The sequence below is a fragment of the Anomaloglossus baeobatrachus genome, chromosome 3, assembly GCF_048569485.1.
Source record: "Anomaloglossus baeobatrachus isolate aAnoBae1 chromosome 3, aAnoBae1.hap1, whole genome shotgun sequence".
Taxonomy (NCBI): Eukaryota; Metazoa; Chordata; class Amphibia; order Anura; family Aromobatidae; genus Anomaloglossus; species Anomaloglossus baeobatrachus.
In genome coordinates, this window is record NC_134355.1 from 248,567,965 (window position 1) to 248,640,053 (window position 72,089).

General features: G+C 45.2%; 1 protein-coding gene across 1 annotated transcript; it reads left to right on the forward strand.

Annotated features, from left to right (window-relative positions):
* Positions 1-28,202: 28,202 nt before the first annotated feature.
* Positions 28,203-49,963, forward strand: NUP43 (nucleoporin 43). The gene is made up of 8 exons (XM_075338230.1): positions 28,203-28,457; positions 37,974-38,096; positions 38,855-38,932; positions 39,074-39,245; positions 40,899-41,034; positions 48,454-48,605; positions 48,701-48,820; positions 49,153-49,963. Exons 1-8 carry the CDS (start codon positions 28,338-28,340, stop codon positions 49,377-49,379), a joined length of 1,128 nt encoding a protein of 375 aa, XP_075194345.1. The 5' UTR covers positions 28,203-28,337; the 3' UTR covers positions 49,380-49,963.
* The last annotated feature ends 22,126 nt before the right edge of the window (positions 49,964-72,089 follow it).

Here is a 72,089-nt window from a genome sequence, read left to right on the forward strand (position 1 = left end):
AAGCTGCCACTAAGTCCTAGGTTATTCATGGCAGGCTTCTATGAGACACCCCCCATGATTAACCTGTAACTTAAAGAAAATAAACACATACACCCAAAAAATCCTTTATTTGAAAAAAAATACAAAAAAATCCCACCCTCTTTCACCACTTTATTAATCCCCAAACAGCCCTCCAGGTTCGACGTAATCCAAACGAGGTCCCACAACGCTTTCAGCCCTGCTACATTGGAAGCTGACAGCGATTGGCCACAGACCACGACCGCTCTCTGCCAGCTCCACGCAGCAACTGAATTGAGTCACGCTATCAGCGATGACGTCACTTAGGTTACCTGCGGCTACCGCTGGATCCTCCAACTGTGACAGCAAGTCGCCCAAGTGACTGAAGTGATCAGCAATGCTCTCACTCGGGTGATTTGCGGTCTCGAGTGGATGACTGCAGCTGGCCGCGAGTAACCTGAGTGATGGCACCGCTGATCGCGCGGCTCACTTCAGTCACTCAGGGGATTTGCGGTCACCGGTGAGTCCTTCACCGGTGAAAGTAAATCAGGCCGCGGCACACAGACAGAGACACGCGATGACAATGAAGTTGGGTGAAGTTCATCAGAGTTCATTCTGATCGCGCGGCTCTGTCTCGCAGCCAGCCGCGCTCTATGACAATGTAGCAGAGCCCAGTGGGACCGCACTGTCAAAAATGCATCCAAAATGCATTCAAAATGCATCCAAAATGCATGCCTTTTGGATGCATTTTTTTTTTCAAACGCAGTGTTTACAATTGGCAAAATTCTGCAGTTTATTTGTCACACCAGAACGCAGCATGCGCATATGCCCTAAGTCTCTGCCAACTGACTCCCCTGCTGGAGGCAATGCAGCTTGAACTCAGCCAAGGAGACTCAGTCAGGATCATCATAGATGAGACCCAAGGCCTCCAAAAATTCATCCACCAACCTGAGGCAACCGAAGCCATGTGGCAATGAGAAAATCCAGTATTGCAAATCCCCTTGCAACAGTGAGATCACAATCCCCACTCACTGTTCCTCATTTCCAGAGGAGTAAGGCCAAAGCCGAAAGTACAGTTTACAGGCCTCTTTTAATACAACACATTTGTCTCACCCCCCTGCAATCCTGTCTTGGAGAGCAATTTGCCATTGCTGTTGCTTCTGAACAGCTGTCCGAAGGTCTGTAAAACATAGTCTGTTTTTATTGTTTGTTTTCTTTTCCTTTCTATAGTTTTTATTTTTGAAATAATTTCCATAAAAACAATATTGAAACAAGGACCGACCCTGCAGCCACTCAGCCAAGACAGGGATGGGATCCATGAAAAAAAAAAATGAAAAAGAAAGCGAGTCAGTTTTTTTTTGTATGGCTGATGATAATGTCATGCTAGGTATGGGGGAGTACCAAGTGAACGGCAAAAGGGAAGGGAAAGGAAACCCTTTATCTAGGGAAGGGGGAGATAGTAACCCCTGAATAAACCTACTGCTGGCCCCTGGGGTTGCTCACCACCTTAAATGGGTTCTGCACCTACAGAACAGACGAAAAGTTTGGACACACCTCATTCAAAGAGTTTTTTTTATTTTCATGACTGAAAATTAAAGATTCACATTGAAGGAATCAAAACTATGAATTAACACATATGGAATTAAATACTTAACAAAAAAATGTGAAACAACTGAAAATATGTCTTATATTCTAGGTTCTTCAAAGTAGCCACCTTTTGCTTTGCACACTCTTGGCATTTTCTTGATGAGCTTCAACAGGTAGTCACCGGAAATGGTCTTCCAACAGTCTTGAAGGAGTTTCCAGAGATGCTTAGCACTTGTTGGCCCTTTTGCCTTCACTCTTCAGTCCATCTCACCCCAAACCATCTCGATTGGGTTCAGGTCTGGTGACTGTGGAGGCCAGGTCATCTGGCGTAGCACCCCATCACTCTCCTTCTTAGTCAAATAGCCCTTACACAGCTTGGAGGTGTGTTTGGGGTCATTGTCCTGTTGAAAAATAAATGATGGTCCAACTAAACGCAAACCGGATGGAATAGCATGCCCCTGCAAGATGCTGTGGTAGCCATGCTGGTTCAGTATGCCTTCAATTTTGAATAAATCCCCAACAGTGTCACCAGCAAAACACCCTCACACCATCACACCTCCTCCTCCATGCATCTCGGTGGGAACCAGGCATGTAGTGTCCATCCGTTCACCTTATCTGCGTCGCACAAAGACATGGTGGTTGGATGCAAAGATCTAAAATTTGGACTCATCAGACCAAAGCACAGATTTCCACTGGTCTAATGTCCATTCCTTGTGTTCTTTAGCCCAAACATATCTCTTCTGCTTGTTGCCTGTCCTCAGCAGTGGTTTCCTAGCAGCTATTTTACCATGAAGGCCTGCTACACAAAGTCTCCTCTTAACAGTTGTTCCAGAGATGTGTCTACTGCTAGAACTCTGTGGCATTGACCTGGTCTCTAATCTGAGCTGCTGTTAACCTGCGATTTCTGAGGCTGGTGACTCGGATAAACTTATCCTCCGCAGCAGAGGTGACTCTTGGTCTTCCTTTCCTGGGGCGGTCCTCATGTGAGCCAGTTTCTTTGTGGCGTTTGATGGTTTTTGCCTTCACTTGGGGACACTTTCAAAGTTTTCCCAATTTTTCGGACTGACTGACCTTCATTTCTTAAAGTAATGATGGCCACTCGTTTTTCTTTACTTAGCTGGCTTTTTCTTGCCATAATACAAATTCTGACAGTCTATTCAGTAGGACTATCAGCTGGGTATCCACCAGACTTCTGCACAACACAACTGATGGTCCCAACCCCATTTATAAGGCAAGAAATCCCACTTACTAAACCTGACAGGGCACACCTGTGAAGTGAAACACCAATTTCCGGTGACTACCTCTTGATACTCATCAAGAGAATGCCAAGAGTGTGCAAAGCAGTAATCAAAGCAAAAGGTGGCTACTTTGAAGAACCTAGAATATAAGACATATTTTCAGTTGTTTCACAATTTTTTGTTAATTCATAGTTTTGATGCCTTCAATGTGGATCTAAAATTTTCAGAGTCATGAAAATAAAGAAAACTCTTTAAATGAGAAGGTGTGTCCAAACGTTTGGTCAGTACTGTATGCGCCGAGCCAGATACCTGACCCTAGGATGACCCTAGAGCTGGGTCCTAGATAGGGAACGGGTGGGATAAGCTGAAGGGAAGATGATTAGTAGCGGAAAGGAAGAGGAGCTCCCCAGGGTTCTAAAGGGAAAAGGATGAAAACCCAACAGAGGAGATACCTAGTAATCTGAATACTAAGAGCAGGAATAATAGAAAGTCAGGCAGCATTTTCCACAGCCAAATGCTGTGACCTTCTATTACTGGACACCACAGGACTGTTTGTCACTCATGACACACCCGTGAAAGCACCTATCTATATATATAATTGCCTTATTCTGTCTGTCTGTCTGTCTGTCTGTCTTGCTCCAAAATTGTGTCCTTACCGTGACATGTCCTTACGGTGACAAACAGCGGATTGGCCGCTGGGCTCGCCATGGCCCCGCCCCCCCACACGGATTGGCCGCTCACCTCGCCTCGGGTCCGCCCCCCCGCGCACGGATTGGCCATGTCCTTACGGTGACAAACAGCGGATTGGCCGCTGGGCTCGCCATGGTCCCGCCTCCCCGCACGGATTGGCCGCTCGGCTTCACGGATTTGCCATTGCCCCGCCCCCCCGCACGGATTGGCCACTCGGCCTCACGGATTGGCTGCTCGCCTCGGCTCCTCCCCCCCGCACGGATTGGCCGCTCTCCTCAGCTCCGCCCCCCCGCACGGATTGGCCGCTCGCCCAGGCTCCGCCCCCCACACGGAATGGCCTCTCTCCCTGAGGTGAGCGCATCAAGGTCCTGCAGCAGTGGAACATACGCACACGCACACACATAAGAACAGACACACACACACACATATACACACACACATCCACATCAGATCACACTCACTCTCGCACACACATCAGATCGCATCCACACACTCACAACATCCCGTGATATCGCTATCTTCTCAGCGGCGAAACTGTGCAGTGACCTTCCAGGACCTGCCGGAGGATCACATGGCCGGAAGCATGTGGTATCTCCGGATGTTGTGATTGTGTGAGCGCGTATGTGCGATATCATCAGTGTGTGTGTGTGTGAGTGTATGCGATCGATGTGTGTGAGTGTGTTCTGATGTGTGAGTGTGTGTGTGTGAGTGTATGCGATCGGATCTGTGAGTGTCGGCAGAGGAGCACGGCATGCAGCACAGCTGCTGGGACCGCCCACCGGTGGGCACAGGGAGAAGTGGGGTGTGTGTGTGATTGTATGCGATCAGATGTGTGCGTGTTTACTGTCTGATGTGTGACTGTGGAGCACGATGGGGGGTGCGCAGCATGGGGGATGGAGCACGATGGGGGGTGCACAGCATGAGGGATGGAGCACGATGGGGAGTGCGCAGCATGGGGGATGGAGCATGATGGGGGGTGCGCAGCATGGGGGATGGAGCACGATGGGGAGTGCGCAGCATGTGGGATGGAGTACGATGGGGAGTGCGCAGCATGGGGGATGGAGCACGATGGGGAGTGCGCAGCATGGGGGATGCAGCACGATTGGGAGTGTGCAGCATGGGGGAGGAGCACGATGGGGGGTGCGCAGCATGAGGGATGGAGCACGATGGGGAGTGCGCAGCATGGGTGATGGAGCACGTTTGGGAGTGCGCAGGATGGGGGATAGAGCACGATGGGGAGTGCGCAGCATGGGGGATGGAGCACGTTTGGGAGTGTGCAGCATGGGGGATGGAGCACGATGGGGAATGCGCAGCATGGGGGATGGAGCACAATGGGGAGTGCGCAGCATGGGGGATGGAGCACGATGGGGGGTGCGCAGCATGGGGGATGGAGCACGATGGGGGGTGCGCAGCATGGGGGATGGAGCACGTTTGGGAGTGCGCAGCTTGGGGGATAGAGCACGATGGGGAGTGCGCAGCATGGGGGATGGAGCACGATGGGGAGTGCGCAGCATGGGGGATGGAGCACGATGGGGAATGAGCAGCATGGGGGATGGAGCACGATGGGGAGTATGCAGCATGGGGGATGGAGCACAATGGGGAGTGGGGATGGAGCACGATGGAGGGTGCGCAGCATGGGGGATGGAGCATGATGGGGGGTGCACACCTCCCCCCAAAACACACACACACACACACTGCCACACACGCACTGCACAACACACCACACACGCACTGGGAACCACAAACACTGCCCTACACAGACACCCACACACACAGACAACGCCGCACACACACAACACTTAACACACAAACACCGCGGCACACACAAATATACGCACATACCGCACAACACACACATTGCACAAAACATACCTCCCCCAAAACACACACACACACCCCACACCCACACAAACCGCGCAACACACACACACACACACAATGATACAGACACACAGCGCTCCACAAATAACGACACACAACGCAACACACAAACAACACCGCTTTCACCCCCCGCCACACCCAGACAACACCCAGAACATGTACAGCCCCTACACAAACACTTGGTAACTACAGACAACAACATCTATATATATATATAACAAAAAACATACATTAACTACACAATACGTAAATTCTAGAATACCCGATGCGTAGAATCGGGCCACCTTCTAGTGTATAATATACCTCCACACACTACCCCTCTGTGTTATATACCCACACACAGCCCCACTGATAATATACCCCCACACACTGTGCCTATGGGTAATATACCCCCACACAGTACTCCTCTGTATAATATACCCACACACACTGACCCTCTGTATAATATACTCTCACACACTGACCCTTCGGATAATATACCCCCACACACTAGTCCTCTGTATAATATCTGTCACACACTGCCACTATGTATAATATACCCCTCACACTGCCCCTTCGTGTAATATCCACCCACACTGCCCTTCTGTATAATATCTTCCCACAGACACTGCCCTCTCTAAAATATCACTCACACACTTCCCCTTTGCACAGAGGGCCAGTGTATCTGTATGGGGGGACTATTATACAGAGGGCCAGTCTGTGTAGGGGTATAATATACAGAGGGATAGTGTGTGTGGGGGTTTATTATCCAGAGGGGCAGTATGTATAGGTATTTTATACAGAGGTGGTAACCTCTGTATAAAATACCTATACATACTGCCCCTCTGGATAATAAACCCCCACACACACTATCCCTCTGTATATTATACCCCTACACAGACTGGCCCTCTGTATAATAGTCCCCCCATACAGATACACTGGCCCTCTGTATAATATATCCTCGCACACCGGTCCTCTGTATAAACGCCCCACACACTGCCCTTCTGTTTAATATCCCCACACACACTGCCCCTCTGTATAATATACCCCCAAACACTGCCCCTCAGTATGATATACTGACACACATTGCCCCTTTGTATAATATAGCCCACACACTACCGCTCTGTATAATATACCCTCACACATAGCCACTCTGAATAATATCCCCACACTGCCTCTCTGTATTATACCCCCCACACACTGTCGCTCTATATAATAAGCTCCACACAGAGACCCTCTGTATAATATACCCCCACACACTGCCCCTCTGTTTAATATCGCGCGCACACACACTGCCCCTCTGTATTATATCCACACACAATTCTCCTTTGTAACGCCTGCATGGAGTCACAGACTCAGATTGGCTGTAAAGGGTGGCTAGAGGAAAGCCGCTCACAAAGCAGGACCCCAAGAACTCTGCAACCCTTTAACCCCAAGCCCCAGAGATCCCTAACTGTGGTAGGTTGTAGTCTGTGGTAGTCCGGCAGGGTCTAAAACCAGGAAATGCAATACAGGAACAGAATCGATAGGTAAGGGCGTATTGAGGAAACAAAGCAGAGGTCAAATCCGAGACTGGCAGCAAGGCACAAAAATGACAGACAGGAGGGTAGTCATAAAACAAACAGAGGTCAGCACACAGGAATCACTATACAAACACAACAGGAACCAGGAATACAGAACTATCTCTGGTGGTGGTCAGCAGACAGAAGGGGGAATAAGAAGGGTGTGTTGTCTTCCAATTGGTTGTAGCTGAATGATGGTAACTTCAACTGGAATACACATACCACCTGCAGTCAGCCAGTGGTACTGCAGATCCCATGGAAACCCAGCTTAGTGGATGAGCGGAGCCTGTGCCCACCAGCGCCACTGGCATCAACTCCTCTCCCACCACCAGCACTATTCATGGCAGGAACACGTCGTCGCCTGATGATCGAAGCAGAAGTCGATGGAGCGGACTCTGGTAGGGACGTAACATCCTAAATATAATATCCCCCACACACTGCCCCTTTGTATGATATCCCCATACATTACTCCTCTGTTTAATATTCCCCCACAAACTGCCCATCTGTATTATACCCCCAGACACTGCCCCTCTGCATAATATCCCCACACACACTGCCCCTCTGTATTATACTCCTCCCACACACTGCCCCTCTGTAGAATATTCCCCCACACACTGCCCCACTTTATAAGATCCCCGCAGACTATCCCTCAGAATAATATCCCGCCACACATTGTCCCTCTGCATAGTATACCCCCACACTCTGCCCCTCTGTATTATACCCCCACACACTGCCCCTCTCTATAATATCCTCCCACACACTTCTCTGTATAATATCCCACACACTGCCCTCTTGTATAATATCCTCCCAAGCTGCCCCTTTGTATATCCCCACACACTGCCCCTATGTATAATAGCCACACATACACTGCTCCTCTGTATATATCCCCCACACACTGCCCCTCCGTATTATACCCCCCACATTGCCCCTCTATATAATATCCACCACACACTGCCCTTTTGTATTAGACCCCCACACACTTCCCCTTTGTATAATATACCTCCCCACACTGTGTTTCTGGAAAATACCTGTCCACACACTGCCCCTCTGTATAATAGCCACACACACTGCCCCTCTGTTTAATATCCCCCACACCCTGCCTCTCTGAATTATACCACCACACACTGCCCCTCTGTATAAAATACACCCCCAAACTGCCACTCTGTATAATATACTCCCACACACTGCCCCTCTGTATTATACCCCCACACATTGCCTCCCTGCACAATACCCCCACACACTGCCCCTCTGTATAATATCCCCAACACATTGCCCTTCTGTATACTATCCCCCTCACACTGCACCTCTGTATAATATCCCCCATACACTGCCCCTGTTTAATATCCCTTCACACACTGCCCATCTGTATAATATCCTAACACAAACTGTGCCTCTGTATAACAGACCCCACACACAGCTTCCCTGTATAAAATCCCCCACACACTGCCCCTCTGTCCCTTCTGTATAATAGCTCCCACATACTGCACTTCTCTATAATATACCCCCACATGCTGTCCATCTGTATAATACACACCAACACACTGCCCTTCTGTATTATACCACCACACACTGCCCCCTCTGTATAATATACCCCCACATGCTGGCAATCTGTATAATAGCCCTTATACATGTCCCCCCTTTATAATAGCCCCTCACACACGGCCTTTCTATATAATATGCCCACACACTTGTCCTCTGTATAATAGCTCAGAAACACTGCCCCTCTGTATAATATACCTCTACACAATGCTCCTTGTTATACTGTGCCCCTTTTCACAATTTCCCCTATTGTCCTATAATGTGCCCTTCGTAGTATCACTTTGCCCCAAGCCTCCTTCCTTCCCACCCTAGTAAATGTCAGGACATATAATTTTCAGCTCCTGCATGGAGCACTTATCATTCCCTGCTGCATTCTCACCACCTCCGTACGATTCCTCGTTGCCCACAGGAGTGTGATGAGATTGCAGCTTGATAACCTCTACACACTGCTGCAATCTGGGTGGTGGGATGACACGCACTGCTCTGCCCCACGGCCTCTTGTGCCACCAACCACATAGTTAATTTGCATGTGACACGCCTGGAAGTGCATCACATTCAAATTAGCCATGCGGTAGTGCACACTCAGCTTAAAGTGGTTGAAGCAACAAGGGCCGGCCGCCTGTGCTGCAGCCATACTTTCTGCAGGCTGCAGGCTGACTATGATGGAGTCCGAGCCTGGAGCTTAATAAACTTAGTATTTACCCATGGGCCCACCTCCTTCATCACACCCCAAACACCAGTAAGGGCAGTAATGGCAGCCCTGCCTACATAGGAGTTGTACTGGAGGTGGTGACCACAGACCATTTCTCTGTTCTCATGCTTTTTAGCTGTTGTTTTGGTCACTTTTGCATTTTGTCATTGCTATTCTCCCTGTGGGTTGTATGAGGTGATGTCTACAACCTACATAAGTTGCTCAGGCAGAGCAACTCATCTAGGATGACACATCAATGTGAGCTGTGGCAAGAAGGTTAGCTGTGTCTCTCAGCACAGTGTACAGAGCATGGAGCAGATACAAGGAGACAGGCCAATACACCAGGAGATGTGGAGGGGTCCATAGCAGGGCAACAACCCAGCAACAGGATCACTACCTCCTCTTTTGTGCAAGGAGGAACAGTGCCAGAGCCCTCCAAAATGAACTCCAGCAGGCCACTAATATCAATGTGTATGCTCAAACTGTAACAGACTCCATGAGGGTATTAGGGTATTATAAGGGTTAAACATCCACAAGTGGGTGTTGTGCTTACAGCAAAACATCATGAAGGGCGATTGCCTTTTGCCAGAGAACACAAACATTGGCAGATTTGACATTGGCACCCTGTGGTCTTTACGGATGAGAGCAAGTTCACACTGATCACGTGACAGATGTGACAGAGTCTGGAGACGCCATGGAGAATGTTCTGCTGCCTGCAACATCCTACAGCGTGACTGGTTTGGTAGTGGGACAATAATGGTGTGGAGAGGCGTTTCTTTGGATAGATACATAGCCCTCCATGTGTTAGCCAGAGGTACCCTGACTGCCATTAGGCACTGGGTTGAGATCCTCAGACCCATTGTGATACCATATGAAGGTGCAGAGGGCCCTGATTTTTTCTGATGCATGACAATGCTAGGACTCATGTGGCTCCAGTGTGTCAGCAGTTCCTGCATGATGAAGGCATTGATGTTCTGGGATGGCCTGCCAGTTCCCCAGATCTGAATTCAATCGAGCACATCTTGGATATCATGTCTTGTTCCATCCACCAATGCAACGTTGCACCACTGTCCAGGAGTTGACTGATGCTTTAATCCAGGTCCAGGAGGAGATCCCTCGGGAGAATATCTACCACCTACCTCATCAGGAGCATGCCCAGGTGTTGTCTTGAAGCATTTTCACTAAAGTTAGATCAGCCTGTAATTTGATTTTCCATTTTGATTTTGAGTATCATTCCAAATCCAGACCTCCAAAGTTTTGATTTACATTGAAAATGCCAGCAGTCGCAGTATAACCTACATACTCTATATACAACAGTCATATTATCAACTATATAATGTATATACAAATTAACGCAAATTGCGGTCAAATAGTATGAAGGAACAATCCCCACTACAGACACTCCCGCTCAAGATATATATCAAAAGAAATGTAGAGAAAAAAATTGTAATTCCCTAAATAAATGGGAGCAAAACACCGAAATGACAAAATAATAATTTTATTGTAAACATTTGTTAAAACATTAAATGAGATGTTTACTTATAGAAGAGAGGACCCAACAGCATAATGAGAATAAATTACATATTATGATGACTTAAAAAAATGAATAAATAGCAACACAAAGAGATTGCCACACATATGAAAAATTTAAGAATAATACAATAATTAATGTTCCCTCAAAAAAATGCACATAATGCTTAAGGTAAAAATTGTTTAAAGTGACTATGTGCAAATAAATTAATGCATATCGCAATAATACAAAAAATACCTTGAAATTATATGTGAATAAATTATGTTAAAATAAACCTGTGTTTATGTAAATAAAAATAAATACTATGGGGGAATCATATATAAATATATATATATATATATATATATATAGTGCAATCAGAAGTGTACAATTCTGATATTGCCATTAAAACAACGATCATTGGCAATTTGCGCTCAGAAAAAAAACAAAAATGCGATGTCCAAAGAACATACCCAAAATAGTCCACTAGATGGCGCTGAAGTGTAATACTACCAATAGGCATGTATAGGGTAAACTCAATAGTGTGTAATATTATGATTGCAGCTATTAACAACCACAAATGGCATAACGTGGATCCTAAGATAGCCAAGATTATTTACCTGGGAAAACAATACTGTGTGCCTCGGTCCTTACACCCCGATGTACATTTCTCTACGCCCTGCTTCTACAGGGGGCATGTCGGGGTGAGGAAGGCGCCAAGTTTAAAGCGGGCTTTACACGCTACGATATTGCTAGCAATTGCTAGCGATATCGTACGCAAAAGCACCCGCCCCCGTCGTGTGTGCGATTTCGTGTGATCGCTGCCGCAGCGAACATTATCACTAAGGCAGCGTCACACGCACTTACCTGGTCGGCGGCGTTACTGTGACTGCCGAACAATCCCTCCCTCAAGGGGGAGGGACGTTCGGTATCAAAGCGACGTCACCGCGACGTCACTAAGCGGCCGGGCAATCAAAGCGGAGAAGCGGAGATGAGCGGGACGTAACATCCTGCCCACCTGCTTCCTTCCGCATTGCGGCCGGCGGCAGGTAAGGAGACGTTCCTCGCTCCTGAAGTGTCACACACAGCGATGTGTGCTGCCGTAGGAGCGACGAACAACATCGATAATCAACCATTACCGATTTTCATATCCATGAATAAGAACTTACGACACTGCGTTATTTCGAAACGCGTTGGATGAACTGTGCCTTGTGGATTTGTTCCTATAAATAGATCTCCATATTTTTATATATATTCTAAAAATAAGCAAGAAAAACCAAATATATCGGTTTTCTAATAAATATGCTTTTATTTCATGCAATCATTTATTTCATCATATAATATCAAAAGGGATGCAAAAAGGTAAGCAAGGCAAGATACATAGATGTGCACATGTTAAAACTGCAAAACTGCAGGGGGGTGTGTCTGAAAAACTAGCGTCTGAAAAAACATATAACATCAATTGGTCACAACCTTTCACAATAGATAACATATACATACTCATGACAATAAATGAGCATACTGGTCACATGTAAAAACAGTAACAGCCATGACAATTTAAACATTCAAGGAGAACAGTTGTATACCATTAATAGTCATCAATAATCTCCCTAGATGGCATATAAATGCTCATAACATTATGTGAGCATGCTAATCACATGTGAGATAGCAACCTTAACAGTATAAACACTCAAAGGTATCCCATATATAAATCCAAATGGCACATTAATAGTTATATCTGTTGATTTTAAATGGTTGCTGAAAAACACACATGACAAAAGGAGTGCATGTAAGCAGATCGCCAATTAGCAAGGTCTGTCTCACAAGAAAAATTCCAAAGCCACCTGGGAAAAGATGATGGTTGAATAACCTACCCACGTGTGGCCACAGACACCGTGCAGACACACCACCCTGCACCTCGACGCGTTTCGCTATCGCTTCATCGGGAGGTGCAGGAGTGATATGTGAGGCTGCCTTTTTATCCCAGGCAAGTAAAACTTACCGTCCTATGGCGGCGCGCTCCGGTGGTCAGATGTCCCAGCTCCACTGCGACCGGCGTCCGGAAACACAGTGCGCGCATGCGCGCACACTCTGAACCTGATAGGACGCCAGGCACAGGGGAGGAGAAGAGATCAGACCATCGTGCGCGCACAGGACAGAGGCCAGAACCGCCATTTGTAAAAAGGTATATACAGAGGGCAAACATGTAAATGCAATTACAGGATAAAGAACCGTTATATTTCACTGTATTCTTTTCACAAGCATAAAATACTCTTGAAAATTCTTAATTCAGGCCGGTATCTCTTCTCTAAAGTAGATGTTATATTTTTCCATACGTCCAGGCAAAAAGCAGCCATATCTAAAAAAATATATATTAAAAACAAATATTAAAACATGTGGTGAACAGCAGGCAGCCAAAGATCCAACACTTCAACCCAGGACAGAACCGTGAGCACATTGAAATATTAGGTTAAAAATGGTTTATAGCTGATGACATCATTTAGACCTTTCGGTTTTACAGTATCTAAGATTGTTATCCAACGGGCTTCCTTTTGATGTAATAAATTCTTCATGTCACCTCCTCTGGCCCCAAAGTGAATCCTCTCTATACCCCTAAATTTAAGTAGACGCCAATTGCAATTATGCTTGTCTTTAAAATGTTTCGGAATATTTTTTAACAGACAAATTTCTTCAGGTTTATTGATCTTTGCAGCATTTTTTATATCCCGGATATGCTCCAGAATACGTACCCGGAATTCACGGGTAGTCAAACCAACATAGATTAGTCCACAGGGACAAACGGCCCAGTAAACCAACCAGGAGGTTCGACAATTGATGAAATGCACAATTTTGTATGTATTTTCATGGGACGAATCCCAAAATTCCTCCACACGGTCAATTTGGGGGCAGGCTCCACAGTCGCCACATGACCGTGAGCCCCACCTTGGACCCTTATTGGTGCCAAAAGGATTCCTCTCTACTTTAGGGGTATAGTGACTCCTCACAATCTGATCTTTTAGGGTTTTAGCCCTTTTGGGTGTTATTGCTGGACGGGAGGTTAGGATGCTGGCTAGATCATTGTCAGTTAAAAGTACTGACCAATGTCTATTAACAATCTCCGACATTTCCCTCCATTGTGCATGATAAGGGGTGATGAATCGTGCCACTCCCCCATTATCATTTTTCTTCCCCTGTCTTAATAAGACATCACGTGGAGTCTCCTTAGCCCTATCATAACCAGACTGAATGGTTTGTTCCTGGTAGTGGCGAGCCCTAAACCGCCTCTTAAGATCTAAAGATTGCCGTTCGAACAAGGAATCGCTGGAACACACACGACGGGCCCGTAAAAATTGACCCGTGGGGATTGATTTAATTACCTGTTTCGGATGTGATGACTTCGCGCTCAGAATCGAATTGACCGCCGTATCCTTTCTAAATATATCAGTGCACAAGAGTCCATCCAACCCTTTAGATACCCGCACATCCAAGTAGTCAATCTTCTCACTGCTATAAACATAAGTGAGATGAATGTTGTTATTGTTGTCGTTGAGTCGTTGCATAAAGATGTCCAGCTGATTGATCTCCCCCTGCCAAATCAAAAAAATATCATCGATGAAACGCAGCCACATATGAACTGCGCCCACCTCAAACTCAGGAAAAATAATGGACCGCTCCCAATAACCAAGAAAGAGGTTTGCGTATGAGGGCGCACAAGACGCCCCCATCGCAACTCCTCTCTCTTGGAGATAGAAGCGGCCCTTAAATAAAAAGAAATTATGAAAGAGAATAAATCTTAATAAGAGCAGGAGAAGATCAATGAGCTGGACATCCAAATTCGTAGTTCTTAAAAAGAAATCAACAGCCCTGATACCATCATTATGGGCTATGGATGTATACAACGACTCCACATCCGCGGTTACCATGACTACATCAGTTTCAAAGATGATGCCTTCCAAACGATTCAAAAATTCTGTTGAATCCTGAATATATGAGGGAAGGGTATTGACTAATGGCTTCAAATAGTAGTCAAGGAATCTACAGGCAGGTTCACACAAGCTGTTATTCCCAGAAACTATTGGTCTTCCCGGAGGGCATTCTAGACTCTTATGTACTTTTGGCAAAAAGTAGATAGTAGGGATGACTGGATATTCAATTATTAAACCCTCAAAGACATTTTTTGGTATAATGTTCTTTGTGAAAGCCAAGTGAAGAAGGTCATATAATTCACCCTGATATTTCCTAAGGGGACTGCCCTCCAATTTAGTATAGCAAGCAGTATCATTCAGTTGCCTGAATGCTTCTGCTTCATATTTAGCTTTTGACCAAAGGACCACATTTCCCCCCTTGTCAGCCTGTTTCACCACTAGATCATCCATGTTTTTAATTTCTCTTAGTGCCACACGTTGTCTGTGGTTAAGGTTATCATGTGTACGTCTGCGAGGCAGACGTCGAAACTCCTGTGTGACCAATTTAGTAAATAAATCAATTGCAGGACAGGCTGACAAGGGAGGAAATGCAGTAGACTTTTTTTTAATAAATGAAGGGAAGATAGCCATACCAGGATCCTCCTGTTCCGCCAATAGCGATTCTAAGGTCTTCACTGCCTCAATCTCATCTACAGATAAATCTGAGTATGCACTCATCTCTTTTTTAGAAAAATATTTTTTATATAACAATTTACGGCTAAATAGATTTAAATCCTTGATGGCAGTGAAGACATCAAAATCCGCCACTGGCGAAAAGGAGAGTCCCAATTGTAAAACCTCCATTTGATCAGTAGTCAATTCTACATCGGTAAGATTGATTACCTTAAGGGCATCCCCCTGGGTGGATGTTTTCTTCACCATTGTATCCAGACGTTGTTTTTTCTTTTTTGCAAAATTCCTAGTCTCAATCCTGTTGGCGCGAAAATTATAACCCCCACGTGCTCCACTTGATGAATAGGAATGAGATGATCCTTCACCAGATGAAATTGATTCAATGGTTGAGTGGGATTTGGACCGATTTGCTGATCCTGATTTTAAACCTTTGTCATGATGCCATTTGAAGACGTTACCTTGTTGGTAGTCAGTAACATCACGTTTAAATTTTTGTGATTTTTTCTGTTTAATGTCCGCCTCCCATTCTTCAAATTCCTTGACTAATTCTTTATCAAATTCTGCAAGGCTGGTTTCTGATAGATTTTGTTTGAGCTCACCATTGATTTTTTCAATCTCACTCTCTAATTCATCTATTCTTTTTTTGTCAAAGCCAATAAGCAGCTCCAACATGGTGCGAGAGCATAACCTGCATGCTTCCTCCCATCTTGTCTTAAACAGGTCATCTTCTATTGTAAAAGCAGGAAATATTTGGACCCTTAGCCCTCTTGGGATAATATCCCTGGCCAAATATTGTTCCAACGATGCCTTGTTCCACCAGGCTTTGGTGCGTTTAAATAAAAAAATTTTCAATTTCACTTGTAGCTCACGGTGCTGCACAGGGGGTGAAGGATCAAATTGGCCACCTCTTTCACCAAACACATCTGTGACCTGCGTCGCCCAATATGCATCCCGAACACGGTAATCCATGCTAGGACCTAAATTCACCCAAAACACACAACAGAAAATTATATGAATAATTAGGTCCATATTGAATTGTTTATACTAAAAGGAGTCATCCCAAAACATTTTTTATTTAAACGCACCAAAGCCTGGTGGCGGACATTAAACAGAAAAAATCACAAAAATTTAAACGTGATGTTACTGACTACCAACAAGGTAACGTCTTCAAATGGCATCATGACAAAGGTTTAAAATCAGGATCAGCAAATCGGTCCAAATCCCACTCAACCATTGAATCAATTTCATCTGGTGAAGGATCATCTCATTCCTATTCATCAAGTGGAGCACGTGGGGGTTATAATTTTCGCGCCAACAGGATTGAGACTAGGAATTTTGCAAAAAAGAAAAAACAACGTCTGGATACAATGGTGAAGAAAACATCCACCCAGGGGGATGCCCTTAAGGTAATCAATCTTACCGATGTAGAATTGACTACTGATCAAATGGAGGTTTTACAATTGGGACTCTCCTTTTCGCCAGTGGCGGATTTTGATGTCTTCACTGCCATCAAGGATTTAAATCTATTTAGCCGTAAATTGTTATATAAAAAATATTTTTCTAAAAAAGAGATGAGTGCATACTCAGATTTATCTGTAGATGAGATTGAGGCAGTGAAGACCTTAGAATCGCTATTGGCGGAACAGGAGGATCCTGGTATGGCTATCTTCCCTTCATTTATTAAAAAAAAGTCTACTGCATTTCCTCCCTTGTCAGCCTGTCCTGCAATTGATTTATTTACTAAATTGGTCACACAGGAGTTTCGACGTCTGCCTCGCAGACGTACACATGATAACCTTAACCACAGACAACGTGTGGCACTAAGAGAAATTAAAAACATGGATGATCTAGTGGTGAAACAGGCTGACAAGGGGGGAAATGTGGTCCTTTGGTCAAAAGCTAAATATGAAGCAGAAGCATTCAGGCAACTGAATGATACTGCTTGCTATACTAAATTGGAGGGCAGTCCCCTTAGGAAATATCAGGGTGAATTATATGACCTTCTTCACTTGGCTTTCACAAAGAACATTATACCAAAAAATGTCTTTGAGGGTTTAATAATTGAATATCCAGTCATCCCTACTATCTACTTTTTGCCAAAAGTACATAAGAGTCTAGAATGCCCTCCGGGAAGACCAATAGTTTCTGGGAATAACAGCTTGTGTGAACCTGCCTGTAGATTCCTTGACTACTATTTGAAGCCATTAGTCAATACCCTTCCCTCATATATTCAGGATTCAACAGAATTTTTGAATCGTTTGGAAGGCATCATCTTTGAAACTGATGTAGTCATGGTAACCGCGGATGTGGAGTCGTTGTATACATCCATAGCCCATAATGATGGTATCAGGGCTGTTGATTTCTTTTTAAGAACTACGAATTTGGATGTCCAGCTCATTGATCTTCTCCTGCTCTTATTAAGATTTATTCTCTTTCATAATTTCTTTTTATTTAAGGGCCGCTTCTATCTCCAAGAGAGAGGAGTTGCGATGGGGGCGTCTTGTGCGCCCTCATACGCAAACCTCTTTCTTGGTTATTGGGAGCGGTCCATTATTTTTCCTGAGTTTGAGGTGGGCGCAGTTCATATGTGGCTGCGTTTCATCGATGATATTTTTTTGATTTGGCAGGGGGAGATCAATCAGCTGGACATCTTTATGCAACGACTCAACGACAACAATAACAACATTCATCTCACTTATGTTTATAGCAGTGAGAAGATTGACTACTTGGATGTGCGGGTATCTAAAGGGTTGGATGGACTCTTGTGCACTGATATATTTAGAAAGGATACGGCGGTCAATTCGATTCTGAGCGCGAAGTCACCACATCCGAAACAGGTAATTAAATCAATCCCCACGGGTCAATTTTTACGGGCCCGTCGTGTGTGTTCCAGCGATTCCTTGTTCGAACGGCAATCTTTAGATCTTAAGAGGCGGTTTAGGGCTCGCCACTACCAGGAACAAACCATTCAGTCTGGTTATGATAGGGCTAAGGAGACTCCACGTGATGTCTTATTAAGACAGGGGAAGAAAAATGATAATGGGGGAGTGGCACGATTCATCACCCCTTATCATGCACAATGGAGGGAAATGTCGGAGATTGTTAATAGACATTGGTCAGTACTTTTAACTGACAATGATCTAGCCAGCATCCTAACCTCCCGTCCAGCAATAACACCCAAAAGGGCTAAAACCCTAAAAGATCAGATTGTGAGGAGTCACTATACCCCTAAAGTAGAGAGGAATCCTTTTGGCACCAATAAGGGTCCAAGGTGGGGCTCACGGTCATGTGGCGACTGTGGAGCCTGCCCCCAAATTGACCGTGTGGAGGAATTTTGGGATTCGTCCCATGAAAATACATACAAAATTGTGCATTTCATCAATTGTCGAACCTCCTGGTTGGTTTACTGGGCCGTTTGTCCCTGTGGACTAATCTATGTTGGTTTGACTACCCGTGAATTCCGGGTACGTATTCTGGAGCATATCCGGGATATAAAAAATGCTGCAAAGATCAATAAACCTGAAGAAATTTGTCTGTTAAAAAATATTCCGAAACATTTTAAAGACAAGCATAATTGCAATTGGCGTCTACTTAAATTTAGGGGTATAGAGAGGATTCACTTTGGGGCCAGAGGAGGTGACATGAAGAATTTATTACATCAAAAGGAAGCCCGTTGGATAACAATCTTAGATACTGTAAAACCGAAAGGTCTAAATGATGTCATCAGCTATAAACCATTTTTAACCTAATATTTCAATGTGCTCACGGTTCTGTCCTGGGTTGAAGTGTTGGATCTTTGGCTGCCTGCTGTTCACCACATGTTTTAATATTTGTTTTTAATATATATTTTTTTAGATATGGCTGCTTTTTGCCTGGACGTATGGAAAAATATAACATCTACTTTAGAGAAGAGATACCGGCCTGAATTAAGAATTTTCAAGAGTATTTTATGCTTGTGAAAAGAATACAGTGAAATATAACGGTTCTTTATCCTGTAATTGCATTTACATGTTTGCCCTCTGTATATACCTTTTTACAAATGGCGGTTCTGGCCTCTGTCCTGTGCGCGCACGATGGTCTGATCTCTTCTCCTCCCCTGTGCCTGGCGTCCTATCAGGTTCAGAGTGTGCGCGCATGCGCGCACTGTGTTTCCGGACGCCGGTCGCAGTGGAGCTGGGACATCTGACCACCGGAGCGCGCCGCCATAGGACGGTAAGTTTTACTTGCCTGGGATAAAAAGGCAGCCTCACATATCACTCCTGCACCTCCCGATGAAGCGATAGCGAAACGCGTCGAGGTGCAGGGTGGTGTGTCTGCACGGTGTCTGTGGCCACACGTGGGTAGGTTATTCAACCATCATCTTTTCCCAGGTGGCTTTGGAATTTTTCTTGTGAGACAGACCTTGCTAATTGGCGATCTGCTTACATGCACTCCTTTTGTCATGTGTGTTTTTCAGCAACCATTTAAAATCAACAGATATAACTATTAATGTGCCATTTGGATTTATATATGGGATACCTTTGAGTGTTTATACTGTTAAGGTTGCTATCTCACATGTGATTAGCATGCTCACATAATGTTATGAGCATTTATATGCCATCTAGGGAGATTATTGATGACTATTAATGGTATACAACTGTTCTCCTTGAATGTTTAAATTGTCATGGCTGTTACTGTTTTTACATGTGACCAGTATGCTCATTTATTGTCATGAGTATGTATATGTTATCTATTGTGAAAGGTTGTGACCAATTGATGTTATATGTTTTTTCAGACGCTAGTTTTTCAGACACACCCCCCTGCAGTTTTGCAGTTTTAACATGTGCACATCTATGTATCTTGCCTTGCTTACCTTTTTGCATCCCTTTTGATATTATATGATGAAATAAATGATTGCATGAAATAAAAGCATATTTATTAGAAAACCGATATATTTGGTTTTTCTTGCTTATTTTTAGAATATATATAAAAATATGGAGATCTATTTATAGGAACAAGTCTGTTTTGGGATGACTCCTTTTAGTATAAACAATTCAATATGGACCTAATTATTCATATAATTTTCTGTTGTGCCTTGTGGATGCTGTCTATCCATTTTTAAAGCGATGAAAATAAAGGAAAGTTTTTAATTCATCTGCCTGTGATCTGCTGGATTTTCGTTACTTTGTAATTACCGATTTTTGGTTTTGGGACGACCTCTCCATGGTGAACGATTTTCACCATTTTTGAGGTCGCTTAACGTCGCTGGTATCACACGCTGCGATATCGTTAATGACGCCGGATGTGCGTCACTAACGTGACCCCGACGATAAAACATTAACGATATCGTAGCGTGTAAAGCCCCCTATAATATATGTGTGGGACCAATTGAAGGATGGCGTCATTTCAGGCAAATGTGGCGCTTGCGTCACAGTATAGTCCCTCCTCCGGAGGACAAGAGACTTCCCGCCAGGCGGCGGTAAACCGCATCCTGCGTGTCAACTACCCGGAAGAAGTAAACATCACAAACCATGCTGCACAATGTGCCTGGCTGGAGTCAGTGGAGGGCACTTACTGCACAAGCGCACTACCCCAATCAGCGTATTGGGAAAAAGGATGAAGTATTTAAAGTGAACATGTGTCTAAACAAACAGAAATGTTGTTATGATAAATATTAATGAAATACATGAATGTGTATTTATCCTCCATCTGTGATCGCAAATCACCTGAGGTGACAGCAACGCTGATCGCACGACTCACTTTAGTCACTGTCTGAACCTCACAGTGGGCGGCCATGTTCTATGGCGCCTCTGTGAATTCAGATGTAGCAGTGGTGGAAACGTCGTGGGATCTCATGTGGATTACGTCGGACCAGCAGGGGTGTTTTTAATTAAGTGGTGAAAGAGAGTGCTTTTTTGTCATTTATTCCAAATAAAGGATTTTTTGGGTCTCCTAGATGCCTCCCATTACCAATCTAGGGCTCAATAGCAGCTTTGGGCTGCCATTAACTCCTTATTACCCTGAGCCACCGCACCAGGTCAACCAGAAGAGCTGGGTTCAGCGCCGGAATTGGCGCATTTAATGGATGCGCCACTTCTGGGGCAGCTGTGGGCTGCTACTGTTAGGCTGGAAAGTACCAAATAACCACAGCCCTTCCCATCCTAATAATATCAGCCACCAGTTGTCTGCTGTACCTTGGCTGGTTTTAGAAAAATGAGGGGGACCCCACGTCATTTTTTTTTTTTTAATTAATCAAATATATATTTTTTTTAAAAGTGTGGGTTCCCCTTTATTTTTCTTAACCAGCCAAGGTACAGCAGATATCTGAGGGTTGCAGCCTGCAGCTGTTCCTGTGCTGGATATGAAAAATGCGGGGGACCCAACGTCATGTTTTTACCATGGGCGTGGTCAAAATTTGCCACTTCACACACCGCAAACTTTCTGTTCTTCAAAAGCTTGGAGCTATTCTAAGGCTGGAGCCACACAGGGATTAGTGCGAGTAATCGCATGACACACGGCACAAGTTCGCAGCACAGTGGGAGGCGAATGTCATGCGACTGTGGTCCGATCGTACAATCAGACCACAGCTGCGGAGGGGAGGGTCGGTGCTGCGGACGAGAGGCCGGCGCTGCGGAGTGGAGGGAGGGATTTATATCCCAATCTCCTCTGTTGCCGGCTCATGCGAGAATCGTACTGCGCTCACATTACACCGCTGTAATGCGAGTGCAATGCAATGTTTTTCTTGCCCCCATAGACTTGAGTGGGTGCTAGTGAAACGGGATCGCATTCAACCCGCAGCATGCTGTGATTGTTTTCTTGGTCCAATTAGGGCTGATAAAATTTTTTTTTAAAAAATCGCTCATGGGAGCAGCCCCATAATATTAAGAGAAATATTGGTCCGAGTGGAATGCAATTTTTTATTGCATTCCACTCACTCTGAATTATTTGCTGTATGCTAATCCTAAGGGTATGGTTCCACTTGCGCACAGGTTCTGATGCGAGAGCATCAGAAGCGATATGACAATGACCCTCTGCTGCGAGCGTCAGCTAAGGGTCATATGACTGAAGCGATCTTATCACAGTCTCTGAGAAGAGAGAGGGAGCACTTTCTCCACATCTCCTCCATTGCCTGTCACTGCATACATTGCACTGTACTCAGATGACATGCGACTGCAGTGCGATGTTTCACACTCTCCCATAGACTTGTATGGGGGTGCGTGAGCCGAGTCTCGCTGCCAAACGCAGCATGCTGCGATTCATTCCGCATGCCGCTATGGCATGAGAAATCAATCACAGATGGACACTGCCCTATAGTTTTGCACTAGAGTGAGAGCAATCCGATGTTTTATCAGATTGTACTCATTTGTACAAAACGCAAGTGGAACAGTACCCTACTGATACTGAGCAAACTATGTCTGTATGCGAAAATGTATAGGAAAAATGGCGCTCAGGCTTATGTACGGACGCCATTTTCTCGAAGACCATACAGACGTCAGACAGGCTTCACAGTCTCCAGCAGACGGACACTGGCGGAGGCGGGATGTGCCCGCTCCTCCTCACTGGCCAGATAGCGCTGCCTGATAGGTGGCTCCGTATCTCCCTGACAGGCGGGAACCCGGCCTCGTTCAGTCCTGCCGCCAGCCAAGCGCCACAGAGAGCATACCCTTCCCTCATATATTCAGGATTCAACAGAATTTTTGAATCGTTTGGAAGGCATCATCTTTGAAACTGATGTAGTCATGGTAACCGCGGATGTGGAGTCGTTGTATACATCCATAGCCCATAATGATGGTATCAGGGCTGTTGATTTCTTTTTAAGAACTACGAATTTGGATGTCCAGCTCATTGATCTTCTCCTGCTCTTATTAAGATTTATTCTCTTTCATAATTTCTTTTTATTTAAGGGCCGCTTCTATCTCCAAGAGAGAGGAGTTGCGATGGGGGCGTCTTGTGCGCCCTCATACGCAAACCTCTTTCTTGGTTATTGGGAGCGGTCCATTATTTTTCCTGAGTTTGAGGTGGGCGCAGTTCATATGTGGCTGCGTTTCATCGATGATATTTTTTTGATTTGGCAGGGGGAGATCAATCAGCTGGACATCTTTATGCAACGACTCAACGACAACAATAACAACATTCATCTCACTTATGTTTATAGCAGTGAGAAGATTGACTACTTGGATGTGCGGGTATCTAAAGGGTTGGATGGACTCTTGTGCACTGATATATTTAGAAAGGATACGGCGGTCAATTCGATTCTGAGCGCGAAGTCACCACATCCGAAACAGGTAATTAAATCAATCCCCACGGGTCAATTTTTACGGGCCCGTCGTGTGTGTTCCAGCGATTCCTTGTTCGAACGGCAATCTTTAGATCTTAAGAGGCGGTTTAGGGCTCGCCACTACCAGGAACAAACCATTCAGTCTGGTTATGATAGGGCTAAGGAGACTCCACGTGATGTCTTATTAAGACAGGGGAAGAAAAATGATAATGGGGGAGTGGCACGATTCATCACCCCTTATCATGCACAATGGAGGGAAATGTCGGAGATTGTTAATAGACATTGGTCAGTACTTTTAACTGACAATGATCTAGCCAGCATCCTAACCTCCCGTCCAGCAATAACACCCAAAAGGGCTAAAACCCTAAAAGATCAGATTGTGAGGAGTCACTATACCCCTAAAGTAGAGAGGAATCCTTTTGGCACCAATAAGGGTCCAAGGTGGGGCTCACGGTCATGTGGCGACTGTGGAGCCTGCCCCCAAATTGACCGTGTGGAGGAATTTTGGGATTCGTCCCATGAAAATACATACAAAATTGTGCATTTCATCAATTGTCGAACCTCCTGGTTGGTTTACTGGGCCGTTTGTCCCTGTGGACTAATCTATGTTGGTTTGACTACCCGTGAATTCCGGGTACGTATTCTGGAGCATATCCGGGATATAAAAAATGCTGCAAAGATCAATAAACCTGAAGAAATTTGTCTGTTAAAAAATATTCCGAAACATTTTAAAGACAAGCATAATTGCAATTGGCGTCTACTTAAATTTAGGGGTATAGAGAGGATTCACTTTGGGGCCAGAGGAGGTGACATGAAGAATTTATTACATCAAAAGGAAGCCCGTTGGATAACAATCTTAGATACTGTAAAACCGAAAGGTCTAAATGATGTCATCAGCTATAAACCATTTTTAACCTAATATTTCAATGTGCTCACGGTTCTGTCCTGGGTTGAAGTGTTGGATCTTTGGCTGCCTGCTGTTCACCACATGTTTTAATATTTGTTTTTAATATATATTTTTTTAGATATGGCTGCTTTTTGCCTGGACGTATGGAAAAATATAACATCTACTTTAGAGAAGAGATACCGGCCTGAATTAAGAATTTTCAAGAGTATTTTATGCTTGTGAAAAGAATACAGTGAAATATAACGGTTCTTTATCCTGTAATTGCATTTACATGTTTGCCCTCTGTATATACCTTTTTACAAATGGCGGTTCTGGCCTCTGTCCTGTGCGCGCACGATGGTCTGATCTCTTCTCCTCCCCTGTGCCTGGCGTCCTATCAGGTTCAGAGTGTGCGCGCATGCGCGCACTGTGTTTCCGGACGCCGGTCGCAGTGGAGCTGGGACATCTGACCACCGGAGCGCGCCGCCATAGGACGGTAAGTTTTACTTGCCTGGGATAAAAAGGCAGCCTCACATATCACTCCTGCACCTCCCGATGAAGCGATAGCGAAACGCGTCGAGGTGCAGGGTGGTGTGTCTGCACGGTGTCTGTGGCCACACGTGGGTAGGTTATTCAACCATCATCTTTTCCCAGGTGGCTTTGGAATTTTTCTTGTGAGACAGACCTTGCTAATTGGCGATCTGCTTACATGCACTCCTTTTGTCATGTGTGTTTTTCAGCAACCATTTAAAATCAACAGATATAACTATTAATGTGCCATTTGGATTTATATATGGGATACCTTTGAGTGTTTATACTGTTAAGGTTGCTATCTCACATGTGATTAGCATGCTCACATAATGTTATGAGCATTTATATGCCATCTAGGGAGATTATTGATGACTATTAATGGTATACAACTGTTCTCCTTGAATGTTTAAATTGTCATGGCTGTTACTGTTTTTACATGTGACCAGTATGCTCATTTATTGTCATGAGTATGTATATGTTATCTATTGTGAAAGGTTGTGACCAATTGATGTTATATGTTTTTTCAGACGCTAGTTTTTCAGACACACCCCCCTGCAGTTTTGCAGTTTTAACATGTGCACATCTATGTATCTTGCCTTGCTTACCTTTTTGCATCCCTTTTGATATTATATGATGAAATAAATGATTGCATGAAATAAAAGCATATTTATTAGAAAACCGATATATTTGGTTTTTCTTGCTTATTTTTAGAATATATATAAAAATATGGAGATCTATTTATAGGAACAAGTCTGTTTTGGGATGACTCCTTTTAGTATAAACAATTCAATATGGACCTAATTATTCATATAATTTTCTGTTGTGCCTTGTGGATGCTGTCTATCCATTTTTAAAGCGATGAAAATAAAGGAAAGTTTTTAATTCATCTGCCTGTGATCTGCTGGATTTTCGTTACTTTGTAATTACCGATTTTTGGTTTTGGGACGACCTCTCCATGGTGAACGATTTTCACCATTTTTGAGGTCGCTTAACGTCGCTGGTATCACACGCTGCGATATCGTTAATGACGCCGGATGTGCGTCACTAACGTGACCCCGACGATAAAACATTAACGATATCGTAGCGTGTAAAGCCCCCTATAATATATGTGTGGGACCAATTGAAGGATGGCGTCATTTCAGGCAAATGTGGCGCTTGCGTCACAGTATAGTCCCTCCTCCGGAGGACAAGAGACTTCCCGCCAGGCGGCGGTAAACCGCATCCTGCGTGTCAACTACCCGGAAGAAGTAAACATCACAAACCATGCTGCACAATGTGCCTGGCTGGAGTCAGTGGAGGGCACTTACTGCACAAGCGCACTACCCCAATCAGCGTATTGGGAAAAAGGATGAAGTATTTAAAGTGAACATGTGTCTAAACAAACAGAAATGTTGTTATGATAAATATTAATGAAATACATGAATGTGTATTTATCCTCCATCTGTGATCGCAAATCACCTGAGGTGACAGCAACGCTGATCGCACGACTCACTTTAGTCACTGTCTGAACCTCACAGTGGGCGGCCATGTTCTATGGCGCCTCTGTGAATTCAGATGTAGCAGTGGTGGAAACGTCGTGGGATCTCATGTGGATTACGTCGGACCAGCAGGGGTGTTTTTAATTAAGTGGTGAAAGAGAGTGCTTTTTTGTCATTTATTCCAAATAAAGGATTTTTTGGGTCTCCTAGATGCCTCCCATTACCAATCTAGGGCTCAATAGCAGCTTTGGGCTGCCATTAACTCCTTATTACCCTGAGCCACCGCACCAGGTCAACCAGAAGAGCTGGGTTCAGCGCCGGAATTGGCGCATTTAATGGATGCGCCACTTCTGGGGCAGCTGTGGGCTGCTACTGTTAGGCTGGAAAGTACCAAATAACCACAGCCCTTCCCATCCTAATAATATCAGCCACCAGTTGTCTGCTGTACCTTGGCTGGTTTTAGAAAAATGAGGGGGACCCCACGTCATTTTTTTTTTTTTAATTAATCAAATATATATTTTTTTTAAAAGTGTGGGTTCCCCTTTATTTTTCTTAACCAGCCAAGGTACAGCAGATATCTGAGGGTTGCAGCCTGCAGCTGTTCCTGTGCTGGATATGAAAAATGCGGGGGACCCAACGTCATGTTTTTACCATGGGCGTGGTCAAAATTTGCCACTTCACACACCGCAAACTTTCTGTTCTTCAAAAGCTTGGAGCTATTCTAAGGCTGGAGCCACACAGGGATTAGTGCGAGTAATCGCATGACACACGGCACAAGTTCGCAGCACAGTGGGAGGCGAATGTCATGCGACTGTGGTCCGATCGTACAATCAGACCACAGCTGCGGAGGGGAGGGTCGGTGCTGCGGACGAGAGGCCGGCGCTGCGGAGTGGAGGGAGGGATTTATATCCCAATCTCCTCTGTTGCCGGCTCATGCGAGAATCGTACTGCGCTCACATTACACCGCTGTAATGCGAGTGCAATGCAATGTTTTTCTTGCCCCCATAGACTTGAGTGGGTGCTAGTGAAACGGGATCGCATTCAACCCGCAGCATGCTGTGATTGTTTTCTTGGTCCAATTAGGGCTGATAAATTTTTTTTTAAAAAAATCGCTCATGGGAGCAGCCCCATAATATTAAGAGAAATATTGGTCCGAGTGGAATGCAATTTTTTATTGCATTCCACTCACTCTGAATTATTTGCTGTATGCTAATCCTAAGGGTATGGTTCCACTTGCGCACAGGTTCTGATGCGAGAGCATCAGAAGCGATATGACAATGACCCTCTGCTGCGAGCGTCAGCTAAGGGTCATATGACTGAAGCGATCTTATCACAGTCTCTGAGAAGAGAGAGGGAGCACTTTCTCCACATCTCCATTGCCTGTCTCTGCATACATTGCACTGTACTCAGATGACATGCGAGTGCAGTGCGATGTTTCACACTCTCCCATAGACTTGTATGGGGGTGCGTGAGCCGAGTCTCGCTGCCAAACGCAGCATGCTGCGATTCATTCCGCATGCCGCTATGGCATGAGAAATCAATCACAGATGGACACTGCCCTATAGTTTTGCACTAGAGTGAGAGCAATCCGATGTTTTATCAGATTGTACTCATTTGTACAAAACGCAAGTGGAACAGTACCCTACTGATACTGAGCAAACTATGTCTGTATGCGAAAATGTATAGGAAAAATGGCGCTCAGGCTTATGTACGGACGCCATTTTCTCGAAGACCATACAGACGTCAGACAGGCTTCACAGTCTCCAGCAGACGGACACTGGCGGAGGCGGGATGTGCCCGCTCCTCCTCACTGGCCAGATAGCGCTGCCTGATAGGTGGCTCCGTATCTCCCTGACAGGCGGGAACCCGGCCTCGTTCAGTCCTGCCGCCAGCCAAGCGCCACAGAGAGCAGCATGGACAACATGGTGGCTAAATACGTGTCCCAGAAGATAAGTCGGACTCGCTGGCGCCCGCTCCCGGCCTCCTCACTGCAGCAGCCGGACGTGTTTGCAGCCGGCTCCTGGGATAATGAGGTAACCGCTGCTGTGGTCTCGCTTTCCGGCAGTCACAGCACTATGCACATCAGAGGGCACATTAACCCCCACCATGCCGCAGGAAAGTAACCTGCAGTGCATCCTTAGCACCATGATATGTTGTGCATGACTCCAGCAGCCAGTATATAACCTGCCACATGAGGGGCACCATGCCAGCGATGGCAGGATTGTCTTCACTCCCTGGATATGTCCCTTTACGTGGTTAGCACTTGTCTCATCCACATCCAGACCTGCCATCCCCTGATACCTGTACAAATGAGACAGGTATGGGTGACATCACCTTTCTATGTGGGAGTGAGGGGCGCAGGACTGACCCTTCAGGGGTCTGCCAGACTCGCATGCAAATGAGGTTCCTGGAGCATTGGGGGCGGGTCCGCAGTGGAGTAAGACTATCCACCTGCAGGACAGGCGCTCCAGACCACAAGGCTTGCACTTCACTGATAAGAACATGATCCTTCCTCTAGAACGATCAGATTTGTGAAGGGTTTCCACGCCGTTGATAGTGATGACTGGCATAGGTTATTAATATCAGGTGGGGCTGGGGGTCCGCCATATGCAGAGCTCCGCTCCGTCATACTATGGGGTACTGCAGTGTCCACAGCTGGGGGTCCGCCATATACAGAGCAGAGCTCCACTCTGTCATACTATGGGGTACTGCAGAGCCTCCAGAGCTGGGGATCAGCCATATGCAGAGCTCCGCTCCGTTATACTATGGGGTACTGCAGAGTATCCGCAGCTGGGGATCAGCCATATACAGAGCAGAGCTCCGCTCCGTCATACTATGGGGTACTGCAGAGCATCCGCAGCTGGGGGTCTGCCATATACAGAGCAGAGCAGAGCTCCGTCATACTATGGGGTACTGCAGAGCATCTGCAGCTGGGGGTCTGCCATATGCAGAGCAGAGCTCCGTCATACTATGGGCTACTGCAGAGCATCCGCAGCTGGGGGTCTGCTATATACAGAGCAGAGCTCCGCTCCGTCATACCATGGGGTACTGCAGAGCATCCGCAGCTGGGGGTCTGCTATATACAGAGCAGAGCTCCGCTCCGTCATACTATGGGGTACTGCAGAGCATCCGCAGCTGGGGGTCTGCTATATACAGAGCAGAGCTCCGCTCCGTCATACTATGGGGTACTGCAGAGCATCCGCAGCTGGGGGTCTGCCATATACAGAGCAGAGCAGAGCTCCGTCATACTATGGGGTACTGCAGAGCATCTGCAGCTGGGGGTCTGCCATATGCAGAGCAGAGCTCCGTCATACTATGGGCTACTGCAGAGCATCCGCAGCTGGGGGTCTGCTATATACAGAGCAGAGCTCCGCTCCGTCATACCATGGGGTACTGCAGAGCATCCGCAGCTGGGGGTCTGCTATATACAGAGCAGAGCTCCGCTCCGTCATACTATGGGGTACTGCAGAGCGTCCAGAGCTGGGGATCAGCCATATACAGAGCAGAGCTCCGCTCCGTCATACTATGGGGTACTGCAGAGCATCCGCAGCTGGGGGTCTGCCATATACAGAGCGTCATACTATGGGGTACTGCAGAGCCTACAGAGCTGGGGATCAGCCATATGCAGAGCTCCGCTCCGTCATACTATGGGGTACTGCAGAGCATCCGCAGCTGGGGTCTGCCATATACAGAGCAGAGCAGAGCTCCGTCATACTATGGGGTACTGCAGAGCATCCGCAGCTGGGGATCAGCCATATACAGAGCAGAGCTCCGCTCCGTCATACCATGGGGTACTGCAGAGCATCCGCAGCTGGGGGTCTGCCATATACAGAGCAGAGCTCCGCTCCGTCATACTATGGGGTACTGTAGAGCGTCCAGAGCTGGGGATCAGCCATATACAGAGCAGAGCTCCGCTCCGTCATACTATGGGGTACTGCAGAGCGTCCATAGCTGGGGATCAGCCATATACAGAGCAGATCTCCGCTCCATGGGGTACTGCAGAGCCTCCACAGCTGGGGGTCAGCCATATACAGAGCTCCGCTCCATCATACTATGGGGTACTGCAGAGCCTCAAGAGCTTGGGGTCAGCCATATACAGAGCAGAGCTCCGCTCCATGGGGTACTGCAGAGCCTCCACAGCTGGGGGTCAGCCATATACAGAGCTCCGCTCTGTCATACTATGGGGTACTGCAGAGCCTCCACAGCTGGGGGTCAGCCATATACAGAGCTCCGCTCCGTCATACTATGGGGTACTGCAGAGCGTCCAGAGCTGGGGATCAGCCATATACAGAGCTCCGCTCCATCATACTATGGGGTACTGCAGAGCCTCCACAGCTGGGGGTCCGCCATATACAGAGCTCCGCTCCATCATACTATGGGGTACTGCAGAGCCTCCACAGCTGGGGGTCCGCCATATACAGAGCTCCGCTCCATCATACTATGGGGTACTGCAGAGCCTCCACAGCTGGGGGTCCGCCATATACAGAGCTCCGCTCCATCATACTATGGGGTACTGCAGAGCCTCCACAGCTGGGGGTCCGCCATATACAGAGCTCCGCTCCATCATACTATGGGGTACTGCAGAGCCTCCACAGCTGGGGGTCCGCCATATACAGAGCTCCGCTCCATCATACTATGGGGTACTGCAGAGCCTCCACAGCTGGGGGTCCGCCATATACAGAGCTCCGCTCCATCATACTATGGGGTACTGCAGAGCCTCCACAGCTGTGGTGTCCGGGTCCACATCTAGATGACATCGGATGGCGCTGATAGGGGTGAGTCTGACCCACCAATCTGACACTGATCACCTGCCCTATGCCTCCTACAGTGCCAGTGTACATGGCGCCTCTTAGTGGAAGGAGATATTGGTACTTTCTAATGGATTTGGGACCCAACAGACTCCCAGGTGAAACGTAAGCACAAAACGAATAGCCCAGATCAATCCTAAAATTGGCACACCAAACAAACGATACGGACAGCCTAAATATTCCTCATTAATCACATACATATTTAAATACCTCAGAACATTTCTCATGTGACCAATCTGTTGAGGAAAACAATCTGCCTGTAAGAATCCCACACGCAAAGAGCCCCATTGACTTGTACAGAACAGGCTTGTTAGTCGCAGTAACGTCTCCAGGCAGTCTGCCCTGTGTGGCTATCGTACGACAGTGGGAATGACTACTGATGTGCACACAGGACTAGAGATGAGCGGATCTGAACGTTGAGGCTGGGGCCACACGGTCAGTAATGCTAGTCAGTCACATGACACTCGGGTCCCGCTGTGCTGGAGTGTAAGTCGAGTGTCATGCCACTGTGGTGCGACCCTGCGACCACAGCACAGCTGTGGAGGACAGGGTGGGCACTGCGGAGGAGCGGGAGGGACTAATCTATTTCGCCTCCATTGTCAGCTGATGCGTATATCGCACTGCACTTGCATTGTACGCTCCCATAGACTTGTATGGGTGTGAGAGAAAACTAATTGGATTCTACCCGCAGCATGCTGCGATTATTTTCTGAACCCTAATCGGAACGAGAAAACAATTGCTCATGGGAGCGGCCCCATAGTTACATGGGTCCTGGTGGAATGCAGGTTTTTTGTTTGTTTTTTTTGCATTCCACTTGCTCCGTTTTAGTCGCCATGTGCGCTCAGCCTAAAATCAGTGTTCGTACTGAACACAGTCTATCCCCCCAAAAATCAGTGTTGAAATTTGAGTGCTGTACAGATGCAAACCAGTCGAGTGATCATCGCTGGGCTTGGGTACACTCGGTGTTAAGCTCAGTCCAAAATGCGTGCAGTCTCTGCCTCGCACTGGGGTAAAACCAGCATTATTGGATGCAGTATGCTCTGTATATGGCTGGATATACGTGGCTGGAGAGCCGAACTGCCCAATCTCTGACTTCCAGTGAGGTTCAGGTCTTTATCTGAAGTCCGGTTGAACCCACAGAACCTGAACCTCCACAGATCTCTACACAGGACTTGGGCACTTGTATTCATTGGAATCAGGATGACTCTTTGCCAGATGAGAACAAGTCTATTTGTGTTTACAATTTGTTTCTAGTAATAATTTGTAGCTTTCATTATAAATATTCTGTCACACCCGTTCACCTATCACTTTTCCTTTTTCGTGTCATTTATGGAGGCTCCTGATACTTTTCCCCACTAATACATTAAATATATCATAGAAGGCAAGGGAGTCTTCTTGGCATTGTCCACTCTCCTGTTCAAGTAAAGATGGCCATGGTTCAGTGACCTAGTTGGTTCTGCAGACTGTTGTATAACTTCACAAATGGGCTTCACATATCTAACACAAACACCACCACTTTTCTGTTTGCTAAATGAGAGAAGGACGATGGTAAAGTTATGTAGCCAGATTCCATCTTCCAATGTCTTCTAGGAATGTGGCGGTCAGCTACAGTTGTTCTGTTGCTTCACTTTAGAGATTGTAATGGTCTCTGCACATGGAACCTCACCAGTAGAGCTGGAGTGACAGAGGCTGTCCATAGCTCTTCAGCCTCATTTGCGTATCAATTCAAACACTGATATCTGAGGAATAAACTGACCATGTAAAGATATTGCTGGACTTGTCTTTGCAAGAGCTACAAGTGCATCTCAATAAATTAGAATATCATCAAAAGTTAATTTATTTCAGTAATTTAATACAAAATGGGAAACATAAATTATATAGTCATTACAGTGATCTATTTCAAGTGTTTTTTTTTTTTCTGTTAATGTTGATGATTATGGCTTAAAGCCAATGAAAAAGTCATTATCTCAGAAAATTAGAATTACCACAAAACACCTGCAGAGGCTTCCTAAGCATTTCAAATAGTCCCTTAGTCTGGTTCAGTAGGCTACACAATCATGGCGAAGAATGCTGACTTGACAGATGTCCAGAAGGCAGTCATTGACACTCCACAAGGAGGGTAAGCCACAAAATGTCATTGCTAAAGAAGCTGGCTATTCACAGAGTGCTGTATCCAAGCATATTAATGGATAGTTGAGTGGAAGAAAAAAGTGTGGTAGAAAAAGGTGCACATGCAACCGGGATAGCCGCAGCCATGATAGGAGTTTTAAGAAAAGGCCATTCAGAAATTTGGAGGAGATTCACAAGGAGTGAATTTCTGCTGGAGTCAGTGCTTCAAGACCACCACACACAGACGTATCCAGGACATGGGCTACAACTGTCACATTCCTTGTGTCAAGCCACTCATGACCAATAGACAACGCCAGAAGTGTGTTACCTGGGCTAAGGAGATAAAGAACTGGACTATTGCTCAGTGTCCAAGGTGTTGTTTTCAGATGAAAGTAAATTTTGCATTTCATTTGGAAATCGCGGTCCCAGAGTCTGGAGGAAGAGCAGAGAGGCCACAATCCAAGCTGCTTGAGGTCTAGTGTGAAGTTTCCACAATCAGTGATGGTTTGTGGAGCCATGTCATCTGCTGGTGTAGGTCCTCTGTGTTTTATCAAGACCAAAGTCAGCGCAGCCGTCTACCAAGAAATTTTAGAGCACTTCATGCTTCCCTCTGCTGAAAAGCTTTTTTGGAGATGGAAATTTCATTTTCCAGCAGGACTTGGCACCTGTCCAGACTGCCAAAAGTACCAATACCTGGTTTATTAACCACAGTATCACTGTACGTGATTGGCCAGCAAACTCTCCTGACCTAAACCCCATAGAGAATCTATGGGGTATTGTCAAGAGGAAATAGAGACACCAGACCCAGCAAATGCAGATGAGCTGAAGGCTGCTATCAAAGCAACCTGGGCTTCCATAACACCTCAGCAGTGCCACAGGCTGATCGCCTCCATGCCGCGCTGTATTGAAGCAGTAATTCATGCAAAAGAACCCCCGACGAAGGATTGAGTAAATTTACTGTACAGACTTTTCAGTAGATCAACATTTCTGAGTGTAAAATCATTTTTTCAGTTGGTCTTATATAATCTAATTTTCTGAGATAATGACTTTTGTGTTTTCATTGGCTGTAAGCCATAATTGTCACCAGTAACAGAAATAAACCCTTGAAATAGATCACTCTGTGTGTAATGACTATATAATATATAGAAATAGATTCCTCTGTGTGTAATGACTATATAATATATAGAAATAGATTCCTCTGTGTGTAATGACTATATAATATATAGAAATAGATCACTCTGTGTGTAATGACTATATAATATATAGAAATAGATCACTCTGTGTGTAATGACTATATAATATATAGAAATAGATCACTGTGTGTAATGACTATATAATATATAGAAATAGATCACTCTGTGTGTAATGACTATATAATATATAGAAATAGATCCCTCTGTGTGTAATGACTATATAATATATAGAAATAGATCACTCTGTGTGTAATGACTATATAATATATAGAAATAGATCACTCTGTGTGTAATGACTATATAATATATAGAAATAGATCACTCTGTGTGTAATGACTATATAATATATAGAAATAGATCACTCTGTGTGTAATGACTATATAATATATAGAAATAGATCCCTCTGTGTGTAATGACTATATAATATATAGAAATAGATCACTCTGTGTGTAATGACTATATAATATATAGAAATAGATCCCTCTGTGTGTAATGACTATATAATATATAGAAATAGATCACTCTGTGTGTAATGACTATATAATATATAGAAATAGATCCCTCTGTGTGTAATGACTATATAATATATAGAAATAGATCCCTCTGTGTGTAATGACTATATAATATATAGAAATAGATTCCTCTGTGTGTAATGACTATATAATATATAGAAATAGATCACTCTGTGTGTAATGACTATATAATATATAGAAATAGATCCCTCTGTGTGTAATGACTATATAATATATAGAAATAGATCCCTCTGTGTGTAATGACTATATAATATATAGAAATAGATCCCTCTGTGTGTAATGACTATATAATATAAGGGTCATTCCGTGTCAAGTGGACCAGTTTTAAAAATCATCCCCACTCGACGTTCTCCGATTTTGCAGAAAATCTATAAGGATGTACATGTATGTTTGAAAAGAGGTTCTGTAAATTTTTAGGGCCAGATCTCAAATATATTGGGCACTGTTGACCTTTCACTGGAGGCCCCCCCCAAGCCTGCGGCTTCAGCTAAGAGGATTTTGCAAGCTTTGGCACATAGCCATTAGAGTTCTATACTGGCTATGATGCTGAAATTTGGCATACTAGCTCAACTTTTGCTGCTAAACGCGATAAAATTATTACCGGCTATGACAAAACAATATTTCGGCCGCAATTTTGTGTCAAAGTAGCTTTTAAAACGCCTCGCATAAAATTTATGCCAAACTTTGCCCATATATAACTCAAGACCAAAAACCAATAGGAACTAGTGCTTTACCCTGTACAACAAACATCTACATTACTTTGCATTGCTGCAATATCACGGTCAAAGCATATGTATTTGTGGAAATATTCACACCCACATATGATGACACACTTTAAAAAAACGAATTTTACCTATTTTTAGGTCAAATTTCCCAAAAAGGGTCCCCCTAAAATATATTAATTCTGTTATCATTTGAAAGAGCACATTTTTCTCTACAAGGATCATTGGGGGTTTTTTTTGGAGTCTCTCAGTTTAAGAAAAGAAAAATGCCACTGAACATGGTGTTATTTATTAATACGCCATGAATGCTAACTGCACTATTCAAACCCTTGCGTTGGTCCATGGTGGTTATACCACAACCAATTCCCTAAGAATTGGTCTTATAATCCTATTAAGAATTGTAATAATGCTGTCTTTCGAGAATTGGCAGCCCCATCGCCTAGGAGCCATGGCCGATAGCCGTGCAAGGCCAGCCGCGGGTGGTCTCTTTATCGCAGGTTCCAAAGCCTGAGGGTGGGTGTCTTTGCCTAGGATCCCAAGCCTAATATTGGGTATCTTTTGTTGGTTCCCAAGCCATAATGTTCAGTCTAAGTAAGTGGTCTGGAATTGTTGCTGAATTTGCAACATAATGGGTTCAGAGAAGCTGTATTGTCGGCCCATTGCTGTTGCAGCTGGTGCTGGAATTATTGCAATGATCGACTGCTCGGGAATCCAGCATGTATCATTTCTCACAGGCCAGTGAAAGAAGCTAGCTGCTCCATGAGGATGCATAAAATGTATTAATGCATCATGGTCGTCGACTGAAATTTCAGAAATATTTCCAATCCACCAGTTCCTATCGTAAATGCAGGCAATGTATTGTCCTGGCTGGAGGTTTGCAATTGGCACAAAAGGCATTTCTGATCTGACAGATCCATCTACATGGGCAATGAAAGATGAAGGGTCATTTGACACCCTTGAAATGTGAATCTTTTTGTCATCAATTTCATTCTCCATCACTAAAAAATAAATAATATATGCATTAAAATGTAACAATAGTCAATAGGTTTATAGGTTTTTGATTATAATAGACATTGCTAGCAACAATACAACTCTGTAACATGTGATAAGAATCTGAAAATCAAACACAAAATCAATGCATTACGTGCATACATAACACCATGATCAGTGGCATTTTTCTTTTCTTAAATGGAGAGACTCCAAAAAAAACCCCAATGATCCTTGTAGAGAAAAATGTGCTCTTTCAAATGATAACAGAATTAATATATTTTAGGGGTACCCTTTTTGGGAAATTTGACCTAAAATAGGTAAAATTCGTTTTTTTTAAGTTTTTCATCATATGTGGGTGTGAATATTTCCACAAATACATATGCTTTGACCGTGATATTGCAGCAATGCAAAGTCATGAAGATGTTTGTTGTACAGGGTAAAGCACCAGTTCCTATTGGTTTTTGGTCTTGAGTTATATATGGGCAAAGTTTGGCATAAATTTTATGCGAGGCGTTTTGCAAGCTACTTTGACACAAAATTGCGGCCGAAATATTGTTTTGTCATAGCCGGTAATAATTTTATCGCGTTTAGCAGCAAAAGTTGAGCTAGTATGCCAAATTTCAGCATCATAGCCAGTATAGAACTCTAATGGCTATAAGCCAAGGTTTGCAAAATCCTCTTAGCTGAAGCCGCAGGCTTGGGGGGGGCCTCCAGTGAAAGGTCAACAGTGCCCAATATATTTGAGATCTGGCCCTAAAAATTTACAGAACCTCTTTTCAAACATACATGTACATCCTTATAAATTTTCAGCAAAATCGGAGAACGTCGAGTGGGGACCACTGGTCCACTTGACACGGAATGACCCATATAGAAATAGATCCCTGTGTGTAATGACTCTATATAATACGTGTTTTCCTTTTTGTATTGAATTACTGAAATGATAACGTTTTGATGATATTCTAATTTATTGAGATGCAGTTGTACGTGTGTGTATAGAAATAGCTTGGGATGTGGAATCCTGCTGACAGATTCCCTTTAATCTCAGAGGGTCCTGTCACAACATTGTTCCATAGGAAACCTCTTGTAGGTTCCACTCCTTTGGACCTGAACCTGTCAGACTCTTCTGATTTTTGGTTACTTTCATTAGTGATAATACTGTGATAATTGTTTTCTTTGCCCATGTTCATTTTGTAGGAAAATAAAGTATCTATCTGGTCTACAGTGGACTTTGGCTCAATCAGCGTGGAGGAAGATTTCCTGGCTGACCCCAAGTTGTTGTGTGATATCAGACATAAAGGGGATGTGATGGACTTGCAGGTATTTGTCTGAAAGTATTCCTTTAATAATAGAAGTAAATCAGATTTATTAGATAACTTGTACATCTTATAAAAATTGTTGTGGAAAGAGACTTGCTGGTTTCCTCCCCTGCATTATTCGGCTATACATTTTCCTTGTATACATTAAAATACACAGCTCCTGCAATAGATATACAGTCTGATATCCATTAAATGGCTTGTCTAATATTGCAATTTTGTAAGATTTTGCAGCTCCTGAACCTGCATCAAAGACTTTGACCAGACATATGGCATAGTAGGACGTCACATGTCGGAAATGGGTTAATTGCCCAACTGTGGTGCATGAATTAAAGAAATAATATATAGTTGCATCCTGGACCTGTGCCACTCCTTATGTTCTGAGCCCCATGTCCCCTGATCTTCTCATAAACCGTGTCAGTGGCTGCAGCCATCAGACTGACTCAATATGTCACACTTGATTTCAGTCCACTTTTTTTTTTTTTTTTTTTTTTTTTTTTGTTTGTGAGCAAAAACCTCTGATAAGGAAGGCAGAGATGGTGAGCAACAATCTGTCTTCTCTGTGGAGCCTAGCTGTCTTTGACAACCATCTTGATCTCCGTACAGCTGATAACTCTGCAAGAGTGTTTTTAAATGTTCTATTAGAGATGTATCCTCTGGATATTACCAAGTAGTCAACAAGAAAAAAATATTGTATTTGGATTCTATGATTAAGCTGTTCCCAAATGGTCTTTTATCAATTACTAACCTATAAGGTTTCAGTTTTTAGATCAAGAAAGAATCGTAACCGCCTCATCAACGGGAAGAGTCACCATTTTTCGTCACCATCAGGGCAATCAGGTGATCTCATTCTAGAAGGATTATCTTGTGATTTCTCCTGGTGGGGTATATCGGTTATTGGCCAAACTGAGATTTGATAATTAGATACGTTGTTTTATATGTGGATAGTGTAATGACTCATGTGCCTTCCTTTTTTCATAGACTCTATCAGAAAAGCAGAAATGGGAGTTTGCTCATCACCATGATGGTTCTGATGGCACAGGAGCTCCCTGCACTGGTATTGTGTGCAGCAATCCTGAAATAGTCTCTGTTGGTGAAGATGGCCGTATAAATCTGTTCCGAGCTGACAGCAAAGAAATAGTGAGGACAATCGGTAAGTTTAGTCATTGAAGTAAGGTGAATCCCTGCAGGCTATATAATAAAAAACAAACACGCGGCATCAATCTCAGCGCGTTATCAAAGCGGCTCTCTGGTGCCCTTTTTAATGAAGTTTTATGCACTCGCCTTTTGCCTCAAAACTTCAAGGAGATACCTGAGGAAGGCGCTTGATCCCGCCGAAACACGTTGTATCTGTTTTTTTATTTCCGTATGTTTTTGAGCAATAAATTCCATTGTGGACAAGAGGATTTAAAATCATTACTACGGGTAGCGCGGCCACTACAGAATTGGTTCACTTCATTCTTAAGTTTAGTCATTGTCATAGTAAAGCTGATCTCCAGTTATTAATTAGCACCTATAACGTTTGTGAGAAAATGTGGGACTGTTTAACTGGGAAACCTTTCAGCACACGACACTTACACACTGCAAACATGGCAGATATAGGCCATAAAAGACTACTACTACCATTAGAAACTGTCCATGACCCCTTCATAGCTGTGTCAGGAGCCTGCACTATTTTGCTGTAGCCCAGAGTATGCGCTGATTTGCATTTTTCCTCTTTCACCTCTTCTGATAGCTGAGAGCAATCACAGGAGGTCTTAGCACCAGGACATGAACAGTGATAACGTAGCAACCTGACATTGTAGTGATAATGCCAGGCAAATGACCAGTTCTCACTGTTGGCAGATTGAACTGCTGCAGCCCTGCTCTAATCACTCATCACTGTAAATAGCTGTGAAAGCAGGGCTGCCTTGGGCTAAGTTCACACACTGCGTTTTTTTTGACGCTGCGTTTTTGGCCGCTAAAAACGCACAAACGCACCCGCGGCAAAAAAAGCGGTAAACGCATGCGTTTTACCGCGATTTGGTGCGTTTTTGGCTGCGTTTTGCTGCGTTTTTGATCTCTGCGTTTTTCTGCAGTTTACCAATGCATTGCATGGGGGGAAAACGCAGAAAAACGCAGGAAAGAATTGACATGTCCATTTTTTTTTTTAAGCTCAAAAACGCAGCTTAAAAAAAACAGTTGTGTGCGGACAGCAAAATTGAAAACTCATAGACTTTGCTGGGGAAGCAAAGCCATGCAGTTTTGAGGCCAAAAACGCACCCGAAAAACGCGCAAAAACGCCGCGAAAAACGCACTGTGCGCACATAGCCTTGATCTGATGCATTTTGTAGAGGCAGAAGACACAGGATAACTTTGCCACAGGCTAATGCCTTCTACACGTTCACGGTCAATGTACAGCGTGAGGTAACCAAAGTCAAAGTCCTCCTCTGATTGGTGGTTCATACTGCCAACAAAATCATTATTCTCAACAGTAACAGGTAACAGTAACTGCCGATAATGATAATATTCTACTCACATGGAATGATCATATTATAGATCATTGTATGTGTAGAATTTGGGTTAGTTTTTGTAAATAGGCCATTAAACAACATCGGCATGTAGCCGATCAGCCGTTGTTGCCACAGTCACCTCGTGCACATGGGCCATCACTTCCCTCTAACTGTGAACACACAGCCTCACTGCATGGTTATAGTCTGAAGAAGCGTTCAGCTGACAGATTGTGTATGCCCAAGTCTTTGACCTAAACGCTGTGTGTGTATGTATGTATGTATATATAATTGATTTATTTTTGTTTTTTCTGTAGACGATGCAGATAGCAGCACCATCCATGCAGTCATTTTCCTACGTACCACAGAAATCTTAACAGTTAATTCCATTGGACAGTTGAAAATGTGGGATTTGAGGCAACAAGGGAATGATCCAACACACATATTTTCTACGTAGGTTTAATTTTAATCTACTAATGGGGTTGTATAAGACTTTGAAGGGAGTGTAACATGCTAAATTTTAAGTGTGTAACGTTCACACTGTTGGGATTGTGTGCTTTCACACTCCTGGTGGTTGTCGAGCGACTGCTCATGTGCAATTTGCATACTTGCAATCAAATGCCAAGTGTTTTCTCTTCCACTTCTGGGGACGATTATATGCAGTTAGAATTGTTACCCTTCCTGCTTACTGCCAAGTATTAAAAGGTTTAATAAGGAAAATGTCTAATATCTGATTTGTGATGTATAACCTACCAGCTGTAATTCATATATGTTGTATGACGGATGCAACTAAACCTTTTATGATAGCCCATTCAAAATGTGCTTAAAGGAGTATTCCAGTTTCAAAAGGTTTTCACCAATCCACAGACAAGATGATGGCTTATAGACCACTAGGATTGTCACCAATCAACACCAGAATATATGTTAAACTTTAGAGTCCTCATTGTATCCCTATTTTATTCTGATGATAGATTTACACCCATTCGACATTTTCTCAAGCAGCTTTATGAGATACACCTGAAGTGGTTCCACTAAACAGTTATGTCTCGTCAAGAGGTCATTTGTAACATCACCGACCCCCTACAATATATTTTCAACCATCTGGTGTGTTTTGCAGACAAAATGTCGGTAAAACGTTCCATACCTTGCTTCCACAGGGTTTGTGTTTCAGCAGAACAGTTACCCAAAATTCACCACCAAGGCTAAGTGACCAAGGAGAGGCGTGGAGTGCTGCATCAGATGAGATTGGCGTTAAAATCACTTGACCTCAACCCAATTGAGATGGTTTGTCATGAGTTGGACTGCAGCCAACAACTGCTTAGCAGCTCTTGGAACTCCTTTCAGACTGTTGGAACAGCATTTCAGGTGATACCTGATGAAGCTGCTTAAGAGAATGCCAAAGGGATATAAATATGACAGAATAAAAGGTGGGGACTTTGAGGAATCTAAGGTTTAGCACAGTCTGGTTTTTTTCATATGTATTTCTTTACTCCTTTTTTCCAGGTGTGTTACTTTGTAGTTTTGCTGCTATCAGTCTGAGTCCACAATGTGCACATTCCAATAAGATCACGGAAAACCTTTGCATGTACAGGTGTGTCTAAACTTTTGACCAGTAATGCACATGGAATTGAGCTAGGGCTTAAAGGGTTATGCTCCTCTCACAGATCATATCCCAATATGTAGTAGGTATAATACTAATATTAGCAAATGCCTCCAGTAAAGAAATGTAGGTTAGTGCTGATATAGCCATGTCTCTTACCTCATGTTCAGGGCATTACAGTAGCTTAGGTATCCATGGTTATGACCACGAGCAACTAACTGCCCCTATATGAGTGGTTGAAACTATAGATACCCAAGCTACTGTAATGCTCTACACATGAATCAAGTGACATAGCTAATCAGGAGAACGGTACATTTCTAATTGGAGGTATTTGCTAATATTATTATTATTATTATGATACCTACTACATATTTGGGTAGGATCTTGGAGATGGGTATACCCCTTTTAAGTATCCTGGTTATGGCTAAGGAGTTCTCAATGTCAAGCAGCAGTTGCAAAAGCAAAACTTTAGGGTGTGTTAAAAAAAAAAGACACACAAACCTGTGATGCTATATATTGTAATAATACCCAAGTATAAATCTTTTAAGAGCCTACATCCTAAATTAAAGGGGTTGTCCACTGCTTGAACAACACCACCTTAAGTAAAACAAGGCCTTGTTGAAAATAACAATGGCTAATCCTCATCTCTTGGACCAATGCCATTCCAGCTATGTTGGCGCTATGTCTGCTGACACTCAAATGACATTGTAACGTAAGTGCTGCAGCGAATCTGCAGCAACTAATGTACTGCTTTCGTCATCCTGGGTGGTGTGAGTGCTGCAGCCCATTAGTGGTGCTGACATGGTGTCATGGAGCTGGTCCTGGAGGGGAGTATAAGCTGTTTTTTTTTTTATTTTTAATAGAGATGGGTTGTTGTCATGTCATCTGAGAGCAGCATAATGTAAAGACAAACGCCCTGTGATTCCTGTGACTTGTCACTTACTGAGTTGCTTACACTAGTTTTGTTAAAATCACTGTTTTATCAGAAGGAGATTATTATTAGAGGGCAAGTAAATCTACTGCTAGGTAACCCTCCATATTCATGAGCTCTGCATAACTCCGCCCCACCTCTGTTTGGCAGCTTTCTGCCTATGCACAGTGTACATAAAAACTTGCCAATTAGTTATGTGGGCGATGTTATACCTCAGCATTCAGACAATTGGTCAATCTGTAGCACATAAAACAGTGATTTTATGTAAACTGTAACACGCAGCCTGATGAGTGTTACGTCATTGGCATCAGGGTCTCTGTCTCTAGATTATGCTGTTCTCAAATCTGGTAGAAAAATCTGGTGACAGATTCCCTTTAAGAAGGGGTTGGCATTTTAGTGAACAACACTTTTGAGGATTCATTTTTGGACTTGACATTGTAAGAACCAGAGTTAGATGGATCAATTTGGAGGGCTCTGGTTCATCGGCGTGGTCCATAGTGTGTGGCTGTTGGATGGGAGGCTCGCAGATTTCTTATCTGCTAGGATCTCTGGCGCAGCATGTGCATCATGACCAGAAAAAAGGCGCACACAGAGAGATACAGGGAAATATGTTTTATTAGCACAATATAACTCCACAAGTAAAACCATGTCAACCCCGTAAATGTATGTAAACCACCATACAACAATATTAAGTATGTAACCTGTTATAAGAACCCTCTAGATTGAAATCTTTACAACTAATAAAAGGTAGTTTATTCTAAGTACTAGGGGATATTGCCTTACTCTGGTGGGAAATTTTCTGGTAGCTGTGCTGGTGGAAGCCGTGGAGTCTCCTTCTGGTAGCTGTGATGGTTGAGGCCGTGGAGTCTCCTTCTGGTAGCTGTGATGGTTGAGGCCGTGGATATTGTAGTTGTGCTGGTGGAGTCTCCTGGTAGCTGTGCTGGTGGAGGCTGTGGGTATCGTAGCTGTGCTGGGGGAGGCTGTGGGTATTGTAGCTGTGCTGGTGGAGGCCGTGGGTATTGTAGCTGTGCTGGTGGAGGCCGTGGGTATTTTAGCTGTGCTGGTGGAGGCCGTGGGTATTTTAGCTGTGCTGGTGGAGGCCGTGGCTATTGTAGCTGTGCTGGTGGAGGCCGTGGCTATTGTAGCTGTGCTGGTGGAGGCCGTGGCTATTGTAGCTGTGCTGGTGGAGGCCGTGGCTATTGTAGCTGTGCTGGTGGAGGCCGTGGCTATTGTAGCTGTGCTGGTGGAGGCCGTGGCTATTGTAGCTGTGCTGGTGGAGGCCGTGGCTATTGTAGCTGTGCTGGTGGAGGCCGTGGCTATTGTAGCTGTGCTGGTGGAGGCCGTGGCTATTGTAGCTGTGCTGGTGGAGGCCGTGGCTATTGTAGCTGTGCTGGTGGAGGCCGTGGCTATTGTAGCTGTGCTGGTGGAGGCCGTGGCTATTGTAGCTGTGCTGGTGGAGGCCGTGGCTATTGTAGCTGTGCTGGTGGAGGCCGTGGCTATTGTAGCTGTGCTGGTGGAGGCCGTGGCTATTGTAGCTGTGCTGGTGGAGGCCGTGGCTATTGTAGCTGTGCTGGTGGAGGCCGTGGCTATTGTAGCTGTGCTGGTGGAGGCCGTGGCTATTGTAGCTGTGCTGGTGGAGGCCGTGGCTATTGTAGCTGTGCTGGTGGAGGCCGTGGCTATTGTAGCTGTGCTGGTGGAGGCCGTGGCTATTGTAGCTGTGCTGGAGGAGGCCGTGGCTATTGTAGCTGTGCTGGCGGAGGCCGTGGCTATTGTAGCTGTGCTGGCGGAGGCCGTGGCTATTGTAGCTGTGCTGGCGGAGGCCGTGGCTATTGTAGCTGTGCTGGCGGAGGCCGTGGCTATTGTAGCTGTGCTGGCGGAGGCCGTGGCTATTGTAGCTGTGCTGGCGGAGGCCGTGGCTATTGTAGCTGTGCTGGCGGAGGCCGTGGCTATTGTAGCTGTGCTGGCGGAGGCCGTGGCTATTGTAGCTGTGCTGGCGGAGGCCGTGGCTATTGTAGCTGTGCTGGCGGAGGCCGTGGCTATTGTAGCTGTGCTGGCGGAGGCCGTGGCTATTGTAGCTGTGCTGGCGGAGGCCGTGGCTATTGTAGCTGTGCTGGAGGAGGCCGTGGCTATTGTAGCTGTGCTGGCGGAGGCCGTGGCTATTGTAGCTGTGCTGGCGGAGGCCGTGGCTATTGTAGCTGTGCTGGCGGAGGCCGTGGGTATTGTAGCTGCGCTGGCGGAGGCCGTGGGTATTGTAGCTGCGCTGGCGGAGGCCGTGGGTATTGTAGCTGCGCTGGCGGAGGCCGTGGGTATTGTAGCTGCGCTGGCGGAGGCCGTGGGTATTGTAGCTGCGCTGGCGGAGGCCGCGGGTATTGTAGCTGCGCTGGCGGAGGCCGCGGGTATTGTAGCTGCGCTGGCGGAGGCCGCGGGTATTGTAGCTGCGCTGGCGGAGGCCGCGGGTATTGTAGCTGCGCTGGCGGAGGCCGCGGGTATTGTAGCTGCGCTGGCGGAGGCCGCGGGTATCGTAGCTGCGTTGGCCGCGGGTATCGTAGCTGCGCTGGCGGAGGCCGTGGGTATCGTAGCTGCGCTGGCGGAGGCCGTGGGTATCGTAGCTGCGCTGGCGGAGGCCGTGGGTATCGTAGCTGCGCTGGCGGAGGCCGTGGGTATCGTAGCTGTGCTGGCGGAGGCCGTGGGTATCGTAGCTGGGCTGGCGGAGGCCGTGGGTATCGTAGCTGGGCTGGCGGAGGCCGTGGGTATCGTAGCTGGGCTGGCGGAGGCCGTGGGTATCGTAGCTGGGCTGGCGGAGGCCGTGGGTATCGTAGCTGGGCTGGTGGAGGCTGTGGAGTCTCTTGAGCTGCTGGACACTATTCACAATGGCTGCTGCTCCTTCACTTCTGGGGTTTACTTTTCTGGCTTCGATATACGGCCTAACTAGGGATTTTCCTAATTGAGAGAAATTATTTTTTTATGCAGCTTATTTCTGTTCCAATTGGGGTGGATTTCTCTCCATAAAACAAATACAATGTATGCAGAAACATCCAGAATGTTGTAAAATATAATCATTGGCCACCGATTGGTTTTGTGTTTGCATGTATATGTAGATATTGCTTGATCTAGAGTATCAACTGCCCCTTTTGTGGCATTATAATCTAATATGTCCGGCTTTCTGTGTTCTCGATTACTTATTGTTTTGTCCTGGTGCATTGTGCTCATTAGAATGAGCTGTTTGGGTCTTTTTTGGGATTGTAAGACACACCTGTTGTATCTCCAGTAACATAAAAAGTAGAACTGTACACATCTCTTCTACTACTTGGATACCTTGCGGCCGTTCTGGCTTGTTCTTATTTATAGTACCCAGCATGGTAAGAGAGTAAGGCTACTTTCACACATCCGGCTGTAGCAGTGCAGCACAATCCGGCGCTCTACTGAAAAAACGAAACCGTTTTTTGTTTTTTTTTGCCGCCGGTTTCGTTTTTTCCAGCATTGACTTGCATTGGCGCCGCATGGGTTTGCGTTCCGTCCGGTTTTTGCCACATGCGGCAGATTTAGCCGATACGGCGGTCGGATGGAACGTTCCCTGACACGTCCGGCAAAAAAAACGCATCGCGCCGCATCCGGCCGCTGCGCCGCATTTTTCAATGCATGCCTATGGGCGCCGGATGCGGCAAAAACCGCATCCGGCCGCCGCATGCGGTTTCTTCCACTGCGCATGCTCAGTAGCGTGCCGCAACCGGAAAAAAACGGACAGTCCGCATGTAAAAACGGATGCAAAGGATGCGGTGTTTTCGCCGCATCCGTTGCATAGGTTTCACAGCCGGATTGAGCCGCACTGCTCAAACCGGATGTGTGAAAGTAGCCTTGGTTGTCTTTTTCGCAATATTTGGCCCAGTTGGTAGGATGTAAAAAAGTTGTCACGTGACAGTTTGTTCTTTTAAGTCCATGAATAAAATCGAGAACAGTTCGCATACCTCTCACAGATGTGAAAGTGAAATGACTGGATGAGCATTTACTGATAAGGACAGTGAAACCTCCACCCTTTTGAATAATGAGAAGAAGTACACAGGAAAACAAATGAATTTTGCAGGCAGATATAATTAGTGAGCAGCATAACAGTATAACATATTGAACAGTATAAACTGTTACCGGATCATATTGACTCGAACAGTACAGGTGTAACAATCAGTAAACAAAAGAAAAACCAATACTCATAGTAAGAACCCCTCAAATGAGGAAAAGTCAATTAATCACAAATTTCAGATGCGCATAATTAATAATCTGCAGGGCCTCACATTTTAATTTCAGGTCATATGGACTCGAACAGAACAGCAGGGTTATATTTGCTTAAACCTGTCTAAATACATGTTGTTGTGTTCTGTAAGTACAATAAAATGTGATCCGCTTCCAGTGTTCCCTCATTCATGTGATTGTAACTCCAGCTAGATTGGTCACACTGGGGTTTGTGGAAGTCGGTGAAGTGTCAGAACCAGGCTCCATAGGCTTACATTGTAATAGTGACTTCCGGCTCACACAGAGCTCAGTCTGAGCCAGCATTTTAGTTACATGAATAAGAAGAGGAACAGAGCAGTGTTGGGAGATGGGTAAAACAGCGATTGATCAGTATTTTACTGCACATACATTACACCAGTGTTTAAAAAGGTTTAGCTAATAAAAAAGGTCTTGTGTGTGCTTCTTTTAGCCTTACAAATTAACCTTACAATTGAAGATTGAAATGTTTTCATTACTCATAGTCATATGACTGTATCACTAATCGAGTTGTGTTGTGATGAAGGGCTATCAAGGAAAGAAAGATGGCTAAAATAATCTGTCATTTTCATGGATGATGCAGATTTTACACCAAGAGAGAGAAAACCACAGCACAATCCATCCAATATTCCAAAGTGCTTTATTTACTTCATTCGGTGCAGGTAAAAATAGCGGGGAAAGAGCCGGGTGCAGGCCCCCAGTGGACGACAGCCATTTCGTACCTCCTTGTGCTCCAATGGGTTAGACCCGTTGAAGCACAAGGAGATGCGAAAAGGCTGTCGTCCACTTGGGGCCTGCACCCGGCTCTTTCCCCGCTAATTTTACCTGCAACGAATTAAGTTAATAAAGCACTTTGGAATCTTGGATGGATTGTGCCGTGGCTTTCTCTCTTGTTGGATTGGATTTGGACTTTCTCCTACTCTGACCACGTGCACCCGTGACTATTGCCTTTAACGGATGACTTGGAGCTAACCGATCTCTTCCCGGTGTAAAGGTATTGCACGGTTGCTGCAAAACCGCTTCTGCGTATCATTTTAGATTTTACACCAAACCATAATATTTCCTTCCATTTACTTGCTAGAGCCAATGAACGCACACCATTACACTGCTTGGACAGACATCCAAGTCAGCAGCATGTTGTAGCTACAGGCGGGCAGGATGGCATGCTTTGTATCTGGGATGTCAGACAGAGCCGGATACCGATATCGCTCCTAAAAGCCCACGATGCAGAGAGTAAGTAGCCACTGTCACAACTACATTATCTGTTCCTCATTTAAAGCAGAAATATATTAATGTTATTCTCCTTTTCTTCATTTTTTTTTTTGTAGTGTGGGAGGTCCATTTCCACCCTTCAAAACCTGATCATTTATTCACATGTTCTGAGGATGGGTCTGTGTGGCACTGGGATGCATCAGCTGATGTTATGGATAGACCCTCATTTCTGTTGGGTGAGTATCCATCTGGTAAATGTTGCAGTTGTTCCCAGAAACACAAAACAGAAGTACTAAGCACAGTACAGTAATCGTGGAAGACCTGGCATTAGCTTTGATTCATCTTGATACATACCAATTTAGAATAAACAGTGACATCCCCACCAATTGCTAGAGCGATTGTGCCTAGGTGACAGCATATTGCCCTTACTCTGGTGTGTCCGAACAGCTGAAGGCATATACAGTGTCTATAGCCCAGTCATTCCAGCAATCACTGGAAGTCTCCGCTGCCTGCTTCACACTGATGACTTGTGATGGGTCTGTTAACAAAACTTCTTTTTACTTCACAGGAGGAAGAGGAAGTGTAAACTTATCCCGTACTACTGTGGGGCAGTCTGTCAGCCAATCATTGATGACCGCTTGGCTAAATAGTGATCCCACAAAAGGACACCTAGAAATCTCCAACCTTTTACCCAGCAAGACACTATCTGTAAATAGCCTTGATGTTTTAGGAGAATACCTTGTCTGCGGTACTGATGCAGAATCTATCTACATTCTCAAGCGACCATTTGCATAAGGCACAAAGAATCAAACCGTTTGTTGGACTAGCGAAGCTAAAATAAAGGTTCGGACACTGTAGACTGGATACACTTGCCCAATGTTGCGATTTTTATGTAATTTTTACAGTATATTACTATAAAAAAAACAAACGATTCAAGTGTCAAATATGAGTGTACAATTGTGCAGTGTGCTGAATAGATCATGTAAGGTGGTAAGGCAAGGCCTAATCACTATCAAAGGTATCGGAAATAATTGAAGAATTACTATGAGTATGGCTTCAAATACAAATCACAAGCAGGATGTGAAAGCATAGAGAATAATAAAAACCCGATTAAACACCCAAGACAACACACTGTAGGTAAGGCAAGGGAGAATAAGCAAAGGAAATACAAAAAGGGCAATGGGAAAGATGCCCTGATTTATTGCCAAATTCTAAGAAAGCAATGAAAAGAAGGAGGATATAAAGAATGTTTAAAAACTACATCCAAGTAATTTCTTGATGGAATCTCAGCCAAATTTCATCTCTGAAGGATATACTGTATATGGAATATGCATATGGTAATGGAAGAGGCCAATTACTTAAAATCACAAGACTCAAAAGGCTTTGCGTTAATATTTGTCTCTTATTTTACTCAGTCTCACAGCTGCTAAAAGAAAGTCTGGGTTGTGAGCGGAATATGACACCAAGTACTCTGTTCTTCCTCACTTGATTTGACTGGAAAGGCTTCTGGTACTTTTAGAACTGGCAGATCTTCTGTATGTGGCACTGGTCGTATTACAGATTGAATGCATGGATACTGTAAAGTCCACTGCTTCTTACTTGAAAGACCTTTGCTAATGGGGGACACCATTTAGAAATGGCCATTGATAGTGTGATAGGTTGTCTCTCTCCAGATAATTGGGACTACAAAAAGCATAGATTGCCTCTTCCCATCCCACTAGGTAAGATGTGATGCACATCTATTGCAGCATATGTAGCCCAAATCTTGATCTCCTAGTCTGCAGCCAAAATACAGGTTGTAGAGTTTCCTTATGGTAGTCAAGTTTTGCCTGTGATGCAAAAGTGACTTCTCCACATATGCAGCAAGAACTATCCGCATTCTTAATGCAAGAACGACATATCTGAAAAAACATAGAAACATGTGAATATGTTTAGAAACTATACCTTAGGCCTGTTTCACACGTCAGTGATTCTGGTACGTATGTGCTAGTTCTTATACGTACTCGAATCACGGACATACGCAGACCCATTATAATCAATGTGTCTGCTCACACATCAGTGATTTTTCACTGACCGTGTCTCCGTGCAGCATACACGTGTGCCCAAGATTGCCGCACGGAGACATGTCTGTTTTTCTCCTGGTATCACTGATGTCCCACAGACCACACTATGGTGTGGTCTGTGAAACACGTACCAGAAAAAAACGTCCATTGAAAATGAAAAGCATTTTCAACTCTCCCGTCTCCAGCGATGCTGGGTCCGGCAGATGCTCTCTGCTTCTTCCTCGACGGCTCATTATTGCATGCATATTCAGTTATGCAGCCAGAGCCGACCCAGAAGTAGCTGCAGAGGTGAGAGACAGCGGCGGCCGGATGCAGCAGAGCCGGAGATTCAGCACCACGGACAGCAGGAGCGGGGACAGGTGAGTTTATCGCCATGTGCAATCACTGAGTACGGATTGCACATGGACAACCCACGTGTGCCGTGAATCACGGAACACGGAGGGACATAGGCGTTTTTAACATGTCAGTGAAAAATGTCTGGTTTTCACTGACGTGTGAAAAAGGCCTTACATAGAGCATTTATAAAAGTAAGTGATGCAACTCAAATTAGGATTACCTCATCTGATTTTGAGTTGGCGTTTTTTGACTAGCACCGTAAAATGATACACTACAGAAGGCTCAAGAGACTAAATAGATGATGTAATAGACTAGCTACTTACAATGCAATAATGATGATTCAATAATTGATCCAATTTTTCTGTAAACCTTTAATGAAAATGAATGAAGAAAAGAAAAAGTCCAGCTCATCCTTATTATTTATCCTCTGATCCAGGCGAAAGGAAAGCAAGGTGTCCTGCTACTGCTGAGCGATGGACACATGTGAAAGGGATGATTTATCCAGCTTCCAAAAGTTTTTCTTTAAGTAAAATTCAAATTTCTTTATCGTTCCTTCCATGGGAGACCCAGACCATGGGTGTATAGCTAGCGCCTCCGGAGGACACACAAAGCACTACACTCAAATGTGTAGCTCCTCCCTCCGGGCTATATACACCCCCTGGATGACAATCTACCCAGTTCAACGCTTTGTGTTCCAGGAGGATCACACACATTTTCATTTCCTGATATTTTTTATTTTAATTTTTAAAGATTTGGAAGAAAAGCGGGTCCAGTCTGGACTCCCGGCATGTCCCTTCACGCTCCACTCTGCGGGGTGCTGTTAAGGTTGATTTTACTAAGGCTGGAGCCTTCACATGCCGAGCTCCTTCGCATCCTCTGTCGAGGCTCTGTTTGAAGTGGGAGCCATCACGGTCCTCTCTGCTTGCAGAAGACCGGTCTCCATCCGCAGCCCTGTCTGGTCCCTGCTGGAAGGAGCGTTAACCCCCACTCAGGGACATGGCCCTGCGTCTCAAAGCTAAGTATTGAGACGTTTTTTTCAGGGGTCCCGGGCACTTTTATTAGGGGGACAGTATGTGCTTTAGCGTTACTGTTAATTTCGGCCGGTTCTGGGAATTTTCCATGAGAACCGCGCCGACGGTGCCTGCTCGTCGGCCGCACTTTAAAATCTAGGCCCCGGCTTCAGTTTGGGCCTAGTTTCTTTTTCGGCTTCCTATGCATGTTTTGCATACAGCGCCGCCCACCGCCCGACCAGCAGAGGGGAGGGCACTCCTCTCTAGGGAGATGTCCCCTCCCCTGTCTACCTCCCTGTGTCTCTCTGCCCTCTGTGTTTCCCGCTCCTGGGCTTATACACGCCCCCCCCTCCTTCTCCCAGCGCCATTTTCTCAGCGTTTCTCACACTGGGAAGCGCTGGAAGCTGCAGCTGCATACTATCTGGAAGGCTGACACTTCACAGGGGAGCGGTGAAATCCGGAGGACACACAGAGAGCAGGGCTGGTAAGCCACAACCCCTGGTTGTGGACTTTTTATTACACTCTCAGGCTTTCTACAGGAGTGTATCTGGCTGCAGAACTTCCTCCACAGCAGCATGTCTGTCACTAGGAGCAAGGCTGCAAACATGTATGCTATATGCACTGCTTGTAAGCTAATTCTGCCAGAGCCAAGCACATACCCACATTGTGATACCTGTGCTAATATGGTTGTGTCTCAGCCTGGAGCCTCCGCAGGGGTCCCTCCGGCTGCTCCGGCCCCGGTGGCTGAACCCCCGGCTTGGGTAGCATCTTTTTCACAAGCTCTTTCCAAGTTGTTTGCCGACTCCATGGGGCAGCTGTCCCGGACGCTGCTGTCTATGCATCAGCCTCCCTCTCAGGGTGTCTCTGCGGCTCCGAGCTCTGCAGAGCCCTCAGAGCAGGTCCTAGGACCCCGTCCCCCTAAACGGAGACGCACGGACCCTTCTCCTTCCTCGTCCCACGGCTCTGATTCACAAGCCGAGGTGCAGGGCGAGGAGGATTCACTTGCTGTGGGCTCAGACGCTGCCTCTATGTACCCCATTGACTTGTCTGAGGGTGATGCGGATGTTAGTGACTTGATTACGTCCATTAACTCCGTACTGAACCTCAACCCACAAGAGTCAGAGGAACAACCCTCTCTGGTAGAGGTACACCAGTTTACCTCTCCTAAGAAACCTAGGAGTATGTTTTTTAACCACTCCAGCTTTCAGACCACTGTTAACAAGCCCAGGGCCTGTCCTGACAAACGCTTTCTGAAGCGTAGTTCAGATGACCGTTTTCCTTTTTCCACCAGAGGTGGTTAAGGAATGGGCCCAGTCCCCAAAGGTGGACCCTCCGGTGTCCAGAATCTCAGCCCGCACAGTCGTTGCTGTGGCTGACGGCACTTCTCTTAAGGACCCCACTGACCGCCAGGTTGACCTTCTGGCCAAGTCTGTATTTGAGGCGGCAGGAGCCTCCTTCTCCCCGTCTTTTGCGGCAGTATGGGCTCTTAAGGCTATCTCTGCCTCGCTGGCGGAGATTCATTCCCTCTCCAGGGACTCTATTCCTGAGATGGATGCCTTAACTTCTCAAGCTTCGGCTTTTGCATCCTACGCCATGTCTGCCATCCTGGAGGCTTCTCACCGCACGGCAGTGGCCTCCGCTAACTCCCTCGCGATCCGCAGGATCTTGTGGCTTCGAGAGTGGAAAGCGGACGCTTCCTCTAAGAAGTACCTTGCGAGTCTCCCTTTTACTGGGTCCCGGCTGTTTGGTGAACAGCTTGATGACATAATTAAGAAGGCTACTGGCGGGAAGAGTACTTCCTTGCCACAAACTAAAGCCAAGAAACCTGCCCAGGTCAGGAACCAATCGAGGTTTCGTTCCTTTCGTTCCTCTAACTGGTCATCCTCTAAGCCCTCGGCCTCGTCCGCTACCGCCAAGGATCGTAAATCCAACTGGCGCGCAAAGCCGCGTCCTCAAAAGACCGGAGGAGCCGCTGCCACCAAGGCAGCCTCCTCGTGACTATCTGGCCGCGCCAGCAAAGTCCTTGGTCGGTGGCAGGCTCTCCCACTTTGGCGACGTGTGGTTGCAACACGTCTCCGATCAGTGGGTGCGGGATATCATCACCCACGGCTACAGGATACCTTTTTCTTCCAGCCCGCCAAACAGATTTTTTCTGTCCACCCCCCCCCCCCTGCTCCAAAGCCGCCGCCTTCTCTCAGGCCGTGGCATCCCTGCAGGCCAACGGTGTAATTGTTCCGGTCCCCGCCCGGGAACGGTTCAGCGGTTTCTACTCAAACCTCTTTCTAGTCCCCAAAAAGGACGGTTCCTCCCGACCCATCCTGGATCTCAAGCTTCTCAACAAGCATGTTCAGGTGCGGCACTTTCGCATGGAATCTCTGAGATCGGTCATTGCCTCAATGACCCAGGGAGATTTTCTGGCATCCATCGACATCAGAGATGCCTACCTGCATGTGCCTATTGCGGTCTCACACCAGCGCTGGCTACGCTTTGCAATCGGAGAGGAACACTTCCAGTTCGTGGCTCTTCCCTTTGGCTTAGCCACGGCCCCTCGAGTGTTCACCAAGGTCATGGCAGCAGTGGTTGCGGTCCTGCACCTCCAGGGATTGGCAGTGATTCCTTACCTGGACGACCTTCTAGTCAAGGCCTCATCCAGTGTAGACTGCCAGCGGAGTGTCTCTCTCACTGTCACCACGCTAACTCAGTTCGGGTGGCTTGTCAACCTCCCCAAGTCGACTCTGACCCCGACCCGGGTACTTTTGTACCTAGGGATGCAATTCGAGACTCTGCCGGCACTTGTCAAGTTGCCCTTAGTCAAACAGCAGTCCCTTCGTCTGGCGGTGCGCTCTCTGCTGAGGCACCGCCGTCATTCCATCAGACACCTCATGCAGGTGCTGGGTCAGATGGTGGCGTCCATGGAAGCGGTTCCCTTTGCCCAGTTCCATCTGTGTCCCTTGCAGCTGGACATTCTCCGCTGTTGGGACAAGCGGATCTCTTCCTTGGACAGGCTGGTGGCTCTGTCATCACAGGCCAGGAACTCCCTTCAGTGGTGGCTTCAGCCCCTCTCCCTGTCACAGGGACGTTCCTTCCTGACTCCGTCCTGGGTGATCCTCACCACGGATGCCAGTCTCTCCGGCTGGGGAGCGGTATTTCTCCATCACAGGGCACTTGGACTCCGTCCGAATCAGCCCTCCCGATCAATGTGCTGGAAATCAGAGCTGTGTTTCTAGCTCTCCTGGACTTTCACCACCTATTGGCGGGCAAGCACATTCGGGTTCAGTCGGACAACGCGACAGCGGTTGCCTACATCAATCACCAGGGCGGAACTCACAGCCGTCTGGCGATGTTGGAGGTTCAACGAATCCTCCAGTGGACGGAGGACTCCAAGTCCACCATATCCGCAGTTCACATCCCAGGCGTGGAAAACTGGGAGGCCGATTATCTCAGCCGTCAAACCGTGGACGGCGGCGAGTGGGCCCTGCATCCGTCAGTGTTCAGATCGATCTGCCGCAAGTGGGGCACTCCGGAAGTAGATCTAATGGCTTCCCGGCACAACAACAAGGTTCCGGTTTACGTGGCTCGCTCCCACGATCCTCAAGCCTTCGCAGCAGACGCACTGGTTCAGGATTGGTCTCAGTTCAGTCTGGCCTATGTGTTTCCCCCTCTAGCTCTCTTGCCCAGGGTTCTGCGCAAGATCCGAATGGAGGGCCGTCGAGTCATACTCATTGCTCCGGACTGGCCCAGGCGAGCCTGGTACCCAGATCTGCTCCGCCTGTCCGTAGAGGTGCCGTGGCATCTCCCGGACCGCCCAGACCTTCTCTCTCAAGGTCCGTTCTTCCGCCAGAATTCTGCGGCTCTCAGATTGACGGCGTGGCTCTTGAGTCCTGGATCCTGACGGCTTCAGGCATTCCCTCTGAGGTCATCTCCACCATGACTCAGGCTCGGAAGTCTTCCTCGGCTAAGATTTACCACAGGACTTGGAGAATTTTCCTGTCCTGGTGTCGCTCTTCCGGCCATGCTCCTTGGCCGTTCGCCTTGCCGACCATCCTGTCTTTTCTACAGTCAGGTCTGCAGTTGGGTCTGTCCCTCAATTCCCTTAAGGGACAGGTGTCGGCTTTGTCGGTATTGTTCCAGCGGCGTATCGCCCGACTGGCTCAGGTGCGCACCTTCATGCAGGGCGCATCTCACATCATCCCTCCTTACCGACGGCCCTTGGATCCCTGGGACCTTAATCTGGTCCTCACGGCCTTACAGAAACCCCCTTTTGAGCCTCTCAGGGAAGTTCCTTTGTCTAGACTTTCACAGAAAGTTGTCTTTCTAGTAGCCATAACTTCTCTCAGGAGAGTTTCTGATTTGGCTGCGCTTTCTTCGGAATCCCCCTTTTTGGTGTTTCACCAAGACAAGGTGGTTCTGCGTCCGACTCCGGACTTTCTCCCTAAGGTGGTGTCTTCCTTCCACCTTAACCAGGACATTTCATTGCCCTCTCTTTGTCCGGCCCCTGTGCATCGCTTTGAGAAGGCGTTGCACACCTTGGATTTGGTGCGGGCGCTCCGAATCTATGTGTCTCGCACCGCCGTTTTTCGGCGGTGCACCTCACTTTTTGTGCTAACCACGGGTCAGCGCAAGGGCCTCTCGGCGTCTAAACCGACCCTGGCTCGTTGGGTTAGGTCGGCTATCGCCGATGCCTACCAGTGTTCTCAGGTGCCTCCCCCGCCGGGGATTAAGGCGCACTCGACCAGAGCTGTCGGTGCCTCCTGGGCTTTCAGACACCAGGCTACGGCTCAGCAGGTGTGTCAGGCTGCCACTTGGTCCAGTCTGCACACTTTTTCTAAGCACTACCAAGTGCATGCTCATGCTTCAGCAGATGCGAGCTTGGGCAGACGCATCCTTCAGGCGGCTGTCGCCCATTTGTGAAGTTAGGTTTTGCCTACTTCTCAGTTTAGTTTATTTCCCACCCATGGACTGCTTTGGAACGTCCCATGGTCTGGGTCTCCCATGGAAGGAACGATAAAGAAAGAGAATTTTGTTTACTTACCGTAAATTCTTTTTCTTGTAGTTCCGACATGGGAGACCCAGCACCCTCCCTGTTGCCTGTTGGCAGTTTTTGTTCCGTGTGTTTCACGGCTGTTGTTAGTAGACAGAGTTCTGGTTTTGCCGAGTTTTACTCTATCTCTACTTATGGGTGGATGTCCTCCTTCAGCTTTTGCACTGAACTGGGTAGATTGTCATCCAGGGGGTGTATATAGCCCGGAGGGAGGAGCTACACATTTGAGTGTAGTGCTTTGTGTGTCCTCCGGAGGCGCTAGCTATACACCCATGGTCTGGGTCTCCCATGTCGGAACTACAAGAAAAAGAATTTACGGTAAGTAAACAAAATTCTCTTTTTTGATGAAAATTATTCAACGTTCAGATGTGGATCTCAGTGTGCACAGAGGTAGTATGTAGAGCACCAGACGTGTTTTGATTATTCACACTCTAAGAACGCAAGCCGTTCGAAATGTGTCTGGAGCTCTACATACTACCTCTGTGCATACTATGCACCTCTGAATATCTCAGTTTTAAATAAAATCCAAATTTTAATGAAAATTACCTAAAGAAAAACTCTTGGAAGCTGGATCAATCATTCCTTTCATAAGTAATTACAATTACCTCAGGATCCTTTAAAATTAGAGCCAATCAGCAAATGAAAGCATCATATTCCTTTTCCGCACCACAAATTAGTTCAGTTAAACTGTTTGTCTCTGAACCCATTTGGCTGTAGAACAGTGTCATCTGGAAGTGTACTCTGTTGATAATAGAGATTGTGTTATTTAAATTATCCCAGGCATCTCCTTTTTATGTGTGACACCCTGGATAATAGGTTGCAGCCTAAAGGCCCAGTCACAGACAAGACTTACCAGCGATCCCGACAGCGATACGACCTGATAAGGATCGCTGGTAAGTCACTGGGAGGTCGCTGACGAGATGTCACAGTCAGACCTTACCAACGACGCAGTAACGATGAGCGACCTGTATAACGATCTCTGCGGTCGTTGGGACCCTGTCACACAGCAGCTAGTGTGACGATTCAGACCTCGAATAAGGGCGTAGAGTTTGAAGATGTAAGACACGTAGGCGTGCATATGCGTCACCTTTTCCGCGCCCCTCAGCTCTGCCCCAAAAGATGCCCACCGTGTCCGGAGAGTATAGCTGTCTGAAGAATCAGTGAAATCCGGGTCGAATTGCAACTACGATCCGAAAAACTGCACGCAACCAGGAACAAATGAACCGGGGACGAATTAATCCGGGTGCAGTCGCAACTATGATCCGAAACGCAAGGCCGACCAATCACAACGCAGTAGCAGCAACCAATCGGAACTGAAGGGGCGTGGAAAAGGCGACGCACAATGCACGCCTACGTGTCTGAGTTCGCAGTCGTCAATGAGGTCGTTAGGAGGTTGTTGGTAGACATCAAACATAGCAATGCGTCCTGCCCAGCAGGACATCGCCTTTTGAAGAAAATGGTCCGGACCATTCAGCAACGAATAGCGATCTCACAGCAGGGGCCTGATCGCTGGTAGGTGTCACACATAACGAGGTCGCTGGTGACATCGTCGCTACGTTACAGAAACTGATTCAGCAACGATCTTGTTTGCGTTCTCGTGTGTGACGGGGCCTTTACATTTAGTGTTTGATATCTTGTATGCTAATTGTTCCTGTGACTGTAAATGTTCAAAATTTTCTCTATCACTGGATGTTTTATGGTCTTTTCTGTCCAGCTTGGGTGTTAATCTTGCATAGTGATGTCTGCTCTGGTCTCTTGTTGCTTAATTATTTAATGAGGTAAACTGGTCTTAGATCCTAGCAGACACTTATATATTCAGATCTGGCTTAGAGAGAGCACGGGTGCTGGGGTGCAAATGTGCAATATTGTTAAAGTGCATGCAGTTAAATCTGGCAGTTCAACAGCGCAAGAGACAGGTTAGCCATACAAGATATTCTAACAAGTGTGCTTCTTTTTCAGGTGTACTGCTTTTTCTTTTGCATATCTTTCCTTCATATATGTTTTAGCTGCTGCTTTCTTTCACATTCACTGCTCTTTTACACATTCTGTGCACTCGCTCCCCATCAGCCTCTCTCTACTCCGTCTCTCCTTTTGTACAATGCTGAGGCTCTACTGACATTTCTCAATCACTCCAAACCATCCACAACTACCATACAGCGCGCAAAATGCTTCCATAAATCATTGAGCCACCTTCTTTTCTTTCCTTCACTTAGTAGCTTGTAACCCTGGGCCTCCGTCCACTAGTATTCATAACGCTCTTCCTGCTGCACATAGAAACCCTGCTAATTGTATCAACCTTCTCCTGTCTTTTAATTGTGCCCTCTGGAACTCGGTCAGCGTGTAACAAACTCTCCTACATCCAAGACTTCTTCCTTTCGAATTCCCTTAAGGCCGGGGCCACACGAGGATTACTGCAATTGCCTCGCATGACACTCGGCTCACGTTGGCAGCACAGCGGGAGCAGAGTGTCATGCGAGTGTCCCTGCGACTGAGGTCCGATCGTGCGAGCGGACCTCAGCTGCGTGGGGCGGGCCAGCACTGAGGAGGGGCGGGTCGGTACTGCGGAGGGGAGGGAGGGATTTATCCCCCTCTCTCCTTCGCAGCCGACTATTGCAATTCTCGCCCTGCACACACGTACCTGTGTACCGCGAGTGCAGTGCGACTTTTCTCTCGCCCCATAGACTTGAATGGGTGCGAGAGAAACCAGGATCGCACTACAGTCGCAGCATGCTGCGATTGTTTTCTCTGTCTAACTATGGCTGAGAAAATAATCGCTCATGGGTGCTGACACAGGCTAATATTGGTCCGAGTGGAATGCAATTTTTTTTTTTTTTATCGCACTCCACTCACACCAATTTTCATGCAGTGTGGCTTAGGCCTAACTTTCTGGTTCTCACTGAAACCTAGATTCAGCAATCTGACACTGCTGCTGTTGCCCACGCTGTGCTTTTTTTCAGATTTTAATCAATACTGCAAGGAAAAATACATAACAGCAAAGTATATGACAATCCTGAAGTGCTGTGCCCACATTGCAGATTTTTTTCCTTGCAGATTTGATGCAGAAAAAAAACTGCACCACACAATTGACATGTCGATTTTGTTCCTGTGTTTTCCCTATCTCAATGCATGAAAAAATGCAGCAAAAACACTTTTTGGGTTTTTTTACCACAGCGTTTTTTGTACCAAGAGATGCCGTTTTATGGGAAGAAAAAAAATTGCAAAGTGGGAACATACCCTTATGATGTGCTACAGTTTTCCCATACCGCCAAACATGAGAGCAGACAAGGTGGAGGTGTTGGTCTGCTCCTTTTATCACAATGTGCTTTCCAGGTTATCCCCCCAGTACCCTCACTTATGTTTCCTTCCATTGTAGTCCACACTGCTAGACTCTTCACACCCTTCTCCCTATAATGGCGGTTGTTTATCACCCTCCAGACAAAACCAAGCAGTTCCTGAATTGCTTTAACACTTAGCTTCCACACGTTCTATCCTGCAATATTCCCACACTCCACATCGGGCACTTTAACCACTCTACTACCTTGCGATTTTCATTTTTTTTTCCTTCCTGTATTCCAAGAGCCATAACTTTATTTTTTCGTCCCCATAGCTGTATGAGGGCTTGTTTTGTGCGGAACAAGTTTATGCTTTTGAATGTAACCGTACATTTCATCATGTGATGCACTGAAAAGGAGGAAAACATTTTTTTAAGGGAGTTACAATTGCAAAAGAAAAGTGCAATTCCATAATTTGTTGTTTTTGGGGTGTTTTTGTTATATATTTTTTCCCATGTTCCCTATACAGTAAAACTGACCTGGTAATATGATTCTCCAGATAAGTACGAGTACGTAGATAACACACTTATAGGTTGTTTTTTTCCCATTTAAATGGTGAAAAAAGTTCGGAAATTTGTAAGAAATAAATGTTTGATTGTCGACAGGATCTGGGGCTGTGTAGGGGCTTATTTTTTTGCCCCCTGAGCTACCGTTTGTATCTACCTCAAAATAGTATCAATGCAATGTTTTTACCTCATTTTATTACATTTTATTGCAGTGTTTGTTGCGGTGGCTATAAAAACGTTGTTTTGAGAGGTTTTTTTTTTTTCATTATGCTGTTTACTGATCGGAGGGGACTTGAAGCTGCAATGCTATACGTAAGACGTGTTGCAGCATGAAAAACATGGGTAGAACTCATATGAAAAAAAAGACCTCTAAATTAGTCCTCAAATGGGACTTTTGGAAAAATCTAATTTTCTACATCATTATAAATCAGAAGTCTCAAACACGTGGGCCACATGCGGCCCCTGAGGCTGCTTGTTGTGGTCCGCAGACCCCGTGACAATCGCGGCCCTATGCCGGGAGCCGGCGCCGGCAGGACTTTACTACAATTAAATCATTTGTGGTGCCGCGTAGAGGTTCTGTCCACATTATACCAATGGCTGCTGCCCGCCAATCAGATGCAAGAAAGTGACGTCGCTGTATGACATCATCTGGAAGCCCAGATACTGGATCTAAATGAGCAGCTGGCAACTCTGAGATGCAATAGCAATATGGAAAGGAGTCTGCTGCTCACTGAGCAGCAGCTTGCTGGGTCAGATGTGGGGGAGGATCGTAGTAGGGAGCGGCAGGACGGTGAGGTAGGTAGCTGGGTGACAGTTAGAAAGGGGGGTAAAGGGAAAAGTGCTAGGAAGGCTAGTCCTGAACTGACACACCCCAATAGGTTTGCAAACTTGGCAGATGAGGGGGATGTCATTACAGGGGTAGCATTGCTGCAGCAAGGCATGACCTCTGAATGCCAGAGGAGTGTCTGCTCCAGTAAGGGGGGGAATAGGAGTGCAGGGCAGGCAAGACAGGTATTGGTAGTGGGGGACTCAATTATTAGGGGGACAGATAGGGCAATCTGTCACAAAGACAGGGATCGCCGAACAGTGTGTTGTCTTCCTGGCGCTCGAGTTCGGCACATCGCTGATCGGGTTGACAGATTACTGGGAGGGGCTGGGGAGGACCCAGCGGTCATTGTACACATTGGCACAAATGACAAAGTTAGAGGTAGGTGGAAGGTCCTTAAAGATGATTTCAGGGAATTAGGTTGTAAGCTTAAAGCATGGACCTCAAAGGTGGTATTTTCGGAAATACTACCTGTGCCACGAGCCACACCAGAGAGGCAAAGAGAGATCAGGGAGGTTAACAGGTGGCTCAGGAATTGGTGTAGGAAAGAGGGTTTTGGGTTCCTGGAGAATTGGGCCGACTTTTCAGTTGGCTACAGATTCTATGCTAGGGATGGGCTGCATCTTAATGGGGAGGGTGCAGCTCTGCTGGGGCAGAAAATGGCTAGAAGGTTGGAGGAGTGTTTAAACTAGGAATGGGGGGCGAGGGTATTCACTTTATAGAAGGGGAATGTAGTGCAGATAGTGACCAGGGCACAAGTAATGAAATTGGAGGTGGTGCGGGGGGAAGGGTTAGGACAGTCAATACAGTAAGCAGGAATATAGGTACAGAGTCATACATAACGTGCATGTACACTAATGCCCGAAGCCTCACAAATAAGGTGGAGGAATTAGAATTAATATTGTTGGAAGAAAATTATGATATAGTGGGGATATCAGAGACATGGCTGGATGAGACCTATGACTGGGCTGTTAATTTACAGGGTTATAGCCTATTCAGGAATGACCGTACAAATAAGCGAGGGGGAGGTGTGTGTCTATATGTAAAATCATCCTTAAAACCCATCCTGCGTGACAACATATGTGAGGGTACTGAGAATGTAGAGTCCCTATGGGTGGAGATAAGGGGGGGGGAGAATGAATAATAAAATACTGATAGGGGTGTGTTATAAGACGCCGAATATTATGGAAGAGGTAGAGAATCTCCTCATAAAGCAAATTGATAAAGCAACGAGTCTCGGAGAGGTAATTATTATGGGGGACTTTAACTATCCTGATATAAATTGGGGAACAGAAACTTGCAGTTCCAGCAAAGGAAATAGATTTTTGATAACAATGAAAGATAATTACCTTTCACAAATGGTACAGGACCCCACAAGAGGGGGAGCACTACTAGACCTTGTACTAACAAATAGGCCAGGCATATCAAATATACAAGTTGGGGGTTACTTGGGGAATAGTGATCACAAAATAATAAGTTTTCATGTATTCTTTAGTAAGATGTATAGTAGAGGGGCTACAAGGACACTAAACTTCAGGAAAGCAAATTTTAAACGGTTGAGAGATGATCTTAGTGCAATAAACTGGGATGATGTACTAAGTAATAAAAGTACACAAAGCAAATGGGAGACTTTTATGAGCATCCTGAATAGGGCTTGTGCAGAAAATATACCCTATGGGAACAAACATGCTAGAAATAGGAGGAAACCCCTATGGCTAAATAGAGCTGTAAGGGAAGCAATAAAAGAAAAACAGAAAGCCTTAAAAGAATTAAAGAGGGTAGGTAGTGATGAGGCATTATATAATTATAGAAAATTAAATAAAATATGTAAAAAGCAAATTAAGTTAGCTAAGTTTGAGACAGAGAGACTCATTGCAAGAGAAAGTAAAAATAAGCCTAAAATATTCTTTAACTACATAAACAGTAAAAAACTGAAAAGCGATAGTGTTGGCCCCCTTAAAAATAGTCTTGGTGGAAGGGGATGAGGGTAAAGCCAACCTGCTGAATGACTTTTTTTCTACGGTTTTTATACAAGAAAATGCCATGGCAGATGACATGACCAGTGATACCATAAATTCACCCTTGAATATTACCTGCTTAACCCAGCAGGAAGTACGCCGCCGCCTCGAAATCACTAAGGTTGACAAATCTCCGGGCCCGGATGGCATACACCCCAGAGTACTACAGGAATTGAGTTCTGTGATAGATAGACCATTATTTTTAATCTTCTCAGATTCCTTAATAACAAGGTCGGTACCGCAGGACTGGCGCATAGCAAATGTGGTGCCAATATTCAAAAAGGGGACAAAAACTGAGCCGGGAAATTATAGGCCGGTAAGTTTAACCTCTGCGGTTGGTAAAATCCTTGAGGGTTTCTTGAGAGATGCTATACTGGAGTATCTCAAGAAAAATAACCTTATGACAGAGTATCAACATGGGTTTATGAGGGATCGATCCTGTCAAACTAATTTGATCAGCTTCTATGAAGAGGTAAGTTCAAGCCTGGACCAGGGAAATGCAGTGGATGTTGTGTATATGGACTTTTCAAAAGCTTTTGATACGGTGCCACACAAAAGGTTGGTACATAAAATGAGAATAATGGGGATAGGGGAAAATATGTGTAACTGGGTTAAAAACTGGCTCAGTGATAGGAAACAAAGGGTGGTTATTAATGGTACGTACTCGGACTGGGTCTCAGTTCATAGTGGGGTACCACAGGGGTCAGTATTGGGCCCGCTTCTTTTCAACATATTTATTAATGACCTTGTTGGGGCCATGCGGAGTAGAATTTCAATATTTGCAGATGATACTAAACTCTGCAGGGTAATCAATACAGAGGAGGATAATTTTATATTACAGGGAGATTTATGTAAATTGGAGGATTGGGCTGAGAAGTGGCAATTGAAGTTTAATGTAGATAAATGTAAGGTCATGCACTTGGGTAGAGGAAATAACATTTATGATTATGTACTTAATTGTAGAACACTGGGTAAAACAGACACAGAAAAAGACTTGGGTGTATGGGTGGATGGTAAACTTCACTTTAGTGGACAGTGTCAGGCAACTGCTGCCAGGGCTAATAAAATTATGGGATGTATTAAAAGAGGTATAAGTGTTCATGAAAAAAATATAGTTCTACCTCTGTACAAGTCACTAGTGCGACCGCACTTAGAATACTGTGTACAATTCTGGTCACCGATATATAAGAAGGACATAGCTGAACTGGAGAGGGTGCAGAGAAGAGCCACCAAGATTATTAGGGGAATGGGTGGGCTGCAATACCAAGACAGGTTATTAAACTTGGGGTTATTTAGTTTGGAAAAACGAAGGCTTAGGGGGGATCTAATCACAATGTATAAATATATGAGGGGACAGTACAGAGACCTTTCCAAAGATCTTTTTACACCTAGGCCTGCGACTGGAACACGGGGGCATCCGCTACGTCTTGAGGAAAGAAGGTTTAATCATAATCACAGACGAGGATTCTTTACTGTACGAGCAGTGAGACTATGGAACTCTCTGCCGCATGATGTTGTAATGAGTGATTCACTACTAACATTTAAGCAGAGCCTGGATGCCTTTCTTGAAAAATTTAACATTACCAGTTATGTATATTAGATTTTATGACAGGGTATTGATCCAGGGAACTAGTCTGATTGCCGGATGTGGAGTCAGGAAGGAAATTTTTTTCCCCATTGGAACTTGTTTGCCACATTGGGTTTTTTTGCCTTCCTCTGGATCAACATGTTAGGCTACGGGTTGAACTAGATGGACTTAGAGTCTCCCTTCAACCTTAAAAACTATGATACTATGATACCTTCTTGCATCTAATTGGCGAGCAGCAGCCATCTCCTCTGCACGGCACCGCAAATTATTCAATTGTAGTAAAGTCCTGCTGGCCCCAGGCATAGGGCCGCGATCGTCACTGGCCGCAACGAGCAGGTGAGGACCCGGCTGTGTCCTGGACGCGGCGGGTCCTGACCTGCGGGGCCGCATGTCACTTCCGCAGGAGACCACAGCTGCCCGTGCCAGCGATCAGGGTTCGGAGTGCTGTGGTCTCGTGTGTTTGTGTGTAGATGGGCACAATACTACTGGGCACAATACTACAAGGATGGGCACAAAGGTACTGGGCACAATACTACAAGGATGGGCACAAAGGTACTGGGCACAATACTACAAGGATGGGCACAATATTACAGGGCACATGGATGCAGGAGATTACTGCAGCATGGGGACATTACTGCAAGATGTTGGTTGAGATTAGTATATGGTACTGCTAATTGTAACACAATATTACAAGAAGGGGATAAAAAAATTTTTGTTGTTTTTTTTTTTTATTTATTTAAACTTAACAAACCTGCATTTTTTTTTTGTTTAGTTATAATAAGCAAAAAAAATTCAAAACAGTGATCCCAAAGGTGTAGAGAAAAAACCATGGAATCATTAAAAATGTCACTTTGTCCTGCAAAGAATGCGGCCCCCTCAATTCAATGAAGGAAAAGCAGCGGGTATGATAAATGAGATCGGATATGGTTATTTATTATGCATTGCTTATATAGCGCTATCATATTCCGCAGCACTTGACACTCCTCATCACTGTATCAGTTAGGGCTCACAATCAAAATTCACTATCAGTATGTCTTTTGCAGTGTGGGAGGAAATGGGAGTACACCGAAGAAATGCACACAAACACAGGGACAACATAGACTCCTTGCAGATGTTGTCCTTGTGGGATTTGGCCCCAAATCGGACTAGGACTGTTGCCACAAAGTAACAGTGCTAATCATTGAGCCACTTTGGTGCCCATATAGTAGAAAAGCATCGATTTGACAAAGTAGTGTCCAGATCTATTGAAAGTGTTCACATTTAAGAAGATAGTGGTCACAGAAGTTGGTGTAGGACATTGGTAGCCCATGTCTGTTTCTGTACTGATAGTCTTATATTTCACAAAATAATTGTGTGTTATTGTATTTTCTGCTTTTGTGACATTTTCTTCCCTTCTAGAAAAAAATTTTGGGGAAGGAAGGGAAATACAGTATATCACAAAAGTGAATACACCCATCACATTTTTTTTAAAACAATTTATTTTATCTTTTCATGAGACAAACACTAAAGATATGACATTTTGATACAATGTAAAGTAGTCAGTGTACAGCTTGTAAATTTAGTGTAAACTCAACACACAGCCGTTAATGTCAATACTGCTGGCAACAAAGTGAGTATACGCCTTCTTGAAAATGGCCAGATTGTACCAGAAGTGTCTATTTTGTGTGGCCACAAACACTGCCTTAAGTCTCTTGGATATACAGTTCACTAGGGCTTTACTGGAGCCATTGAAATCCTCTTCTGGTGGATCTTCCATATGAGGGTGCCCACAGATGCCAGATTCGATTAATCCATGTCCTTAGTCTGCTTGTCTTCAGCAAACTTTGTGGACTTTCTTGTTCATCATCTTTAGAAGAGGCTTCCTTCTGAAATTAGATTAAATGCCATAGAGACTTATTTGATGCAGTGTATGGTCTGAGCACTGGCAGGCTGACTCACACCTCCTTAACCTCTGTAGCCATGCTGGCAGCACTCATACGTCTATTTTGAAAAGACACCCTCTGAATATGATGCTGAGCACGTGCACTCACTTTGGTCAACAATGGCGAGGCCTGTTCTGAGTGGAACCTGTCTTGTTAAACTGTTGTATGGTCTTTGCCACTGTGCTGCAGCTCAGTTTTTTTCAGGGTGCTGGTAATCTTACAGCCTTGGCCATCTTTATGTAGAGCAATCTTTTTTTCTTCCATCAGGTGCCTTGCTGAACTTTCAGTAATCGGTATGAGAGAGTGTGTGAGGGATAACATCAAATTTAACACCAAATTGTTGAAGACTTTAGTAAGGACAGTTTCTGTAGAGTGTAAAGAGTAGAAATGGGACTGTACAGCTGTAAGCACGATGCAGAAATTTCTGAACCAAATACTTAATGCGTGCAGATATCCAAAGGGGTCAAGAAGGGTGTTATCTGAGAAATACTGGATTAGTTAGGTCCAGAAATATTTGGGCAGTGACTGAATCTTTGTGATTTGGCCTCTACAGGCCACTAATATTTTTGTATTTAAAATAAACAACTGAGATACAATTGAAGTGGAGACTCTCAGGTTTCATTAAAGGGGTTGTAACCATTTTCTCTACAAAGCCTCCTCATTTCAGAGACTTAAAAGTAATTGAATAATTTACTTTTACCATAAATAAAATATTTAGTTTTAGTACTTTGAGAATCCTTTAATCCCCTTTATGACAGCCATACTGATTAAAATGGCTGCTAGTAAGAGGAGTTATTCTGATCCGCTGTATTAAAACAGCGGAAAGAAAAAAGTGAATAGCGTCTCCCTGCATCGTAAAATCTCTGGGGTTTCAGCTACCAGGGGTAGCTGAGACCCTGGAGATCTCGGTTCAGGCTGTTTTCTGGTCACATGATCACCGTTATACACAGTATATAGATGGTCACATTAAAGTAAATGGCGGCGCCAGTAAAAATGATTTCTCTTCCACCTGGCATGATTAAACATATCAGATGGGAGATAAATCTCCCCCGGTGTTGCTAAAGTGCCCCTCCGGCCACCCTCGATCATTAAAATGGCGCCCCCCCGCATTCATCCTCCTCCTCTGATTTCTGTTGCATGTGACATGTCAGATGCGACTGAAAATACCTCCCGAGGTCCAGCCAGGTCACCCACTGGTCTTCCCCGGTACCTCCTGCAGCGATGATCCCCCATTATCCCTCCTCCTCCTTCTGACAAGTTGGCGGCCGCATGCACAGAGTTGCTGTCAGCTGGCTCTCTGCACGCAGTGACACTGAGCTTACTGCGGCTCACACTGCTATGGTGTGGACCGGGGGAGTGTGTTGCAGTATTCTCAGGTCACTGCACGCACACCCCCTCACATGGAGTGCCTTAACTTCTGGAAAATGGGGGATACAGGGAATGTGTTGGGGAGTGGGATTTTCAATTTTTTTTTTTTTTTTTTATTATTTTTATTTTATTACTGACAGTAATGTTGTTTACCTGATAGATGCTGCAACATCACTAACTGCTGGCCTTGTTTCCAGGTGACATTACAGCTGGTGTCAACCCCATATGTTACCCTGGTGTGGTGGCAAACAGGGTAACGGGATGAGCTGGGGTGAAGCTCCAGGGTTGGTGCATCTACTGGATGCACCACTTCTGGGGCGGCTGCAGCCTGCTGTTTTTAGGCTGGGAAGGTCCAAATAACCATGGTTCCTCCCACCCTGAGAATACCAGACTACAGCTGTCCGCTTTACCTTGCCTGGTAATCCAATTTGGGGAGGATCCCACATTTTGTTTTATTTTAATTATTTATAAATACATAATTAAAAAACAGCCTGGGGTGCCCTCCGTTTTGGATTACCAGCCAGGGTGAAGCTGCAGGCTCCAACCATCTGCTTTACCCTAGCTGGCTGTCAAAAATGGGGGGACCCCATGTTTGTTGCGTTTTTTGGTTTTGGTTTTGTTTTTTTTAATTATTTTTTTGGCTTAATACAAGGCTACTATGCCCTTTAGTGCCACATGAAAGTCCACTAAAGGGTGCTAACTTAGAATATGCAGGGGGGGTGGGATATTATATATGTGTTGGACATCCATCCATCCTAGATCTTAGGCTATGTGACCACGATCAAGGTTTGCAGCATTCTGGACGCAGCGTGTATTCGCTGCGTTCAAATCGTTATGTTGTGCAGTGGAAGGATTTTTAGGATTCTACTAATGGTGTTTCTTTTCTCTGCAGCATAAGCTGACCGGCGCCGCAGCTTCCTGAGCCTCTGCATGTCAATTTATGCTGTGTGTTCTTCGCGGGGAGAATTGAGCAAAAGTCCGCAGCAGCCTGAATCGTGGGCTTGGGCAGCTACGTTCTTCCGTGGCCAACACTCGCATCTCCGCAGGAGGGCTGACACAGTAGTAGACACCATGTTGCCGGATCATTGGCACATAGAGAAATTTGGCGCTAAAGCAACATTTTTGTGAAGTACCTGTGGATTCAAAATGCTCATTATACCCATGAAATCCTTTAGGGGTCTAGTTTCCAAAATGGTGTCATTTGTGGACGTTTCTGCAGTATAGGGGCCCTGCAAATGCGACATGGTGCCTGCAATTAATTTCAACATTTCCAAAATTCAAATGGTGCTTCTTCCATTCTGAGCTATTCAGTTTGTCCAAACAGAGGTTTTTGACATGTGGGGTATCCCTGCGCTCATAAGAAGTTGGATAACAAACTGTGGGGTCCATGTTTTGGTGTTTCCTCTTGAAAAAGTGAGAAAACTAGTCCTAAAGCAAAATGTTTGTGAACATTTTTTGTGAAAAATCAATTTAACAACCTAAGGTTATCAAATTCTGTGTGAAGTACCTGTGCGTTCAAAATGCTCTCTATACCCTAGATAATATCCTTGAGGGGTCTAGTTTCCAAAATGGGGTCACTTGTTGGGGGTTTCTGGTGTTTAGGTACCTCAGTGGCCCTGCAAATGCAACATGGTGCCGCAATCTGTTTCAGCCAAATTTGTGTTCCAAAATTCAAATATTGCGCATTCTGTTCCGAGCCCTCCAGTTTGTCCAGTCAGATGTTTCTGACCACATGTGGGCTGTCAGAGTGCTCTGAAGAAATTGGGTAACATATTTTTGGGGTCCATTTTGTTCTAAAAGTGAATAAATAGGGGCTAGAGCACCATTTTTAAGTAAAATGATAATTTTTGTTTTTTCCATTTGACATCGCTTTCGTTCCTGTGAAGCATCTAAAGAGTTAATAAACTTCTAGGGTGAGGTTTTGAGCAGTGTGAGGGGTGCAGTTTTTAGAATGGTGTCAGTTTTGGCTATTTTCTGTAACCTTGGCCTCTCAAAGTCACTTCAAATGGGATGTGGTCCCTAAAAAAAAAAAAAAAAAAAAGTTTTATTTGCTGATGAACTTTCAAACCCTTCTAACTTCCTAACCCAAAAAATTTTGTTTAAAAAATTGCACTGATGTAAAGTAGACATGTGGGGAATGTGATTTATTGACTATTTTGTGTGACATAACGCTCTGGTTTAAGGGCATAAAAACTTAAAAGTTTGAAATTTTTTGGCAAATTTCCGATTTTTTTTTTTTTTTTTTTTTTTTTTTTCTTTTTTCCAAATATAAGCAAAAAACATCATCCTAAATTTATAACTATCCTGAACTACTATATGTCACGAAAAAACAGTATCCGAATCACCAGGATCCAAAGAAGCATTTCAGAGTTATAACCTGTGAAATGGCCTGGACATTAAGTACAAAACTGACTTCGTCCTTAAGGGGGTTAAAGACTGTGACTTCCTGAAGTCTGGAAGCCATGGATGTCATGAAAAATTGGATTTCTTCCTGTTGTGATGGTGTTTTTTTTTTTTTTTCTTTCTTTCTTTCTGTAGCTGACTTTTTAGTTTGTGGGTTTTCCGGCCTTAAGATTTGTCTTAAACATGTGAAATGCAGTTTGATGGGGTTAAGATCTACTTCTTGACTTGGCCATTGCAGAACATTGCACTTGCTTGCATTAAATTCCTTGGCTGCTTTCACAGTATGTGTTGGGTTATTGTCCATCTGTATTTTGAAGCACCATCCAATCAAACATTTTGCATTTGGTTGAATCTAAGCAGAAAGTACAGTCCCATACACTTCAGAATTTATCCAGCTGCTTCTGGTTTCAGTCACATCTACATATATAATCAGCAGTTGTGGATGTCCACCTTTTCCGGCATGCACCGCGCTACTATCCGTTGCGCAACCAAAGTTCGAACGATGCTCCTGCTTCCAGGTCCTCAACACACACGCACACGCACACACACACACGCACACTCCGAGCACGTACACACACACACACCGCACATTCATGAATGCACTGAACACGTACACACACACTGTCCGACTAAGGGCCCTAGTAGCCTGAAACGCGTAAGAAGCTTTCTTTTAATGTTTGTATATCCTTCTAACTCATAATAGATTTAATTATTTTCAAATAAAATGGAGTTTTAATTTACACCGCATTCTCGGACGTGTTGCTGGATCAGGAAAGAGATTTCCATGGTGGTCTGTCTTGCAATTTTGAACACGGGGTTCATGTCCCTGCACCGTCTGGTGACCCAGAGCCAGTTGAAATAATTACGTGGGTGAGCTGAAAAAATACTTTTTTACTCTGACACGCACACACACACTGCTGTATACTCACCTGTCAAGGGTCGCCGCCGCTTATGCTGTCAGCGCTTTACTGCAGTTGAATGCTTTGTGGCGCCGTAAAGCATTCAACTGCAGTAAAGCAATAACATCCTGCAACGGCCGCTTTGTACATCGGATGCGATCACGGAGGGGTCTGTGTGCTGCAGCTGGAGGCA

Bases quoted from the DNA above. Each gene is read 5' to 3' on its own strand.
- NUP43 (XM_075338230.1), top strand. From the start codon at position 28,338: ATGGACAACATGGTGGCTAAATACGTGTCCCAGAAGATAAGTCGGACT. The intron at 28,458-37,973 runs GTAACCGCTGCT...TTCATTTTGTAG, and splicing joins CCGGCTCCTGGGATAATGAG to GAAAATAAAGTATCTATCTG. The intron at 48,606-48,700 runs GTAAGTAGCCAC...TTTTTTTTGTAG, and splicing joins AAAAGCCCACGATGCAGAGA to TGTGGGAGGTCCATTTCCAC.